At 44.1% G+C, this 71,459-nt stretch overlaps 2 protein-coding genes and 1 long non-coding RNA gene across 7 annotated transcripts; 2 read left to right on the forward strand and 1 right to left on the reverse strand.

The window, feature by feature from the left end:
* The first annotated feature begins 324 nt into the window (after positions 1-324).
* SLC10A3 (solute carrier family 10 member 3) lies at positions 325-6,205 on the forward strand. Of its 5 annotated transcripts, none has more exons than XM_078386543.1 (3): positions 325-1,792; positions 2,941-3,080; positions 4,350-6,205. In XM_078386543.1, exon 3 carries the CDS (start codon positions 4,506-4,508, stop codon positions 5,790-5,792), a length of 1,287 nt encoding a protein of 428 aa, XP_078242669.1. In that variant the 5' UTR covers positions 325-1,792; positions 2,941-3,080; positions 4,350-4,505; the 3' UTR covers positions 5,793-6,205. The 5 variants fall into 5 exon arrangements, with proteins under 5 accessions (XP_078242669.1, XP_078242670.1, XP_020648719.1 ...); XM_078386544.1 differs by having other exon boundaries at positions 4,383-6,205; XM_020793060.3 differs by lacking the exon at positions 2,941-3,080.
* Positions 6,206-6,222: 17 nt separating this feature from the next.
* LOC140704722 (uncharacterized) lies at positions 6,223-18,401 on the reverse strand. Its single transcript, XR_012084091.2, has 2 exons — positions 17,987-18,401; positions 6,223-13,258 (listed from the first exon to the last, which is right to left on the reverse strand). It is a non-coding gene; the product is annotated as an uncharacterized LOC140704722 (long non-coding RNA).
* Positions 17,797-29,404, forward strand: UBL4A (ubiquitin like 4A). The gene is made up of 4 exons (XM_020793038.3): positions 17,797-18,023; positions 20,935-21,040; positions 23,225-23,430; positions 24,721-29,404. Exons 1-4 carry the CDS (start codon positions 17,976-17,978, stop codon positions 24,829-24,831), a joined length of 471 nt encoding a protein of 156 aa, XP_020648697.1. The 5' UTR covers positions 17,797-17,975; the 3' UTR covers positions 24,832-29,404.
* The last annotated feature ends 42,055 nt before the right edge of the window (positions 29,405-71,459 follow it).

A 71,459-nucleotide genomic window follows, 5' to 3' on the forward strand; every position in this document is an offset into this window, starting at 1 on the left:
TGGTTGTTGTGGGTTTTTCAGGCTCTTTGGCCATGTTCTGAAGGTTGTTCTTCCTAACGTTTTGCCAGTCTCTGTGGCCGGCATCTTCAGAGGACAGGAGTGAGAACGCTGTCTGTGCAGGCAGAGTTCCGACTCCAGTCCTTTGAAGATGCCGGCCACAGAGACTGGCAAAACATTAGGAAGAACAGCCTTCAGAACACGGCCAAAAAACCTGAAAAACCCACAACAACCATTAAATCCCGTCCGTGAAAGCCTTCTCGAATGCAACCTATTATCTTCCTCTTTCTAGTTGTAAAAGGACCCTCAGTACCATCATGTTGCAGAGACAGAAGACATAGTGATTGGAGCACTCTGGACTGCCTAATTCCTCTGAACCCCCCCCCCACACACACACACACCATGTGATGAACAAATATCCACCAGGGTTGGTCGAATACAGTACCTTTATTGATCAGTGAAACCTTACTAATAAGGTGAGCTTTAAAGATCTCCAGGGCTTTTCTTCTGCCATATATGTTACACAAATGTATGGAGGAGAAAAAGAGAAGAAAGTCACATAAAATCAGACAAATCTGGTTAGGTGTTATGCCATGGACCTTAAAAGCAAGGTGGAGATTGTGGATCCAGCAGTTCTTAAAGAAAGATGTTGGGTGTCAGTTTACAGTCTCTGCTCCCTGTAGAGGGGAGTTGGTTTGCCTTTTTTTAAAAAAAAATCTGCATAGGGTGAGGAAGTTTCACCTAACATTTCCCACCCAATTCGTATGATAAAGTGAACTACAGTATTACAAAAACTTTTACAGTACTGTAACACAGAGACTAGTTTTAAAGGTGCCACACGATTGTTTTTGCTGCAACAGGCAAACATGGCTACCCATCTAGGAATTCATTTCCTCTATTTCCTACTCCCTTTAATGTACATCAGAAATAAAGATAAAGGTGTACTAAGACCTCCTAGGCCCTGAATTGAAGAGTTCTCCCCAAAGCTAAAATTCACACAGGAGGTCACCAGATGTGTCCCTAGTCCTCCTCTCCTAAAATCATAATCCTCCGACCGCTTGAGTCCAGAAGGAAAGCCTCTAACTGAACACATTTAATTGGTAAGTGAATCCATAATCTTTGCAAAGCAAAAATGCCTCTCAGTCCTGTCAATCTGAGGACAGAAGGCACTAAACTGCCCAATCAAATAAAAGGATGAGTATATAATCCGTTCCTTCCCAATCTAATCTCATTGAGAGAGGAAAGGAGAGCCCGTTTCTTCCGATCAAGGGCCTGCGAATTTCAGGTCTACCCAATCCAGCAGAGAGGCGTTTTTTCTCCTTTTTTGGGCCAAATGCCTGAGAACCGACTAGGAGAGAGCATTATTAATCTCCTGTTTAAAGCAGAGATGGTTCTCTCCAATCAGATCACACGTTTACCACCTAATCCTATTATTCCAACCGTAGGGAGAGTTTAATGTTGCCTTCTGCTATCCGAGATTTAGGTTTGGATTTTTTATTTTAGCTCATCCATTACAATACCGAAGTTAACATTTTTGAAACTACTGTAAAGAGGGATTCCCACCACTCCACCGCCCTTTAAAAAAAAAACACGCCTTAAAAAGAACGTGGCTTTCAAAACCACAAATCCCAGCATGCTCTCAACTCGCGGGCGGTGCCTACAATGAATTCGCATTCTGTTGTGGGCGTGGCTTTGATTGTGACGCGCCACCCGATGGGCGGAGCCAGTCACAGAAGGCAAGGAAGAGAAAAAGCGAAGGCTTCCAAATGGAGCGGCTGAATCCGGCGATCGGCAGGTGAGATCCTAGAAAGGGGCAGCAGAGGCGAAGGGTCAGGTGCACGTAGATCTCGAGGGAGGATCCTGCCTCTCCCAGGTCCGTGTCTGCAAGGGAATAGATTGGCGGCGAAAGGGATCCTGCGGGCGGCTGGCAGGAAAGAACTCTTGATGTTGGGTTGCTACTACTAATTGTCGCGTATTTCAAGGGAGCGGCTGCTGGGTTGGGGTTAAGAAGAATTATGTAGGGCATTTCTGTTCAAACCCCCAAGCAGGGTGGAGAGGCGATACCGGGGGGATGAAGTGAAGCCACCCCTGTAGGGGGGGAAAAAGGGACAATCGGAGCATACCCGATCTAGGTAGGAGAAACGTTTGGGAGAAGGGCGAGAGCCAGAAGAGCCCAGGGCTCTCCTGCTAGAAGAAATGCTTCAGCAACGGGGAAGAGGAAGTTTAGGGACTGGCAGCGTCTTTCCCAACAGGTGTTTGTGGCTTTAAGAGAGAAGTGACTCAGCTGAACTGAGGAGGAAGAGGAAGAGAGGGGTTTGCTGCCGGGCTCTGAATGCTCCACATGAGCCGTCTCCCTTTTTAAACCTACTTCCCCCCCCCCTCCAGCCTTGAAAAGGACTGTCCAGTTGGCCCCAAGCCCAGTTCAGAGCTAGCTCCAGCATCACTGTTTTTCTTTCCTCCATGGGATTGTTTTGGGAATGATCCTGTGGGGAGAGAAATACATTTGAAAAACATCTCTCTTTTTTTGGGTCTGCCTGGACTGCCTATTGTGCTGTAATTATTAGAGTAATGATGCTGAGGTCACATTTTCCACAGAAGAAGGTTGTAGAATGGAGAAGAGCAGAGCCCTAGGAAGGGCAGCTTGCAAGCAGAACAAAAAAAGTTGGAGATGTTGTAGGAAGGTGGAAACCGAGGACACCTCCAGAAAGCAAGATTATGGGATGGGAAGGAATTTACGGATGAGTCTGCTAATGCCTAAAAATACCCAGAGGAGGAAAAACGTTGTGCACGTCATAGGAGAAACAGTGATGGATTTTAATCTTGACTTCCTTTTCAAGAAAATACTGACGCAGGGCCAGCTGAAGGATTTTTTTTAATGCCTTAAGCTGATGAACGTGTTGCCATTTTATTATTCACTTAATATCCTAACCGTAACATGTAAAGCCTGCAGATCTGTAGATGAAAAGCAGAGAGCAGGTGTCCCTCCAGATTGTCATTGGAACTGACTCCCAGCCACTTGAAACGGCACAGCAGGCAATGATGGGAGCTACAGTCAGGGGAGCTGTATGTTCTCCATCTCTGAGGTATATGCTTATTGAGGAGGAGAATATCTGGGTTCTTGAAACTGGTTAGAATTTAACTCCTAAGTTGTATAGCATTGTACAGTTGATGGTCAAGAGCAGGAAGGAAGGAATCTGGTTTCCATTGTTTTAAGTGAAGCTGGGGAACATTTAACCTTTTATCTCACTAGACTAAATGCTTGTCAGCATGATGAGTGATAAGAGAGGTGCACATGTTGAAGTTCATCAGCAGCTAGAAGACCCCGTGTTCTTTGGGGCAGCCAATGGATCCGATGATTCTGCAACAGAGGAGTGCAGTCTTCTGTTTTTTTGGATTACAATTTCCAGAATTATAGTCCAACAAACACAAATCTGTTCTGCACCCTCTTTTAGATGGGAGCTACCACATGGCTCTCTGCATGTTCTCCAAAGAATGCTCTCTTGGACATTTGCTTAGATGATGCTGATACCCCTGGAATTTGGGCACTTCAGGAGGTTTCGTAAATTTGCATCTAGCCCTGGATAGATGTTCTTTGCTGAGCATAGGGCTATGGAAACTCTGACTGTTGCCAGTTCTCTGAAAAATATTTTGTGATGTGCGCTTAACAGCTGCAATTGTTTGACCTAACCTCCTAGATGCATAGTGGAATATGCTAAAATTGTCCTGAGCCAACTTCCCAGATGCATGGTGAGACAGTGTGGGCTAAAATTGCCCCCTACCAGGGTTTCCAAGCAAAATTTTTTGAGTATTCTCAGGTTTCTTTCCCTCTGCAAAGGAGAATGGAAACATGCTGCTTCTGTTCCAAATTTCGTCACTCATTTTCTGTGTCTGCCTGCCTGCCTGCCTCAGGGCAAAAACAAGAGTCATGTTTGCAGTTCTATAAGCTCAGGGGAGATAAAGTGACAGGAGTAGCAGATCAGGAGACGGTTTGCCTATAAAGCTGCCCAGATAAGGGAAGTCTGCAGCAGAGTGTTTTTGCCTAAAACTACCATCAGCTGAACCAGCATGGTTAATGATAAAGTATTAAAGAACTATAATCCAGAACACCTGAAGGGCTTATAGATCATCATTCCTATTTTACTATTTTTATTGTCAAGTCTGCTGTGGGATTTTGCCATTGATTAATGACTGTGGTGGCTGGGGGATTCTAGAAGTCATCCAAATAATGATTTTCCCCCCCAAAGCTCTAGTTGGTTCAAGTGACTAGCTTGTTCCATGTGTTTGTATTATGCTAAGTAAGAAAACACTGCTAAAATTGGCTTGTGCCTCAACATACATGCTGTCTCCTTCAGCTCTCATTAGGTCAAATGTTTCTACCCCACCAGTCATGCAAGGAGCAGAGCGGTGATGGCTCTCAGCCTGAGAAGAACATGACCCATGCTTCTTGGATCCATGTTCTGCACATGCCAGCGAAGGAAAGACAGCCCTGTGTGGAATGATTCTGCACCATGTCTGGGGCAAGGCTTCTCTTCTTCCTGCTCCTCCACCTGCTGGTGACTGGCTGGATAAAGGGAGCGTCTGCTGACAACCGTTACCTCAGCATCGGGGATGGGACGGCTTCGGAATTCAGCTTCCCCGAGCACAGCCAGGGTGTCTTGTTGGTGTCTTCCCTCTATCCAGGGCCCAGCGCTTGGCTAAGTGTGAACTCCTTGGAGCCTACGGTGGTCATGGTTGAGAACGTCAGTGCCTCCTGGGGAGGGGGCTTCATGGTTGGGCTGCAGTCTGGCCTGGCCGGTCTTGCTCCGCTGCAACTACAGCTCTTGGAGGAGAACCACCTCATTGAGGAACGAACTGATTTCCGGATCCGTGTCCACCCCAGCGATCCAGATCTGGTGGCGAAGTTGGGTCTGGGCCATTTCTCGGAGAACCCGGTCCTCTATGCCCTCCTGCCTTTGATTTTCCTCAACAAATGCGCGTTTGGCTGCAAAGTGGAAGTGGAGGCTCTACGAAGTCTTGTGCGCCAGCCCCATCCTGTCTTGCTGGGGATATTGGGCCAATTTGTGGTCATGCCTCTTTATGGCTACCTCATGTCCGTGGCCTTCTCTTTGCCGACGCCACTGGCCTTGGGCCTGGTCATTTCCTGCTCCTCCCCAGGGGGTGGAGGTGGCTACCTGTACAGCCTTCTACTAGGTGGGGACGTTACAGTGGCCATCTCAATGACTCTCCTGTCCACTGTAGCAGCCACTGGGCTCATGCCACTGTCCTCAACGTTCTACGGCTGGTTGCTTGGCGCCCATGAGACTCTCCATGTGCCCTTCCTCAAGATCCTTGTCACCCTCCTCTTCATCGCAGTGCCCATCTCGTCTGGCATGCTGGTGAAATGCAAGTTGCCTCGCCTCTCTCGCCTGCTCCTGGTCCTGATTAAGCCCTTCAGCTTCACCCTCATTATTGGGGGGCTCTTCATGGCTTACCACATGGGAGCCTTCATTCTGGCCAATGTCCAGCCCCCCATTGTACTGGCAGGAATCACTGTGCCCATCTTCGGCCTGCTGCTGGGCTACCTGCTGGCATGGTGCTTAGGACTGCCCGGGCCGCAGTGTCGGACGGTGAGCATTGAAGTTGGAGTGCAAAACAGCCTGCTGGCTCTGGCTGTGCTGCAGCTCTCCTTCCAGCGGGCCCAAGCTGACTTTGCCTCACAGGCTCCTTTCATTGTGGCCCTCAGCAGCACTTCAGAGATGTTGTTGCTGGTCTTGGGGAATTTGGCATATAATAAACTCTGTTCTACCTGCTCCTGAGGGCCTCTGAGCGAGTGGAGACGCACACCAAAGATGTCAGACTTCGGATGTAGCCTGCGAAGAGAGGAACTAGAGGCCTGAGGAGCAGGGTTTGGGCTTCCCCCTTGAAAAGGGGTATGGATACCAAGGCCTCAGCTTCTCAGTCTCTTGTGTGGTGGCTTGGATACCAAAGAGGCCCTTCAAAGTGATGTAACTCCCAAAGGCTGTTGTGTCGGGAGAATCAAGCTTGTCTGGCCCTTGTTTAAGAAAAACAAATTCTGTCTGTTTTTCTACCCAGCAAGAGGTGCCTGCGGTGCTTAGAGCTATAGCTGTACAACCGGGGAAATAGAATATGTAGGAGGAGGGATTAACCCATTTCTCCATTCACATTCATCAGAGATACAGGGCTGAATAAAAGGAAGGTGGAGATAATATATCCTCTGTGACTGTCTTTTATTTTTTTTTTACAATGATGATGATGTGTTGGAAGCATTAGGAAGGGACTTAAATTCAAATGGCGAGGAAGGAAAGGGATGAAAAATAATTTTTAAACTCTCTAGTGGTCAAATTTTTGTCCTAGGGCCATACTGTATTTAGAAAACAGGTGCTTGGGATTACATGGGCCAGAACTACAGCTCTTAAAAATATCCATAATAAGTAAATAAAGAAACTCATAGAGCAGGTAAGGATCGGTGGTACTTGTCTTCAGAATCTCGATGGCAATATAAAGAAGGCACCTGTCTTTGCTCTGGCCTTAGGCTGGCTGTGCTTTATGGGGTGATAATAGTTTTTGGTCAATGTCTGAAACAGTGGAGTTCTTCCACTTTTCGCTCTTTCAGTGCAGACAGTTGTCAACTTTCACATGTTGGACTACCGCTCCCATCCTCTGTGAGCTTTAGCCCTGATGACAAAGGCTCATGGGAGCTGAAGTTTATGCAACTATGTTGCTTCTTTGAACAAAATAAGCCTACGGAGCATTGTGGAGGTAAGCTAACGGTATGATCACAATAACTGGCCCTTTGCTACTTCCCTGGTTGTGGTGGTGGTATATTATCATTATCATCATCTGACTGCAATTAGGGAAATGATGAATGGGTTGGTCTCTATGTGAGCCTAATGCATTCATCTATTCACTGGTGCAGATGAATAGCACAGGTTGTTCTGAAGGCTGTGCTTGTTTGCTGAAGTCAGAGGTATCCATGAATCACCCAACATGCTTTGGCCTGGGAAAAACATCAACTTTATTACTACTAAACTTGCTTGTACACTTTGGAAGTCCAGTCCAGCCTTTCAGCAAACGTTTCTGTTCTCAGGGGCATTGTTCAGTCTTTTTTAAAGCAGCTTCTCCCTTCAGAGCCCAGCCTATGGTAGACTCCTTTGTTGGTGAACACTAGTGGATTTGGACAAACAGGGTATTCTCTCAAGTAACTCCTGAGGCAAAAGGGATGCAGTTACCTGAGAGCCCCTCTTAAGTGGCCAGAGGCCTGGTTGACTTCCTTTATGGCCTTTCAGTTCTTGAAGGTGTCTAACAAAGCCAGCTCCTGTGTCATGTAGGACAGGGAGGCAAGGCCAGTAGCATAGTATGGGGGGTGGCAGCACAGGGACAGTGGCCTGGGGTACATACTTTTTAGGGGATGCAAAATTCATTGACCCCTTGTTCCACTACTCCCCCTTCCCACTGCCCCCATCCCCTCCCCACCTGGTCCTGTTGTCTCCCCCTCTTCATCCTGCACTTCCATCTTGAGACACAGCAGGCCTGGCTTCCCTTCCAGGAGCTGGGCCTGCAGTCCCTGTGCAAGCCTTGGCCTATCAGCTGAGAGGCAGGGCATGCACAGAGACTGCAGGTCCAGCTTCTGGAAGGGAAGGTCAGCCTGTCTCAAGATGACAGCAGGGGATGAGGAAGAGGAAGAGGCAGCAGGACCAGGAGGCAATGAGGATAGTAGGTAGGCTGTAGGGCTGCGAATGGGCAATCTAGCACCACGTGGAAGCAGATAGATGAAGTGGAGGCTGCATGACTAGGTGGGGAGGCGATGGGGGAAGGGGATGGAGGCAGGCTGCAGCAGTAACATAGTGTGGCGGGCACAAGTGCAACATTTTAGGGGGTGTAAATTTTGCCTTGCCCTGGCAACCCACATTACGCTACTGGGCAAGGCACCTTTCTGTAGTGCCAGGCTCTGATCCTAATCATTTGACTTGGGAGTAAATCTCACTAAAAGCCAGCGATGACCAAAATTAAGTCAGAAAGAACATTCTGTAGGATTGCATTGCATAGAGAAAGCTAAAGGTACAAGCCGGGGTGGTGGTGGGAGCAGATTATGATAAGATGGGTAACGTGGTCTTTTAGCTGCAATAGGATTGCAGTTGCCTTCAGCTTTAACTGGAATGGAGAATAGTGACCCGATAGTTGCAAGATTACAACATCATTCTATGGTAGTTGCAAGATTACAACATCATTCTATGGTGTTTGGGTTAGCTTCACTGCACAGAAGAGTGGACTTTTGAAGAGGGAGTTGAAGGAAGAAAGAGAAGTGGTGACATTTGTGTTCTCTGAGATGGGGGAACATGTGGCCCTCCATAAATGTTCAACTGCAACTCCTTTCGTTCCTCTTCATTAGTTACACTGGCTAGGAAAGATGGACGTATCTGTCCCACAACTTTTGAAGCCCCACATATTCTCCATGCCAGGAAGATGTTGTGTGGGAGGAGAACCACACATTATGACAGTAAGGAAAATTGTGGGATTAGTAGGCTTTGAGTGGATGCTTGCTTTGGTGGCTGGATGGAGAAGCAGCAGATGAGAATGTGAAGCCGTGGTACCGTATGTGATTCAATCAGCACAGAACTCCCATAGCCATTAATGGGTTTCTGGACTGGCTTGACAGTGTTGATTGGCTTGGCTCTTCCATTACTTTGATGTGCGAGTGTGAGAGAGACAGAGGAAGAAACAGAGGTTACTTTCCATTCTAGAAATAACTCCACTGTGGTCAGGTGTCATGTTTTTGTTCTCTTGCTTAATATTCTATGTCAGTCCAGATCTCATGATCTTCTGGGATGTTTGCACCAATTTTGCCAGCATACTTTCCCTTGCCTGCATGCCTGCACCAAGTGCCAGAGGAATAATTTGTTTGAGCTAGAGCTCTACCACTTACTCCTGGGGAGCAGGACTGCACCGCATGAAAATGAGAGTCCGGCAGTTAAATCCTCTTGGCGGATTTCAGCAGGAGTGCTAAGCACACTGGAGGAAGAAGCCTTGATAAAGGGACTAGGAATATGGACATTTGAGAATAGCTGTGCTTTGTGAAATAGAAATAGGTGCCACAAACATTGTATCCTTATCAAAATACAGCATCTTGCAAATTCCCTTATTAGCCATGAAGGGTAATGAGGTAATTATTCAAAGCTTGAAGGGCAAAAGGAGAGGTAAACTGTCATGGTAATATATTGGGAACTATTAAGGTAGATTGTTGTTAAATGCCAATATTTCCAGCTTATGGCAAAACTAAACAGGGTTTTCGAAGCATATGAGATGTTCAAGGAGTAGCTTAATTACCATTGCAATTACTGTGACTAAGCGGTAATTTGAACTCGGGCCTCCTGAGTCCTAGTCTGACATTCCCTCAACTATGCCACATGGGCTCTCACAGTTAAAATAAATAGCAGGGCTTTTAAAAGGTGCTTTTTCTAATGCTCCCTTCCCCATGCTATAAACAGAGTATGAATTCTTATTTCATGGTTTGTATAAAATACTACAGTTGCTTTATTTTAATTTTTGTTTGCAAGCACTTTGATAATAATTTTGTATGGGAAAAGGGGTACAATTAAAAAGAAGGTAAAATACATGTGCAGTTTAGGATTTTGATTTAACTTTGACTGTAGCCTTCAGCCATCACTCTAAATTTTAGAGTGATGGCTGAAGGCTGCAGTCAAAGTTCAATCAAAGCCTCTGTTGGCATTTACGCACAATAGGGCCAAACCTATCATAGGCAACGCCCTGTTTAGTGAGAGATTAAGTTTGGCAATTCAGGCCAGCTGCCTATCAGTTTCCCAATGCATATTGTCAAAGTCCTCTGTTCTCTGAAGAGGGTTTTGGAGGTGTGGAGTTACTTGTTTATCCAATGTGTACTTTCAAAGATGTTCCACAGGCCACCAACCCACAGACACTGAATCTCAAGGTCTCCTGATTGATTTGATCTCTCTTTCCCCACGTGTCAGCAGCTCTCAACATAAAACAATTCTCCTCCTTTGGGTTATAGTTCTTCTCTGCAGGGGGTGGGAGGGAAGGAAGGAAGGAAAAGTCATCCAGTCGTTGTGCAAAATCCAAGAACAATAGTTAATATAATTAGTAGACCACTACCATCTTCCAAATCCTGCAGAACTCTTTTATCCTGGGCTGGACATTACAGAGCTTGGGTAAGGAGATGAAATAGAAAAGTCCCCAAAATTATCATGGCCTAACATTGTACCAGGCTTTCTAATTTTAGTTCCACAATGGAGTCTCTAGCCTTTTATCATCAGCTCCAGATAGCATGTTTTCACCTCAATGGGGAAGTAGATATCATTTTCTTTCTCAGTCTTCATAGACAAGAAAGCCTGGTCTCAACATCTGGCCGAGATTCTTTTTCTTTTCCCACACCCAAGCTCTGTAGAGCCCATCCTCATTAAGGACTTGAACTAGCCTGTTTGTGAGATGTTAGTGATCTAATGCAGCTTATTACCCAAAATTGTTTTAGGTCCCTTCAGGGAGAGAGCCAGTGAAGGAAACCAGTTTCCTGCCTTTTGCTCCATTCAGAATGTGAATCCTCTTATAATAAATGATTCTCCAACTTGGGAGTCTCTTACTGAAAAAAAGGTATTTTAGTCTGAAGATAAGTATGACCAGATTAAAAACTCTACCCCCATCACCCCAAACAAAGAGTGGTGGAGGGGGGGCATTTTCTTTAGCTTTTTGTATGCTGTGCTAGATTGTGCTGCTGGGGAAGCTGAAGGATGGAAGAATCCTGAGGGGAAAATAGTTTTGAAATAACATGACAAATCCCTCAGTTGCCACTCCCTCTATTCCCTTGTTTGTGTCCCACATAATTTCCATGGTCTTTCTTATTCCTTGGCTTGTCACTGTGTCAGCGAATTACCTCAGGCTAAAAGTCACCTTGTGGAGCTCCGGGTTTTTTTTTTTTTTTTAATAAATGAAGGAATGCAGAGAGATAACCAATGGGTGCAAATTACTGTAATTTATTATGCAACACATTTACATAAGTTTGTCAAGTTGCAAGAATTTCTCCTGTTTTTTCTTTAGGGGGAAAACAGTAATGTAGAGATTGTTCTTAAGTATTACCTAATACCCATTTTTGGTTAACTGGCTTTAAACCTGTAGGATTTGCTTTCTTACTCCTTTGTCCTGGTGGTGCCAAATAGCTGCTCTCCCAAGGAAAACTCCTCCTGCCTCTTTTGACAGCCCCACTGCTCTGAAGGAAAGTATGTCTGCCCTTTCCCTGTCCCAGTGCCACATTCTTGTCTCCCAGGCTGAAATGCTTTTGTTTAGACAGAAGAGCAAGAAGCTGATAGGTGTTGGTATCAGGGAAGGAGACAGCAAAAGATGGGAGGGATATATTTCTAGCTTGCAACCCTCCTTTAAATTAATTGGCTCTGCTCTGATGTTTATTATGTTTTTGGTAAATAGCAGGTATTAGTCTCCTGTTTGATGGGTGGGAGGTTGGTGCTTTCATACCTGTTTTATCTTTGTATGTAAACTGTCCAGAATAGTGGCATGCCACTAAATGCATGGTATACAAATCCAGTTAATTCATTAATTGATTGTTTGATTTTGAGAGGAATCATACTCTCTTGATGACCTATGGTCTGGAAGCTGAGAGGGAAGACAGAAATGAAAGATCAAGGTGAGTGTGCAGATATACATAATTAGAGCAACAGGATCACAGAGGAAGTGAGCATACTGTTCTATTCAAAAGGACTCATCTCTCTTAAAATCAAGAAAAATGGGTTCTGCATGTGTGCAGTATATGCTAATTATGCACAAGGCTGATTGTCTGGAACCAGAGATAGCATAAACGCACACTTTATCTCCCAAATAATTCTCCAGTACTTCAAAATGGGATTCTTCTTGAGCACAGAATAAAAGGGGAGGAGAAGAGGTACAATCATGAATATTGCTTTGACGACTGAAAATTAATGCAATGTTTAAAAAGACAGACTGCCTGAACCAATGGGCACAGTTGTAGCAATGAGTTCAAGACAGATGAGTAAGTAAATCAACATTTGAACTGTTGATGAACACACTTGTGAAAGTATATTACAAGAGGAAGTGGAAGCTGGTTTTGCAACATGGGAGGGAAGCAAAGGTGACAAGTCCGATTCAGTATATGTGACTGTATGCAGCCTCCTGGAAGAGACAACTGTCATATGTGAGAGCTGACCTACATATTGAGATCCGTCACATGATACAGACTTTCTGGAGCTATTCCATTTCAGATTAAACATGAGAACTGTATTTACAAATGGTTCCCTAACCTGACCTCTCCCAATGCTGGAAAAGGAGCAAGTCACCAAGGAAAACTACTGTCTCTCTTGACAGTCCTGCAGCTGTGAAGGAAAATATACATACCTGCCCTTTCCTTGCCCCGGTGCCACATTCTCATCTATCCAAGCTGTCTCCCTTTATTTTAATGTGATAATTAAAAACACACACACACACATAGGAGCTTTCAAACAGTAATGCTGCACACTTACAACCTGACATGGTACAGTCCTAGAAACTCAGGACTTCTAATATGTACAGATCTGTTCAAACAGCTGGTGATACATGTTTTGTTCATCTTTGCTATGTAGTGATTGTGTCAGCTCATCAGCAGTGAGGTCACTCCTAAGAAAACACAGCATGAGTTGTTCAGACAGAAAATTCAAATCGGGTCATGCAGCTGCATACGAGTTCAAGTTGTACACGATGGCTTCTTGTTCCTTTCAGATTAACTGTTTAGCTATCCTTGGCTGGCACAGGATAGCATCTGTTCTGGGAAAATACCTGTACTCGCCAATGAGATTTACAGCCGGCACAGTCCCCTGAATACAAGGCTGGGTGTTTTTTCATACAGAACCTTTGTGATTTGGAATGCCTTTGTATCATCGACTTTTAAAAGAGAGTTCAGTGAACTCATTACAGAGAGAGGCAGTGTATTGCTAATTATGCAGCAATCAGATTAGATTATCGTTTCGGTCCATCTGGTTTACTAATTTGTTTTTGGGGCGAACTGAGGCCACTTCAGTGCAGACTTGTATAACCTTCAGCCTAGACCCAAAATTGTTATTATTATTTTGCAGGCTATAGCCCTTCCCACCAAGATCTTTCATTTCCCCACCCGCACATGAACCAGTTGAATCTTGTCCTCCTTGGCAGGCAGAAATTCCCTCATGTTTCTTTAAGCTGCAGCACACTGGGGTCCTCAGGCAGTGAACTGTCATACCTCCTGATCATCCTGCAGAAAGAAAAAAAAACCTCTCAGATCTGTAAGGCCTCCCTCAAGCAAAGCAAATTTGGCAGCTAGAGGGAATGCAAGCAAGGCTGTGAAATTTAAAAGTGACCGATCAAGCAGAGTTCCTTAGAGACAAATCACCCCTATGACTATATGGTACACTGGGCAATCATTATAATGTTCTCCAACAAATGTTAGAAGCCAATGTGGTGTGATGGTTAGAATGCTGGACTGGGACTTTGAGGAGCCAAATTCTCACTTAATGACCTTTGGTCAGTTACTTTCTTTCAGCCTGTCCTACCTCGTAGGGTTGTTGTGAGGATAAAGCAGGGCAGAGTAGAGTCTACTGTAGACTGTCCCAAGGTCTTTGGATGAACTGTGGGTGTAGATGTAAAAACCAAGTTTTTAAACAATTGATTTTTTAAAAAATAAATGATCCAGCATTTCCTGATATCATGCCAGCAAATTATCCAAAGGGATCTTTCTGTACTGTCCTTAGATCCCTCCACCTGTTGAGTTAAACAGTGACATAAAAAGACTGTGATGAATGCAAAGGAATGAAGTCAACTAATACGGGGGCAAGGTTAATCTAACTTGACAAGGCAGGTGGAATGTAATCCTCCCATGCATCCACACCTTGGTGGAGGTGCAGCAGATAAAGAAATTTCCATGAGATAAGATCACACTGAGTAATTGCTTCCAGTTTACAAAGGTAAAGACACTCTGCCTATGTAACTAGAGAGGTATATGTTTTCATCATGGCACTGTAAGAGACTTCACTACAATGTCAACAATGCTGAAATGTAGTTAGAAAGGTGGGGCACAGCAGAGCTTACTAACTCCAAAAGCATTTTCTCTTTGAACATAATAAAAATGATGCTTGTATGAAAATACTATAACCAACTGTTAATGAATTTGAAAACCAGAATAAGAAAATATACTTTTTCAGATATCCAACCCAGTGCTTACAGTGTTCACAAACCCAGACTTCAATTCTTCAATTTTGGGATCTGCTCTCTCTCCCTAGTACTGAGCAATAAAGGCTGTCTTTAAATTATTGTCTTATTGGTAACCAGAAATCCCCACCTAATGATATGCAGGGGTAGATGGGCAATTGGCCACATGGGCCACCCAGGGCAAGGACCAAAAGGGCCGGCTGACCCATGGTTCTTGCTAACCATGACTGCCTTTCTTCATCTTTCCTACGCTGACATTGGGCCTTGAATTCAAATCCAGGGGATTTGTAGTCCACGAGACGCTAGCTAAAAAGGCTAGGCATTGAAGCTGTCTAGTTCCTGTTGTGGCTGACTGGGTGGGGAGCTTCTCTGGGGTGTTTGCAGTATGGCTTTGAGGCCTGGGGGCCTCCTCCTCTCATACCTATGATATTCCTTCCTTCTCTTATGTCACTGAGTGGGGTTCAGATTCTGGTCTCCAGTGTCTCTTCCTGTGCCCTACCTAGACAGAAAGCCCCTGGGTGTTGCAGCAAATATGATGATGATAACTCTCCTTGCTGCCTATCTTGATTCTCCCCTTTCTCTGCTGATCCTTGGTGGGCCCTGACCCCTTGTCCTAGAGAGGGCTGTGGAGCGTCTAATCACATGATTGACACGGATGCTGCATTCTTCTCCTCCTGAGCTGGGCATGATGCAAGAGGCCTCACAACAGCTGTGACATATGGGCTTTTATAGTAGGGGTGGATATTGTGGCATCCTTCAGCATGTAACAAGGAGAAAGGTTCTTATTGACCTGGGTGCATTTTCCCTTCGTATATATGGAGCATAGGGCACATAGTGCCATTCCGTCTGCTGGACTGTGACTCCTAGTATTCCTCATCTTCACCTGGCTAGGGCTGATGAGAGTTGCAAACTAGTAATATCCGTCTGGCCACACTGAGCCCATCCCTGTCATGGGTACAGTGTTGTAGTTGTTCCGTAGCATGTCCTCGGGGGGAAATGTGCTTCTGCCACTTGACAGCATGGGCAAAGTTAAGTTAAAGATTTGGTGGCCATGTAACCGTTGCAAGAGCAGCATCTCGCTGTTAGGTTGATCTACGTTTAAGATCCTTGGCCTAATTACAGAAGAACAACTAAAACAACAATATGCATTAGAACTGTGGTTCATGACCTTTTCAATCTTCAATCCCACCAGCTCATTTGATCAAAGAACCTGACAGTGTATGAAGGAAACAAAAAGCTACTTTCCCCCAAGGAGAATGCATATATTTACCAGTGTTCAGTTATTGCCTTAATTTATTTAAGTTGATAGGAACAGGAGATTAGGAGAAACACAACACCCACCATTAACTTTCAGCATGGGAGAAGGTTGGTGGACAATCAGTCTGTGGCAGGCAGGGTCAGTAGGGAACTGTCATGCTTGTAGAAGGACATGGGGATTGTGGGGTGGGGAGAGTAACTTCTGTGTCCCACCAGGGGTATGCATAATGTAGCTGAGAACCACTTTATTAGAAGTTTAAGAAAATTAAAACCTTTATATAGGGTCAATGAAGGAGCAAAAAGACCCAATTAAATAATAATAATTTGCTGTCAAAACAATTTTTTCATGGAAAACTCTTAGGGCTTTCAACAAATGAAGTCTTCTGAGATGGTTTGCAGACCTTTTTTCCTGATAATGCTCTGGGATTGTGCAGCTTGCCCAAGGCAGAGTATGTAATCCCATAAACCATATACACTCTGGGTAATCTCACTTTGCCCCTCTCCTAGGAGGCATAGTGGGGATTCGAACTCCCACTCCATCGCTCTGTAACCAGGCACTCCAACCCACTGCACAATACCAGCTCCAGTTACATTTAAGTCACCATTAATTTCAGTGGGTCTGAAGTAGAGCTGGTCTCGCACAGTAGGTTGGAGCACATTGGGTCAATAATTCAAACCCCTATTGGACCTCCTGGGATAGAGGCTAGCTAAGATTACCCAGAGTGAGATGGCCAATGGGACTTTGTGTCCTGCCACTTATGCGGCCTTGGATAAGCTGCACTGTCGCGACCACCACCAGAAGGAGGGACTGGTGTACCACTACCTGCAAAACCTGGGAGGGGTTCCATAAATCTGAATTGACTTAACAGCACATAGTAATTAGTATTAATTAGGATTACCAACAGTTTTCAGAAAAATGGCTTTATTTCTCTGATGGTAAGGCCTACTTCTCACAGGACAGCTATACTGTATATATTTTCTGATGTGGTGTGAACGAGTATGACACTCAACATCACTTGGTGGAGAACAACAGTGGGAGGAGGTTACTGCTTTCACATCTTGCTTATGGATTTTCCGGAGGCAACTGATTGACGTCAACCAAAAACAGTCTTGGCATCTTCAGGCTAGGCTGGGGAAAAACCAAGAGGAGCTTGGAATTACCTAGAAGGCCTAGTTCTCTGCTGGGTATAAATGCTCTCCAACTTGTAGAAGGTAAAGGAGCATTACATTTCTTAGGCCAGAATCATATGAGTGTTCTATATCAGGGGTCCCCAACACCCGGTCCGCAGCCCGGTGCTGGTCCGTGGCTTCCTGGAACTGGGCAGCGGACACGGATCTCTGCCCCCCTGCACGCACGCATGGTGGGCGTGTCGCACTTGTGGAGGGGCATATTGCATTCACACGCTCCTCCGCAAGAGCAGCACGACCCCCTGCGAGCGCGGGGGTGCCCCCCACGGAGCCTGCACCCCCCTGTCCGCTGTCCCAAAAAGGTTGGAGACCACTGTTCTATATGATTTGAGTAACTTGCCATAGCTAAGTACAACTGATTGTCAAGGTTCACGTTTCTGCTGTATGCCCTAGTCAAGTGCCCAGCTGTGGAAAAAAAAAACCCACCAAAAACATCCCAGCAATTCCTCAATTAGCCACAGTAAAGTTATGTGAACTTAATACAAACACCATTGGGGTTCAAGATGGGGAAAAATATTTGCATTTTTAAACAAGGCAGAGAGCAAAAATATAGCTTCCCTTCTTGTCTTAATTCCACAAGAGGCAGAAAATAATGAACAATTGTTAGTGAATTCTTGCCTGTCATTCAAAACAGCAATCTTGGAAGCAGGGGTGGAAAACAAGAAAGCAAAAATCTGTTCAACGCCTTTTATATATTTTTGGAAAGAGCACATGACCATTTATATCAAAGAAAATAAACCAATAACAGCTCTTCATCCTGCAAGTTTTATATAATTTATTATACATTTATTTCTAGTGATTCCTAGTGTTTCTACTCCCCACGAGGGAAATTTTAAACTCTGCAATCTAGAATCGGAAATTTTACTCCAACATCACTGGGGCTGCAGCCCCTAAGTAGAGAAGTTATTTTATGATGCTCCGCCCAATTTCGTTCTCACTTTCTAAACGAACTTTGACCCTATTCCCTCTGTCTATATAGGAATGTAAAAAGGTACTCTCAACCCGCTGCCGATCTATAACCATTTCAGTCATATGACCACAATCTATGCGCCCGTAGACTTGCTATGACGTAAATAATCCTCTCTTGAATAGCTCTATGGTGTTTTCCGTTCTGACCCCAGGAACAAGTTCCGCCACTCTAGCCCCCTTTGCCTCTATGATAGATGCGCTGATCTTACAGAGATGGAAAACAGCTGGGGCTTTTGGTCGCCTACTTAACCTCCACTCCTTCGTGGGGCGCTCTGTCCGTGACTGTCCCTCCCAGTATCTATGGTTTACTTAAAGGGGCCGCTAGGCTTTCAAAGCGGCGGGGTCCCGAGATGCTGCTTACGGTGAAGGCGCTCCAGGGCCGGGAATGCAGCCTCCAGGTAGCCTTTCTTTCTTCCGGGCGACGAGAGGCTGAGGCCGGAGTGGTTCTGGGGTGAAGGGTTGCGGGGGGGGGGGTTAGGCTGCGAATATCTCTCGTCCTTCCCACGTCCAGAGGCCAAAAATGAGGGGCGTCCCCGCGGGGAAGGGGCGCCGGGCCGAGGAAGGTTCAGGACGGAGCGCCCATCCGCCTCTGGGCCTTCGTCTTTCGCCGGGGCGGAGGGAGGCCCCCCCGGGTAGAGAAGGAACTCCTTAAAAGGATGGTTCCGAGCAGCTCCGGCCCGTCGAGTGGGTCTCCTCCCTAGGGAGGAATCTGCTCCCCACCCCACCCCTGACCCGGCCCACCGTTGTCTGGGGCTGCTGGACTCCTAAACAGTCCTCCTGAAACCCCCCCCCCCCATCCACAACCTTTGGCCCCAGCACTTTTATTCAGGTGCTCACCTTCACACCTCTTTTAATCAACTGGATCCCTTGCTGAATTAGAACTCTAGCCTGGAGCATAGAGGACGAAGACACTCCTGTGGTTCTCGGAGGCAGTTCCAGGTGCCTGCGAGGGTCGCCCCATTGCATCCGTGGGGTTCGTGTTAACACGTTGACTCAATACTGGGGCAGAAAATTTAGAAGGCCGCCTCTCTAAGTGGCCACATGTGTGGTGTGTGCCTTTGTATTGCTGCTGAGAAACAGACACAGCCAGCCCCTTGCATAATTTCAATTTATTGTCGTTGAATGTTATATACATGGTATATGCATACAACGAAATTCACAAAGAACATTCAGAGATCAAGCCAAACACACACACACCCTCATAATAATCCCTGAATCCCAGAACCCTGCCTAAAACTCATAGTATCCACACAACATACAACACAACAGATCATGTAATAGTAATACAGTCCAACAACTCACTGCTGGTGATTCTTAAGTTCCTTGTTAAGTGCATTTATATTGTTGTTAAACTGTGTCCAACTCTTCGTGACCCCATGGACCAGAGCAGGCCAGGCCCTCCTGTCTTCCACTGCCTCCCAGAGTTTGGTCAAATTCATATTGGTTGCTTCGATGACACTGTCCAACCATCTCATCCTCTGTCGTCCCCTTCTCCTCTTGCCTTCACACTTTCCCAACATCGGGGTTTTTTCTAAGGAGTCTTCTCTTCTCATGAGATGGCCAAAGTATTGGAGCCTCAGCTTCAGGATCTGTCTTTCCAGTGAGTGCTCAGGGTTGATTTTCTACAGAATGAATAGGTTTGTTCTCCTTGCAGTCCAGGGGACTCTCAAGAGCCTCCTCCAGCAGCACAATTCAAAAGCATCAATTTTTCAGTGGGCAGCCTTCTTTATGGTCCAGCTCTCACTTCCATACATTGCTACTGGAAAAACCATAGCTTTGACTATGCAGACCTTTGTCGGCAAGGTGATGTCTCTGCTTTTTAAGATGCTGTCTGGGTTTGTCATCACTTTCCTCCCAAGAAGCAGGCGTCTTTTAATTTTGTGGCTGCTGTCCCCATCTGCAGTGATCATGGAGCCCAGGAAAGTAAAATCTGTCATTGCCTCCATATCTTCCCCTTCTATTTCCCAGGAGGTGATGGGGCCAGTGGCCATGATCTTAGTTTTTTTGATGTTGAGCTTCAGACCATTTTTTGTGCTCTCCTCTTTCACCCTTATTAAGAGGTTCTTTAATTCCTCTTCACTTTCTGCCATCAGAGTGGTGTCATCTGCATATCTGAGGTTGTTGATATTTCTTCCAGCAATCTTAATCCCATTTTGGGATTCATCCAGTCCAGCCTTTATATATAGCTCTAGGATAAAAGCAATTACAGCGCTAGGATAAAAACTGTTCAAAAATGTGTCCTCCGAGTTTTAGTTGCTTTGTATCTTCTGCTGGAAGGCAACAGTTCAAAGCAGTTATAGGCATGGTGGGAAGAATCTTAGATTAAAGACTCTAAAAATAACTTTTTCAGAAAGCAACATTTATATCCTGTTTTTCCTGCATCATGGGATTTCAAGGTGGGCTCCTTTCTAGGCACTAACCAGACCCATGCGTTGTCTTTATGGTAATCAGTGGGATTACCTTCTGAAGCCCCAGACAGTTTTAGCAGGATATGGTTGCCTTCCAGATTTCTTCAGCCTAAGGCGGCCCTTATCTTAGAAGTATGATATTCTTCAGTTGGATAGTACTTTCTGTAACAGCATCCCACATATCATCTTACACACTATCCTTGCAACTAATGTTCAAGGCAAACTTGTATCATGCAACTCTGGCTTTTTAATAGGATTCGGGGATAGGGAAAGAAGAAATGTTAAACATAGTGTAAGTTGAAGAGCACCATACAAAATGCTGAATACTATTATTTAATATCTGCGTGACAGAAATACATATGCCCAAACATTCTGCATTTCATGTGTTTCTGCCTTTCATGTAGCCTCTAAACACAAGAGTTCTGCAATAAAATAAATTAATATTAAATTAAATTGTGGCCATAAATTAAGAACAGAATAATATTTCTTCATTTGAAGTATCCCATCAGCGGAGCAAACTTCTTGGAACAGCCCCAAGTGAGTGAGAATCTCTTTTTTAACAGTACTTGCCAGAGGACAGGCAGACTAGATGGCAGCCTTTAGATATGTGAGTTATCCAGCAAAGGTTTGAACCAGCTTTTTCTCTGACAACTAATTCTCTGTTTGATAAATGCCTGTTTTCTAGGGCAGGCATGGACAACTGTAGTCCTGCAAATGATTTTGGCCTACAATTCGCATTAGTCCTACACAGCATAGCCAGTGTGTGGGATCACAGAATTTGCTGACCAAAATTATTTGAAGGGCCACAGTTGTCCATCCCTGTTCTAGGCAATGAGACTCCCTCCTCTGTCCCTGCGGATCGGCAGGCCCAGCTCCAACTCACTGCCCTCTGCCTTCTCAGGTCTCCCCAGATGAGCGCATCTCCTCTCTCAAACGACTCGTTTCAGAGAAGCTGAATGTTCCAGTATCCCAACAGCGCCTGCTTTTCAAAGGCAAAGCTCTGGCAGGTAAGTCCTAGTGGTTAATGACTAGGTAGTTGCCTATGGATAAAAAACACTGAGGTTGGAGACAGGATAGCATGCAGTATGTGGCCCTTGAATGTCCCCCCCCCCCCAAAGGCAGGATTAACTCCTTGGTTAGTGACCATTATAGTAATTGGATCTGTGGTTCCTTTTGACCCTGTTTGACACAGATGGCCCTGTGAAAATTGCTTGACACATCACAGGGCTTTTGTCAGTTTCAAATACATGCAGCTTACTCTGACTATGTTTTCAGCCTTCTTCCTGTGAGCTGGCCCTGGGTAGCCTAGGGGGTAAAGCCAACCATACCATTAGGGAGAGGGAAGGTCACCATCTGAGATAGGTGAGTCCAGGTGCCCTAGAAGAGCGGCACATATTTAGATATTTAACTCATTAGCCTCCTGTTTTCAAGTCCCTGCAAGTAATCCCTAGAGGCGCTTCTTCTCCAGATGCCATAACAGGTACCATGTCTCTTGACTGGCAGGGGTGTCATTTGTTGTGTTGCCTTAATTGGCAAAATGTCTTGGGCCAGTTCTAATGGAAGCAACAGCATACGCTAGTGTTGCTGGCATTGCTGGTGTTGAAATCTGCAATTACTGCTTTATATCAGCAGTTATATCTGATATTGAAATCTGCAATTTCAGCAATTATATCTAAAATTCAGCTGGTACATTCAAGTGGATCTTTATAACCTCCATGTCTTTTAATGTCTCCCAAGCATCCTAGCCAATAACTCTGAGTGTACGTGATTTTCTATGGTCCTTTTTAAAAATCAGTGCATCCTAAATAGCTTGGTTGTTAGTTTTGCAGGCTGGAAAAGAAAAGACTTGTTGCTAGCATGTCTGAAGACAGCTACAGTGGTGGCTCACAAAACGAACCCCTCACGGGATGAAAAACCAGCAAGGCAAATGGTTTTTGCGATCGCTGTGGTGCCTCACAAGACGGCTTCTTCTATGGCCGTGCGTCGCAAGACGAATGTTGTTGTTGTTTTTTTTTTTTGCAGGACCGATGCCTTGCAAGATGAATGAATTATTTTCACCTTGCAAGGTTCCCATAGGAATGCATTGTAATTCTTACCTATGGGAAACCGCTTTTTGCAAGACGAAAATTTCACAAGACAGCGCTACTCGCGGAACGAATTACTTTCATCTTGCGAGGCACCACTGTATAGCATAACATTAGGATATTCAATATGTTGTCATGATACAAAGTAAGGTCATGAGCTAAACTTGAAATACAAAATCCATTTTATGTACTTCTGTGTATATAGATACTTACTGTATTGGACAGAGTGACAGAACAGAATTTGGAAAATCTGGTTCAAATCCTTGCTCAGCCATAGGAGTGTGGAACCAGTAAAACCACCCTTTAAATATCTCAGTTACCCTGAAAGACCTATTAGGGTCTCCATAAATCTGTCTCAACTTTGTTTTACATAATATCAATTTCTGTGTATGTATATTATTCATGTGCATACATACATATATATTTATGTATCGAATGGTCTTTGGCAATATGTGTTTCTGCTGTAGCAGAAGATGTATTTACTCTTTTCCCAGATGAGGGTGAGTACCTGAACACTTAGTTCTTTGGGAAAAGCAACAAAGAGCCCCGCGGCACCCCAAGGGCTAGTAAACAGATTAGGGCAGAAGAGTTTAATTAGCCCAAGCTCACTTCAACAGAGGCCTGGAAAGGTTATCCTACGTTGGCAGGTGAAGGGATGCACTTCACTCATTTGATGCAGCAGATGCTGGCTTACTGAATTATCTGCCACCAGCAATTTATTACCCATGTTTATCAAATAGAAAAACACAACAGCTTTACTTTTGAAAATGCAAAATGGTGAATACACCTGATACTCAAGGGAGAGCTGCAAACAGCTACACACTACAGACTTCAGTTCACAGGCAAATACTCTACCCCCCCCACAATCCTCTCATGAAGGTGGGGGCACACACTGATTACAGAAACATTTCTTGAGATTTGAGCATTGCACACATGTTAGTTAATTACTCTTCTCTAATTGTTGAGAGTATCTTTCTCTCCCCCCCCCCCCAAGCCTTCATATATCTGTGCAAAATGCTGGCTGAGGGTAAGGCATAGGTTTTGGTTACAGGTGTGTGACTCCTCCCTACATACTGGCTACACAGCAATCCTATGTTTCCTTCCCAGATGAACACTGTCTGTCTGATTATTCTATTGGGCCAGAGTCAAAGCTCAATCTTGTGATCAAGCCACAGGAGAAGGCATCGCCTGAGGAGCCTGGCCGCAGAGCTGGTCCCCCACAGAATCCTGCCATTTGGCAGTCGCTGGCCCACGTCCTGGGCAGGCATTTTAGTGGGGCTGATGCTGAGAAGCTGCTGGAACAAGTGCAGAAGGTAACTTCCCTTACACAAGAGCAAATAGGAGATTGGAAACCCCCCCCCCCCTTTCAAGCCTTTTTTTGTAGAATAAGGGTAGGGACTATCACAAATAAATCAGAAAAAAAGAGGATTCCTACTGCATTTACATGGTCTTTGGTTTGCTGGTCTAGCTTACAAAATGTTCTGTCCCCAAGCAGCCCTTTGAAATAACCTGCTGTTGTCTGATGGATGGAGAAAATGAAAAACTAGTCAGATACAGGTTTGCTCACATGTCCACAAATACAAGTTACAGATAGATATAACAATATGAAAAATAAAAAAATAAAAAGACAAAAACGTTGTGTCACCTTAAAGACTAACTGCTATATTTTAATGTGAGCTTTCATGAGCAAGTCTACTTCCTCAGCCCTTTTACTGACTGCTGTTATAAATGTTGGTCTTGCAAAACTGGACAATAATGACTCTTCCCAAGATGGTCTGATTAGCAGAATGCGAATTCTAACTCCCAGGTTAAAAATCACTCCCTGTATTTACATGATGGCTTTGGGTCAGCCTGTCTGCTTCCTTTTCTAAATTCAGACTATTCCACAATCAGTCTTGCATGGTGAGTCATAGTGTTAAATGCAGGGAACTGTTGCCACCAGATGGGCATGACATACTTAGGGATGTCCTGACTCAAATTCCATGTATTTTCAGCTTTAATTTAAAAAAACAACAACCCTGATTTTCCTTCCAGAAAGTTGACAGAAAAACCACAGAGGTACTGTTCGATCCAGTGTACTTCTACCTTCTATCTAGGGAGTACAAAGAGTGGACTCTTTAGTCCTCTAGTTTTAACATTTTAGTAAACTGAAGGGGCAGTAGTTAAAACTGAAGCCTAAACTCTGCTCACAACCTGGGTTCAATCCTAGGTAGTCATCTTGAGGTTCACTCAGCCTTCCATCCTTCCAAAATTGGTAAATTCATTGCCCAGCTCGCTGAGGAGGGGCAGTGTCTACCCTGCATAATTAAATTGTAAACCACCCAGGGGGTGCTTTAAACACTAGGAGGCAGTATATAAACAGTATACTTTTCTCTTTTTTAATTTTTTCTTTTAAACATTTAACCTTATTAAAAATTAATACAGTTAAATCATTTCAAGCATATTAGCCTCCCTGGATTTAGACAGTGTGTTTTTGCATTTATTCTCATACACACATGGACCCATATGCATTTGTTTTGTTAGACCATCACTGCCTGTATACCTGTCTGGTGCATTTCTCAATTCTCTCCCCTTCTTTTTTTCTCTTTCCTTCCTTTTTTAAGGATTATGAGCGAAGCCTTCGACTGCTGAGCTTGGACGATATTGAACGCCTGGCCACACGCTTGCTTCACCCTGAAGTGGCCGAAGCCGTAGAAATGGGCTTCCTGGATTAGCTGTCAGACTTGGTGCCTCTGGAGCCCCTTCTGCACTTTTGGACACACAGCCCACAAGTGGGGCTCAGTTTGAGGCTTCATCGGAATATTCCCTCTGGACTGCTGTTAAAGGGGTAGAGAGCATCTGTTAACTCTTCCCCATCTATTAAAGGTGGTGATGGGTAAGACTGATCTGCTCTGTCTAGTGTGTTGGGCAGAAATGGGGAAAGGATATTGGGAAAGAGTGCATGTGGGAGAAAGATCACTTGTCCAGCAGTGAGCGATGCAACTGCTTTCAGGGTTAGGTGGGCCTGCAGCTGTGTTTTGTACCTGGATGATTTCTTCTTCCTCATCAAGCCTGGTTTCATCTAAGAGATTCACATTCACTTTGTTTTAGCCAAAGGTCATCCAAGAAATAAAGATTGACAGAATTTATAGACGGGGAGAAGACCCACATTTGAAAAACGCACATTTAAAATGCCAATGTTTAAAACATTAGACTAGGATACTGTTGCCCCTCCTGCCCAGGCAAGTGGTCTGTGGCATGGTTTCTTCAGAGCTCGCACAAGGAGGTGCCAAGGACCTCCTTGTGCAAATGTGTGTGTGGGTGTGTGTGATTACATTCCACCCACATTGTAAAGGTACTCTACCTAGCATTGGTGCTCCCTGATGTGTGTATGTGATCTCTGGATTAAAACAGGCATCCCTAATGGATTGAACAAAATGTTTACTGATGACTTTAGTTATTTTGTTTTTCATTGCCATTTCCAGGCAAAAATTTCAAAGTAGAAAAGGATAGTTTCATTACTTGCCACATCTTGTCCATCAGGCAACTGAGCTGTAATTCAGTGATACACAGCTAACTTGGAAATATCCTATTGAGCTTGGCGGGGCTTACTCCCAGGTCATTGTGAACAGGCTTGAAGCCTACGAGTGTCATCACTGATGGGTTCATTAGCTAAAGAGTGTCAGAATGAGGCAGCAGGCTCTTAGCACCACTAAAACAGCAACTCTGCTTCCTCTGCCAGACATGTTTGTGGAAACGCTTCTGCCTTGTGCAGAAAATTTATCCAGCAACATTCTGACTGAAAAGAGGGTGAAGATTCAAGTGGAGCCATGGGGGAATATACTTATGGCAAATTCTATATTCCCTCTAGTGTCATACCAGAAATTTATTCCAGTACAGGATTTGATCAAGTTCATTTCCTGCTCTTCATCCTCACCTCCTGCCACACTTTTTCCTGTTTCTCTTCACCTAAGCTGGTGTATATGTGTGTGGTTTGAATCCTGAGGACATAACTATGGCACATACATAGTGCCTCCCGCATCAGTTAGTGAAAATCTGTGATATTGAGCATCACAGTCAGAATGAATACTGACTGCCTAATTCTGAATGCAGCAAGAGGAAAAAGACCTATCTTTTCAGCTCCAAAATAATTTGTACTTTTTTAAGGGAATACAGGCCTTATTGATCAATTTAGCAGCAATTCACCTCGTTCCAAATGCTATAAACCGAACAGTCATACAAACAGCGTAGGTCTTCCATCTTCCACAAATGCATAGTCTCTAGAGATTTTGTTTGCTTGTCTCATCTCTAATAGTGATGGGACCTTCTAACAAGCCATGGTTAATATTGGCTAGTATGTTGTTTCTGGGAGGTGTCCAGACTTCTAAATTTGAAGCACCTAGGTCCGTACAGTTCCATGGGCATCAAAGCAAGGCTGTATGTTTGCCACAATTTAACTTCACAAGTGTGCATAGAGAGTGCCAAAATAATTTGGATACTGTGCACCTTGACATGGGAATGGCCACGGAGGATTGGAGGGAAGGAACACATTTTCCATGCTGCCTTTGAAAGCAACAATTGGGATGGCTTGAGCCCAAGTATGGTGGTGGTATGATCATATTTAGAGGTGGGAGAGCCTTGGGAGGAGGTAGAGCAAGGCTGTGTTGGATTTCTCATGGCATTGCAACACTACAGTTTAGTTTTAATAGGAACTTTAGTGTTCAGTCTGAAGAGCCAGCAACATTGGATCTGCCTAGTGATCCACTCCCATAGTTGTTGAGATGTAGGTGGGGAGGGTTCTTAATTCTTCCCTTCTCCATTACAAGCTATACAAGCTGCAACCTCTGTCTCAGCTATTGTGCTTTATTGGCTCACTCTGATTTGTGCTGTTTTACAGTTCCGCACAGGAGCAGCTGAGGTGCACATGGGGAAAACTGTGCCAGATTACCCCCTGTTCTGCTATCTATATTTGTGATGGTATTTGAAAATAGCTGATGGCGATAACAAAAGTCACAGGAGGTACAGAGTTTACATGAGAGACCTCTGAGCTGCATGTTATTCAGCTCCACCCAATCATTATGTTTCTATGTGTTCTGCGTGTTTTCCCTCCAAAACAAATCAATCAGTTTGGCAGCAGACCTCAGCTTGGTCCAGTGACTGTGAGAAGAACTTCTGGCTTTCCAGAGTAAACTAGGGAAATGTTTTGGACTACAACTCCCAGAACCCCCCCACTGCTGTGCTGGTTGGTAGATTCTAGGAGTTGGAGTTAGAAAAGCTAACATTTCGCAGCTGTATGAAAGTAATACTTGGACAGAACCCTGTGCCTCTAATGCCATCCCTCCCCCTTTGTTGTTTTGCCACTGTCCTAATGCAGCTGTGGCTTTGAACTGGGATTATATCCCTGCATATATTGGGGCCTGAAGGTAAGGTAACTTTGTACTGGACAATCAACAGTAATGTTTTCTGCTTTTCAATAGAGGTTAGCTAATATCTCCTATTAATTGGGGTAAGAGTAGATCTTTGGTCTAGATGGGTGGGGTATAAATCTAATAAAATAAAAATAAATAAAATAAGAGTATCACTTGATACCCTGTTTTCCCGAAAATAAGACCTAACCTGAAAATAAGCCCTAGTATGATATTTCAGGATGCTCATCATGTAAGCCCTACCCCAAAATAAGCCCTAGTTAAGTGAAACCTCGCCTTCCACCATTGTGCAGCAACCAGAAGAAGATGACATGAATGTATTTGAATAAATGTAGATGGCTGTACATGAAAAAATAGAACATCCCCTGAAAATAAGCCCTAATGCTTTTTTTGGAGCAAAAATTAATATAAGACCCTATCTTATTTTAGGGGAAACATGGTAGCTATGCCATAACAGGTCTGGTTGCTAGATGAAGCTTCCATACAAAGGAGTACTACAAAGGACCTGTACTGGGGCACAATTAGGGAAGAGTACTGCCTCCATCACACATTGTGTGCAGGCTTCTTGGAAGTGTCTCATTGATCACTAGTGGAAACAGAAAATTGAACTAGACTGAATGTTCAGTCTGATCCAGAGGGGCTCTTCTGTTAATTAAATTTGTGCTATGAATTAAATTACTTCCTTATGAGCAGAGGTAATAATAATTACATGCCATCAAGTAAATTCTGACTTACTGCAACCCTTTCCAGGGATTATTAAGGCAGAGAATACACAGAAGAGGTTTACGTCCTCCTTCTGGGGGTAGCTTTCCCAAGGCCACATGGCATGGCTCTTTTCCTGCGAGAATTGAACTCCCAACCCCTGCTCTTCAACTACGTACCCAACCCAAGAAGCATAAGTAGACAGTGTCTATTTTCATCTTTGTCAAGGATGGCATTTCCAACCCTGGACTTGTGCAGCCTGCCTTACGTGGGCCTCCTGTGAAGAAGGTGTAGTGCAAAATGTAGCTGTGTTTATGGTGGCATCCAAAATTCTGAATAGATCATTCAAATTTTGCTTCAGTTCTTCTGTCTGTATCAGCAGGTTTCCAGTCCAGTTCAAACACTGAACTTAATCTTCAAAACCTTGAATGCACCGTCAAAGCTGTTTTTGCACCCTGGTTCCAACAGGCTCCTCTCACCCCAGAAATGGTATTTCCCAACTAGGAGGAGAACTGCTATTTTTAGAAGCTTCCAGGAGTGTGATTTCACCTTCTAAATATGACCCTCTTCCTGCTTTTTTAGTACAACACAACATTCATTTTTAAAAATGAAAGGTGGGCTTCAAGCTGCCTCCAGTTTTGTTTTCTTTTTACTTTTTTGTCAGCCTGTATGGCTCTTGAGGGCTGAAACCCCCCCAGACCTGTTGAAGTTGCTCTCGTCTACCTTAATTGCTTGGGACAAAACTATCTGAAGTCTGCACCCATTCGATCTTGCCTGTTTACTAATATCTACCTCTGTGTCTGTTTTTTTCTCTCTGAATGCACACTGTTAAGGTCAAAGAGGTTGGTGCATAAAAACATACATGGCCCTATCAGTGATGGCCCAAATCTTTGGATCTCCCATCCAGTAGACGTATGCCTTGTTCCCTTCTCTACTGGCATTTAGGCCCACTTGGAAACCTTTGCTTTTTACTGCTGCCTTTGACTGATTTCACAGCTGATGTCTCCAGAGGAGTTTCACAGTCTATATCTTTGTTTTGATGTGATTACTGTTCAATTGTATCTTATCTCCCATTTCTTTGATTGTAAATTGCTTTCTGAGGGCATCACCCGAACATGTGGCTGAAAAATACTTGAAATAAAGAATACAATAAATGAAAAGACAGAAGAATTATAAGCAAGCAATTGTGTCCCTTGTCTGCATACAAAATACATAAGGAGTTATTTTTAAATTCTTGTAGTTTACAGCTAAACTTCTGCCCAGTGGTTCTGACTTAGAAAGTTAAAAAAAAGCTTCAAAAGAAAGCTGTGTGTTCCAAATGCTCAACAGCTTGATGGTGGAAACTAAAGCAGAAATTCATGAAAAGGCTGCTAAAATTCAGAATTTATTTAAATATTTTGTATTTATAGATTAGTAGGATAGCATCCTAATGGCCAAATGTGCCCATGTGGCAACTGACCTCTCTTTGTTCAACCTATTAACTTCGCGATCTGTTTTAGTTAAATCAACAGGACCTCCAAGTGCATGTTCACACAGGCATATTTATCATTGTGGTATCAAATTAGGACTTCTGTATCTGAATGTGTGTGAAGGCCACAGACAGAATCTTGTATTGCCTCACATGCTTTTGGACAGAGTAACCTTATGTATTTAACAATACATTGAGAGACAGCTGGTTTGCAGCTGCATCATGTGTGCAAGCAACTTCCTGTAGAGCACCTCAGCATCATCTTTAAGGCAATTTCCTGAAAAGCCAGCTTTTCATACGTTCAGCTGCCAGTCAGGCAGAGCTGATTCACGTACATGTGTTAATTATGTGAAGACTGCAACCTCATGTTATGACCTGGGTGTGTAAAGAGGCTGTCATCTGAGATTTTTAAAAAATAAAACCAGAGGTCTCGTATTGTTTCCATTATAATATTAGTGTGTGTGGCGGAGAATAATAATGGAGCATAAAGGGGAGGATATCTATGACATTTCACTTTTTCTCTGCAACCTATATGTGAACCCATAAGCAAGTTCAAACATGTTTATGAGTAATCTGGCCTTTCTCACTAGATTACTCATAAACATGTTCAAACTCACCTATAAGCTTAAATATAGATTGCAGAAAAAATATGATATGTTGTAGAAGTCTTCCCTCTAGTAATGAAGATCAGAGAACTCAAATGATACACATGTGTGTGAACTGACCTAAAATGAATATACTTCGGATTGAAATATAAGACATTGCCACAGTTTTGACTTGGATTTATGATTTCTGACATTGAATATAAGGAACGCTGGCTCTGTTGCTGTCTGACGCTGCCATCTCCCAAAGCAACTACATGACATGCATGCCTTTAGGCAGAGACTGATACCATCCATCATCCACACTCCTCTCTGCCAGCAACAACTCGGTCTCTTGGAATGCTCTCTGCTGAATAGCTCTACCAAGCTCAGGATACGTCAACCTATCATCCCTGTTGGCCTGAAAAGTTGGGTGATGAGATTTGATTCATTTCTAAAAATACTGGGAAGCATTTCTTGAAAACTGAGGTACAGAGTCTCACAGCTACTTTGGCCCCAAGGGAGATATAACAGATGGCATTAAAATGAAGGTGTCTTCCAGTTAAAGACAAATATAACACATTGCTATGTGAGCTCATTGGGTTTTATTTATAATCAGCCAAATCTCAAGATCTCAAGATAAGTGCCAACATACAGGTTTATAATTTCTAAATTGTAAATTACAAAAGCAAGGTTTCTTTAAAAAACAACACCTCATATAAAGTGACCCCATTGCTGTGTATCACTAGTTCAAAGCAAGAACGTATCAGGTCAAGTAGGTTTACGTGGTGGGGCATACATTGATGATGGAGTCTCCATATCTGATGAAGAAAATTTGCTCCAACCTATCCATGCTGGTTCACACATAAGGACATCATCTGATGTACATATGTGGACTTGATTGCTGAACTCTTGATGTTGTTTCACACACAGCTATCCATCATGTGCTCATTGCTTTATCAACTTCCACAACATGAACTCTGCCTCAGATATAATATCTTTCCCTACAAGCACTTTTATGCTGTCTGCAGACAGCTCAAGAGCGGAGAGAAATAATACAATCTTATGTATGAAAGTGCCTAACGTTCCTTTAGTGATAGACAAAAGATTATCCCTGTTTGAAGGACAAGTTCAGCCTCTTGGAGATGCCCCTCTAAAGTTCAGATTAAACCCCTGAGTGGATTTGCTGCCCCAAGAACTCAAAAGTCACCAGTCACCTCTACAACAAGGGATGTGAGATAGAAGGCACAGAAGCAAATTCAGACTACTTGTGCATGGATTCCATTAAACAACCCACTGGCAGTACTGAAGCTATTTCTGCGGTATGATCTTTCTAGACGGGTGGTTCCCAATCTTGGATCCCCAGATGTTCTTGGACTAAAACTCCCATAAGCCTTCACCATTAGTTGTGCTGGCCAGGGTTTCTGGGAGTTGTAGTCCAAGAACATCTGGGGACCCAAAGTTGGGACCACTGGTCTAAATATTTAGATCACAATCCCCATCATCCTTGAGTCTCTGACCCTTGGCCATGGCGGTTAAAGGCAGAGTCATTTCAAGTCCCCTGATCATCCTCAGGTGAGTAGAAACCATCATCCTGGACATGACTACAACAGAACTCTTCAAAATGTTGAGAGAAAATGCCTAGAATTGTGGGAGAAGAGCGAGCAGAGTGAAAGTCTGAGTTAGCCACAGAATAGACCTGAAAGAAAAAAAAAACGGGGTGGGAGAGAAAAGAAACAGAAGAGAATAGGGAATTGTTGGCCATTCTAGAAGAGGAAAAAAAGAATCATGATAGCTGAGCACAGAGGAAACTGGGTCACTGGATGGGTCCATGGGTGGACCTCCAATGTTTAACCCTCCTGCTTCGCAGATTCTTTACCAGCAGAATTCACTATGCCACAATGATAGTTACGTTACATTTGCTGCATTCATAGACACCCGAACCACTAGGTGCTCAGAGGCAGCCACTTCCCTCAGGCAGCAGATTTTGCAGTACCAGTGGATTTTTGCAGTCTATCCAAGGCATGGATCCACATCAATTTTAATGTACGGTCATCTCCAAATTATTGCCCATCTCCATTTCCTCAGTTCTGGTACTGGCGTGAGAGTTTGGACTGTAAACTTCTTTGAAGTGGCATATTTTCTCCCTACTTGTACTCTGCAAGGAGCTGTCCATGGAGTGCTCATGGTGTTGATGATGAAGATGAGGCTTGCCAGGTCTCAGAGAATGAGCTGCAGTGCCAGGAAGTGGCTGTGGTTCCCTGAATCTCCAGGCCAGGCAGACAAATGTCAGGACCAGTGGTGGAAGAGAAGGAATGAATCTTGTTTATTGTTACAGGGTGTTCATAGTGTTTGGGTACACAACTCCAACCCTCTCTGAATGGCACCAGGGCTCACTGGCTTCCTGCATGTGTTGGACACATAATATATTTAGGAAGTCAGATAGGGCAGTGGTTCTTAACCTTTTTTACTCGGATGTTTTTGAACTGCAACTCCCAGAAACCCCAGCCAGCACAGTTGGTGGTGAAGGCTTCTGGGAGTTGCAGTCCAAAACTCCTGAGTAACCCAAGGTTAAGAACCAGTGATATAGGGGACCAATGGTGCCTCTCCCACTCCTTCACGCCTGCAGACACGTGACGTTCCCACTGTTGAAGAGGCTCCAGTCCCACCTCTTGTGACAACACAAGGCCCCACATCATGGCCTCACAGACATCCATCCCACAGCATTGTGCCCCAGATATAATGAGGGGATGGGGAAGATGCCCCCATGAAAGCCCCTGACCAACAAGGTAACACTTCAAAATCATTCCAGAAAAATACTTTTATTGGTTTTTGAAAAGAAGCTAAACGGGTATCCTGGTTCTCAGTGGAGACAGCCCAGCTCAGCTCCAGCAGGACGCCTGCCTTCTGGTCCTTTGCCTCACCCTGGGGAAGAGGAAGCTTCTGGCTTCTCTCTGCCAACATCCACTGACTTCCCCCCCCCCCCCCGGTCCATCGCCAACATCAGCCAGCTTCAAGCCACAGATCTCTGCCAGCCTCGAGCTGTTAACTCGCAAGCCCACTTAGCAAGTTCAGAACTTGCCTTGGGCAGAAGGGCTGGGTCCCTTGCAGCCGCTACCGCCACTCTCTCTGCCGGGCTGCCCTCTGGCCACTGGCCTCCCCTCTGGTGTCCTGCCCTGCCCAGCAAGCCCCTTTTATCTGCTAGCAGAGAGGTGGGGCCCCTGTGAGGTGACAAAGAATGGGGTTGGGTTCCCAAGGCAGCAGCACCCTCGGGATTGGCTGTCCTGAAAATGATGTCAACAATCCCTCTTATCATGTGATTTACCCACAGAAGCTTGCATTATATATAATTTTTAAAATATATATCTTTATTAGTGGCATATAAATGTATCACCTGTCATAAATCCCTCTGATTGTTAAATCTCCCCATGTTGACCTTCTGACAGGATTCTAGGCTGGCGCTCCAAAAAGCTATCTTCCAGCATTTGCACAAAAAAGGAACTTTCCTAAGCTCTGAGCTAGGGGGAAAAATGAAAATAATTGAATAAGGATGGGCACAGTGACACAATGCAGCTTTTCACCCTTTGGGTGTGTGTGTGTGTCTCTCTCTATCTGCCTCTTTTTGGACATTTTTTCTTGTCCTTGCCATGAAAAAGATAGCAGAAGAAGCCAATTTAAAAAAATACCTAAGTGTTTGAAATACATGCCAGTATTTTAACACCATCCCTGCACTATCAAACATGCAGCGGTGTTTCAAAATGCCCCCGGCCTTTGGAACTCCCTCCCACTGGAAGCCAGACTTGCCCCATCTTTGCTGTCCTTTCATAAGCAGGCAAAGACCTTCTTCTTCAGGCAAGCTTTCCCTTATTGACTGGCTGCCTGGGTTGGGATTTTGAATGGACCAACGGGCATGTGACTTATTGCTTTGAACGTGTTTTTGGTATTGAGTTTGCTTACTGTTTTTAGTGGGGTATTTGTTCCTGCAAACTCCTTTTTCCAGCAGCTTTTTAAGTGTGGCTGTCAGGGACTGAACCTGCAATTTCCTGAATGCTGGACTTGCTGCCAGACTCTGAACTGAGTTGCTCCTGTTACGTTCTCCATTGCTGATGCCATCATTGGCCTTAGGTGGCATTAGGTTATGGATTCCAGGCAATATATTTAACAATTATTGGTGCTTGCATACTGGTGTTTGCATAAGGTTTGAGTAACTTGCCCTGGCTAATTGAAAGGTGTCAAGGAGTGTCTGGGTCACATGCCTGATCATGCACCTGATTTGTTCAACCAGAATGTACAGTACCCCAGCACTTCATCAATCAGCTGCAGGTAGCCATGGCAAGTTACTCAAAACATATGTAACTGCTTTTAGAAAGAACGCTTGCTAAAACATACAGTAGGGAGTGGCCAGTAAAATAACATTAATCCTTTCTGAATTGCCCTAGGAAGGATCCATTGAATTTTGGAAGGTCTTGGACTTCACTTTGGGCATCCTTTGAACAGAGGCAACATATTGTGAGCCAGGAGGCCAGACGGAAGCACCTCCAGCCGGAGCGCCCTCCATTCCCACAAAGGAATCAGAGACTGAAGGGAACCTATTATGGACTGGCAGCTCCCTCAAAGAACACTACAGAGGATGCCCTCAAGGGGGGCAAAGGGAAAGAACCGCCCCAGGGCCTCAGGGGATGGGAGAGCTAAGAGAACATTTAGAAAAGGTGGGGAAGGAGGGGGAAGGAGGGGGAAGGAGGAGGAGGGGGAAAAGAAGGAGGAGGAGGTAATAGAAAGGGAAGAAGAGGAGAGAAGGAAGGAAGGAACGAACACTACCACCAGGTTGGGAGTGGATCTGGTTAGAAGACCCTTGGACCCACAGGTGGCAAAGACTGAAGGTACCCAGAGAGGAAGCAGATCATAGAAGAAGAGCAGTGATTCCCCCAAAGCCATCATACTGGGGAGAAGCTGAGGCAAAGGAGTGGAGGAAGATATTAAGGGAAGACAGGGAGAAAGTGGAGCAACAAAGAAGGGAAAGGAGTGAATGGCGAGCATGGGAGCTGAAGAGGAGACCAGAGCGGACAGCCTGGGAAATCGTGGAACGCGGGGAGAGAACAAAGTGAGGGGAATTTTTGGGAGAGGCGTGCGTGCCCCTGTTGCCTCTATCGACGGGGTTGACAATAAAGGACTGGATACTGGCTAAGCAACCGGGCCCGTGGAATGAGAGTTTTGGGAACCCTTTCGTTCAAGAAGAGCGGAAACCCTTTCCAGCCCAGTTGGAGGGAAAGGAGAAAGACTATGTTCCAGTTGAAGTCAATTGTTTATCCAATAGTTCTAAAATAAATGTTCAACCATTTCAACCACGATTGGTGTCCGTGTTTGAAGATGTGGGTATACGAGAGGAGACAACTCGAGACCCAACCCTCACACATACTTAAATGGTTTCCATCAAAGTGATCATCTGTTTCTGCATGGATAGTAAAAATGCAAAAGAGGTGTGGCAGCTTTTAAAACTCACAATGAAGTTAATCAGATAGTCTTTAAGGTGCCACAACTGCTTTTATTTTTGCTGTTCATTGGCCAAAATCCTACTGGTGTTCACAGAAAGTCTCATAGCTTAGAACTGGTTGCATGCCTGATAATCTGCCTAATTCCACGACCAAGATACCCCCTGGCATCTCAGTTAGTTGCAATTTGCCAACACAAAATGTATGAGAACACCAGGATGATTCTGGCTAATATATTTCTCTGCCCACTCTTTTTTATGTCCCTTGCACAAACCTGTATCTGTGGCCCAACCATCACTGTCTGATGTGACTGCCACCAAGTAATGAAACCTGCCAATATAAGCATAGGGCCATGGCTATCTGAGGTTCTACCGGGTTGTGGAAGTTCTTCCTGTCATGGCTTCATGCCACTGGTCACCAGCTGCTGCTGAGACTGACCAAATATGCGAACGAATAAAGGACAGAAATATCAAAGCAATGATGCGAAAAGGATGGCATTCTTGTCTGTCCCTCAAATCATACAATTAGTGATGGTTCCGTTCCAGATAAAACAAATTATGCAAATCCTGAGTGAGAGTCAAAGCACACCAGGCAGCTGGGGGGGGGAAGTGTCTCTTTGAAAAACACCCACCCACCACCCTGTCACGTATTCCCTTCGCGAACCCGAGATAAGCCTCGATCGCAGCCCTCCCCCTGCCGCCCTTCTCTTTCCTCTCTCAGCATCCACCCACAAAGTGGGCGAGGCTTCCCCGGGAGCCACGCCTCCCTCGTCCACGTGGCTCGCCGCTTCCTGAACCACGTGGGGTGCGAATGCGGGCGGAAGCGATGGGGGCCTCTGGCGCTGCCGGGGTTACTGCTACGTCTAGATCGGCTCTCGCCTTGTATCCAAACCGGGTTGGTGGGGTGGGCGGACGGGGGTCGTGAGAGGAAAGAAGCGCTCGAGGGCTACACGGGGAGGAAGTAGGGGGATATGCGGCGAAGGGGCGGGAAACGGTGTCCCCTTTCTTTAACAGGAAGCCAGCTGGGAGATCGGTGGGGGGGGGCTGGATGGGTGAACATGTTGATCTGTTTGCAAGGAGCCTGAGCTGGGTGCCCGTATTTGTTCCTTGTATTTCTGGGGTAGTAGCTGCCTCCATAGCTCAGTGAGTTGGGAGGTCCATTTTCCCCATTGTGCCTCCTGCGGAAAAAAAAAAGCCAGCCTGTGTGGCCTTGGGCAAACTGCCCAGTCCCAGGGCACTCCCCCCCCCCCCAGAAGAAAGGAACTGTAAACCACTTCTGAGTACTGTACTCTCTATTTAGGAAATCCTGAAAAGTGTCGCCAGAAGTCAGAAGTGACGTGATGGCACATCAATATCATTTCTGCAGTGGGAAGGGTTACTTATATACTTGCCCCCCTTTTATGGGAAGGTGCCCCAAGGCAGAGTTTTCCAAAATAGCATGCCCCTCCGCTACATGAGAATGGGGGTGGATAAGGGAGGCAAAGGGCAGAGTTGTCATGGCTGCCTAGCCACTCAAATCCCTTTTTGCTGCCTGCTGAAAGGGTAGAGGCAGAAGGTCCAGGAGCACTATTTGCCTACAGAGTGCCTTATAAGCCTAGATCTGTTTTGCAGCAGTTGCCAGAATCTTCACATACTGAAGTTTCACAGGAAGCGTAGCTCAAAAGTGTGTGTGTGCTGTTAAAAAGGCTCCAGTTGTACAGTGGGGTCTCTACTTAAGAACTTAATCCGTATTGGAAGGTGGTTCTCAAGTTGAAAAGTTCTTCTGTTGAATCTGCATTTCCCATAGGAATGCATTGAAAACCATTTAATCCGTATCTGCTCTTTTCCGTCCATAGAAACTACAGTGGAACCTCTACTTAAGAACTTAATCCATTTTGGAATGGTGTTCTTAAGTTGAAACGTTCTTAAGTTGAAGCAAAATTTCCCATAGGAATGGACTGAAAACCAATTAATTGGTTCTGGCTGGTTTTTTGTTATGTAGAGGTGCGTTCGTACATTGAAGCATTAGTTCCCATAGGAACTAATGCAAAGCTGGTTAATACGTACTCTACCGCTAGGGGGAGAATTTTTTTAACCTAAGATGACCTAAGGTTAAAAAAAGAGCAGGAAAGGTTTTTTTTCCTGTTCTTATCTTGGATTTCTGTTCTCAAGTAGAAGCAAAATTTAGCAAATGGAGCCGTTCTTAAGTTGGATTGTTCTTAAGTAGGGACGTTCTTAAGTAGAGACCCCACTGTAGTCGTGGTGGGCATAGGAAACTCGGCCCTTCAAATGTTCCTGGATTGCAACTATTATCATCATTGGCTTTGCAGGCTGGGATTGATGGGAGTTACGGTTGAACTGCACAGCATGTTAGCAACCCTAGGCTAACATCTTTATGGATAAATATTGGAATGTTAGGTGATGGGAATGAATCGTCCCTTCGTGGCTTGCAGCCATGCTGGCTCTACTTGCAGTTAGTAATGGTGAAAGCTGAGGCCGGGGAGTTTGTATTCCCCCCCCCTCTAAAGTGATTGGAGTGGAATCAGCTCTCCTTATCCCTGTCTGTTGACCAGGTCTGATGGGACTTGCAGTCCAACAAGAAATGGGGGTTGAAGGGTAAGCTGTCCTTAACAGTATGAACTTAGATTATAGTGGAACAGATAAATGACTCATAGTGGATGCTTGTGGATATATCTGACACCCATAATGTATTATGAAGCTCCAAGATCCTTTGCACATCACGGGTACCCATTCTCCTTCTTTGCTTGGTGGCCCATAATTCACCATCGTCATCCATGTACTTTTCCAGCAGCTCCATAAATAGTGTTGCATTGGGAAGTACTGTAGCAGAAACTGCTTGAGCTAGGAAGAGTGAAAAAGTTATTCCGAACCCTTCATTTGCTACACTTTTTGTGATGAATAATCCTAAAACTCCGCTGTGTTGACTTCAATATGAAGACCCCTCCTAAGTCTTCTGGTTGAGGATGGTGAATTATCGGGTTGCCAAGTGAAGTGGGAGAAGTACTGTTGCTGATAATGATATGCAAAGTATCTTGAATCTTCATAATAAATTACAGGGGCCCCAATGAAAGCCACAACCCTCTGCCTCTTAACGCCTTGCAGTTTAAGTTGTGTTATCTGGCATTCATACACCTGTGCAGTAGCATCCAAAAACAGAAGCTGACACCTAAGTTCTGTGTCCTATAACCAGAGGCATACAGTGAGAGTTTTAATCCATGTCCGTGATTGTGAGAGTTAACACTAGGGACTAGAAGCTCTCTCAGATGAACTAAAAATGGAATGCAAAGGTAAGATAGGTAGTAGTAGGAGTTTTGCCCATGCATTGCTGTACATTTTATGTTCCTTATTGTTACCTCTGAACATTAGTGAGCTGAAGGTACCTTTCCCATCATCATCTCTGGCTCAGATTGCACTGGGTTCCTTGTCTCCAGACCCTGAGCCTCGCAAGGGAGGGATCACTAAAGAACTGACTGTGACAGAGGATACCTTGCACGTGTGAGTATTGTCTGTGTGGCCCTTTCCGTAGAGGTAAGGGGGACGAAGGATTGAGGGAGACGGATGGATCTCAGCTTAAAGTGAAGCGGTGCTGTGCCTCTCACGATCTGAGAGACTGACCTACTTCACAGGACTGTCATGAGCACAAAACAAGCTTCTGGTAGGAAAAATGGGATACCCTTGTGGTACAGTGATAGACTGGAGACAATGTGTACCCTACGTACACTTGCTTATTTTATTTATTCACTTGGCGATCATTTTCATTTCCTGCATTTGTGCACCATACATTAGCTGACACATTAGCTGGCTTTCTGATTCCCAAAACAGAAATTAAAACCATTAAAGTATGAAGGAATATGAAAAAACATGATAGGCGATAGCATTAAAAGCTTTTTTTTAAAAAAAGTTAAAAACAGCTGCAAGATAAAATTAAAATTAATCCACCAGCAGCGTCAACATCTAAAAAGCATTTATGCAGAGTATTTTTGTCTTTGTTTTGAATAAATGAAACAACTAAAAAGCCTGGAAGAATAAAAGATCCTTCCCTTTCATCTCAAAGATCTTGGTACAGACTGATAAGGAATCCTTGTATAGCTTTTTTTTTTTTTCTGTTGTGCTTCTCAAGGAAAGTTGCTTGGTGGATCTGACCCAGTGCTGGTGAATGAGGAATAAAAATTCCTGTTTCATTTCTCCCCTGGTCAACTTCCATCTTGTCTTTTGTTGTCTTACCTTAGTTTCCTTCACGTCTCTGCAGTACCTTTCTACCAATGCAATCAGTCTCTCTTGTTTCTTTGATCACATAAGACATTTCCTTAACTCCTTACCCTGACTTCCTGCCCAGTTCCAACACAGCTATCTTATTTGTATGTTTCAAATCCTCCCATTCTCTCTCTTGCCTTTATTTTTCTGTTGTTGAAAGGTCTTCTACTTCCTCAGAAGAAGAGATCCACACTTTTTCCTTAGCTGCCTGCTGTGCTTTGACTCCCACTCAGAATAGCGGGATGATGCCGCCTCTCCTATTCCTGCAAATCCGTTCTCGGAACCAGTAGGCAGCTTGTCACCAAAACAAAGAACTGTCCCATTTCAAAATTTGGAAATGATGAGACCACAGCCCACTCCATTGAAACCATATCTGCGTGAAGCCTTTGGCTCAGTTGACCTGGTTTCTTTGTCCTACTGTCGGTAAACCCGTAAGCCAAGGGTGAGGAACCTTTGGTTCTCCCAAGTGTTTTGGTCTACAACTCCCATCAGCCCCACCCAGCATAGCCAGTGATAATTGATCCTGGGAGCTGTAGTTCCAAGCAGGCGTTTCTTATCCCTGCTCTAAATATGAACTTCTGGGGAGCTCAGTAGTTTTAGGTATCTGACTGCGAAGCCAGAGGTTGGGAGTCTGATCCCCCCACTGTGCCTCCTTAACAGAGGCAGGACTTGATGATCTATAGGGTCCCTTCTAACTCTGGAGTTCTAAGATGATGATTAGCACATACAACTGAAACAATGACACATTGTCCCCATGTCTATCCCTACTTGAGTGTCCCTCACTTTTCCTCTGTTCATTTTTTACCCTTTCTCTTTTGGAATTTAAATAATAAGGCTCTTGGGACTTGTCCTCTTTCATAAAGTGCCATGCATACAGGTCACTCTTATCTAAACCAAAAAAACTATAAATTGTTGAGATATTTTAGACGTGAGACTGAAATGTCTGGCCTGCTTTGCCCCTGCAGCTCTCAAGGGCAAAAAGCGTGGCAGGGTGGGTTTCTGAGCTTGGGAGCAACACGATGGGTCAGAAGCAGAGAAGATCACCAGACCAGCATTAGGAAGCCAAGGGCTGGGATAGAATGTGGATTGTAACTCTAGGGTGGGATGTTGGTGGAAGTAAGATAATGATGCTGAAGAACCTTCAGAGTCGACTGGGCTTTGATACCACATGTTTATCCATTACTACTATTGCTGTTGTTATGATAATTGTATTGCTTTTATTTTGTTATTATGTCGTCGTCATCTTATTGCAGGCGCTGGAGAGCAGATGAAGCCCGAATCTTGCGTGTCTCCATCAACTCTTTTCTGGAGCATCTCTCATTGGTGGTGGAGACCATGGACTTGTTTGGCCCTCCGATGGCTTGACCTAGGCAGTGGAAACCAGCAGGCTTCCTCTTAGTCTTGACTGGACTCTGGACTAGTTCCACTAGCTGCTGATGTCGAAGAAAGCACTAGGCAAACATTCCTGGGAGCCAAGATGATGGATGGAGGTGCATGTTGCCCTTTGACACTTTGGACATTGGCATTCTGCTGGAAACCCAGAAGCAAGTGAGGCATAAGAGAAGTGTATAGAATCTGCCATTTCCCTGTGTTATCAGATACACTTTGTCATCTCTGCATTCGCTGATTCAATATGCTTGAACCAGCTTAGCTGTATTGGTGATCAATTGTATCTACATAAGCCAAAGCTTAACAGAAAAGCTCTTAGAGGTTTCTGAATGAAGATGATGAGGTCACAGAGTGTGAGAGAATTCTGATGCTCAGTGCTTAGAAAAAGGGAAGCCATCTGTTATCCAGAAATAGGAACAGGAAAAACACGTATTCTTCTGTTCAGATTTGTCAAGCAATGCTTGTGAGTTTGTGACGAGTGACTTTTAAGCTAAATGAATCTGACAGATCTCTCTTCCATTCATCTCATTTTATAGGTCTGGTTTGAAATGTTCTTTGAAAAATGTAATCAATTTCTCCAGATTCAGGCAGGGGGGAAAATCCAGTAGAAGATCCAGGCCTAGCTGAGAATGTGTTACCTCAGTTAGCTCTCTGCTCCTCATTTATTACATGGAAGTTTGCTCAAGGTCACACTCCTTTTAATGTTTGTAGTCTTTAAAATGAATAAACACAACTTAACTTACAACCTAGTATTAAGCACAGTTATGGATTGTTACACAGAAGTAATTCTTGCCGCTTTCAGCATTTGGAATTAAAGCCAAAATGGAATTGCTTACAACTTACATTCTCTTATGTGTTTGTATTTGCTACAAGCAGTGTAGCAAGATGGAATTTGTAGTCTTAAAGTTGTAGAATCCTGACTGAGCTGGTTTAATGTGAACAGGTTTTTCCAAGAAAGTATCAAAATAATACAGCACAAGGAACTGTTTTGACAAATACCGGTATGCAGATTTTAAAAATAAATACTCTTTGTTTTTGACAATGTTGTATTTCAGTTAAGCTGCTAGAAATCTTGCTTATTTATTATTTATTTAACTTACATGCTGCCCACATTACCCAAAGGTCTCTGGGTGGCTTACAACAATTAAAATACAGTAAAAAAAGATAAAACAATTAAAATACAATTAAAATATATACTCAAAAATTCCCAAAATCTTGTAGTTATGTTCTAGATAGTCAAAACCTATTGTACGTGACCTGAGTTTTTAATGTAGGGATGGGTGATGCATGACCCTGTACATGTTGCTGGACTACATCATTTCTCAACACTGGCTATGCCTGCTATGCTGATGGGAACTGGTCTAATAATATCTTCAAGGCCACACATTTTCTGTTGGAACAGAGCATAAATATATGTGGTATCTGTCTGAGCTAGACAAGGGAGAGGGCGATAGGGAAATAGGTCACCTGGATATGCTTTCCCCTCTTCTGTTTTCTAGATCTCCATGTAGATTGGCAGGTTTTCTCCCTTCCTCTGTCTTCGAGGTCACTTCCTGCTTCTTCCATCTCCACACTAGAAGAACACAGATTTACATGGCTTTTTCTAATTGCTAAGGAGATCTGCACATGTGAAAGCTGGCTTCAAGGGTTGCCTCAACCAAAGTTAGGGTGCTTTCGCCTACACTGTCTCTGAATAGATTCCCTGAGGCAATAAACATACATTTTTCTATTTTTATTCATTCTAAGTGTGCCGACAAAGGTCCGCATAGTGAAAGCTATGGTTTTCCAGTAGCAATGTATGGAAGTGAGAGCTGGACCATAAAGAAGACTGACCGCCAAAGAACTGATGCTTTTGAATTGTGGTGCTGGAGGAGGCTCTTGAGAGTTCCCTGGACTGCAAGGAGAACAAACCTATCCATTCTGAAGGAAATCAACCCTCAGTGCCCACTGGAAGGACAGATCCTGAAGCTGAGGCTTTGGCCATCTCATGAGAAGACTCCCTGGAAAAGACCCTGATGTTGGGAAAGTTTGAAGGCAGGAGGAGAAGGGGACGACAGACGATGAGATGGTTGGACAGTGCCATCGAAGCGACCAACATGAATCTGACACAAGTCCGGGAGGCAGTGGAAGACAGGAGGGCCCGGCGTGCTCTGGTCCATGTGGTCATGAAGTGTTCAAAGGGGTTACTAGTGCTCAATATCCTTATGTTCAGCACTAGCCCACTGCAGTCCAGTAGCCTAAATCCCAAACGTCCTTATATTTTCCCACTCCTTTTATAGCCTTGTTCATGTGAGGGTGGTGAGATTAATCCCATGTATTACCTTCACTCCCCATATATTGGAAGGACCAGGTTTGTTTGTTTGATTTATTTTCATTTATATGTTGTTCTGTCTGAATACACAGAGAATGACTCACATTACAATTGCACATAGAACAAGCACCAATCAAATAATAAAATACAACAGAATTAGTACCTTTGGTTTCACTCATCTGCTGCCTGAAAATATTAAGTAAAAAGCAAAAAAATGGAAATACTGTATGTGTTTCCAAGATGTATTATTAGAACTGGCCATTAGATGGAACCATGAACTACGCAATATCCATATGTAATATATGGATATTGCGCAATATATATATGGACCTTTGCTCTATATGGACCTATATACAGTATATGACGTGCTCTGGTCCATGGGGTCATGAAGAGTCGGACACAATGACTAAACAACGTTATTTTTTTCCATATTTGCAACCATTGATCAGTATCAATATTAAGTACTATATTTTGTGCCCACCTAATGATACATTCTTTTACCATTTCATTTTGCATTTTAGTTTCAAGCAAATAATCATACATTTTTCTTAATTACTTTATCATTTGAGCCCAGCAGAAGTTTATCAAATATCGTTTGTTCTGTGTAAACACCCTCTAATTTATCTTTTGTATACCTAGAGTCCACTTGTGCTCTGGACCACCAGTCCAGATATATGTTTTGTGTTTCTAACTCTTAACTCACAATCATTTTTAATAGATCTTGATAAAAGTTTCGCTTCTGTCATGAGGTTAGGTTGTGTATAGGCCTCTATGGGTGATACCGAGCCTGGTGTTTTTTGGTAAATCTGCTGGATGATCTTTTTCCAAGTCCCTAGTAGGGATCACAACAGCCTTGTGAGATACGCTAGGCTGATAAAGTGGCTGGACTCAAGGTCACCCAGTGAGTTTCAGGGCTCAGTGAGACTCAGATCTCAGTCCAGCTCTAGCCACCTCCACTACTTGTTGCACTACAGCAAAGGTGGCAGCAACAAAAGAGAGCCATTCAGGATGCGGGTGATGTAGTTTAAAGCTATAATTGGGGTGATGTAGTTTTAAGGCTATAATTGCTTTATAAGCAGGGTAGGGAGACTGTTCAGGATGGAGAGAAGAAAATGGCAGCTGATCTCTCTGGTGAGAGAGGGAGTCCTGCAGGAAGGAAGGAGAGGCTCAAATAAAGCTGAACTCTCAGCCAAGCTGAAGAATCTATGCTGCTGTCCTTTTATATAATAAAAAGAGTTGTCATTTCCTTTCTGGCAGGGCCCCTGTGCCTTTTAAGAGTTTGATGGTGTGGAAATTCCCTAAGCTAAGCTTTTGCACTTTGGAAAATGCTTCATTAGCTGATTTCCCCTTTTCTTGTTGTGCAGTCTGTTAAAGACACAGGACTTGCTATGTCGTCCTTTGGCTCAGCAGCCCATCCTATGCCATGATAAAGTTAAAATGCATGAAAGTTTAATTGCATTCATATAGCTGTTATGTTCTGAGGGCAGGGTCAGAATGCAACCAGCCATACTTTTAGGTAAGTGGGTAGAATTGCCCTGATCTGTTGGGTACAGGGAGTACAGTGAAGACCAAGAGGCTTTCACATGCCTAAAACAGCAGCTTTTGGTGTTTTTTATTCACTGGCTACTGGCTGGATAGCTCAGTGGCTTAGGTATCTTTACTGTGGAGCTGGGAGCTTGATTCCCCATTATGCCTCCTACAAGTAGAGCCAGCCTGTGTGGCCTTGGGCAAGCTGCACAGTCCCAGGATGCCCCCAGAAGCAAGGAATGGTAAACCACTTCTGAGTATTCTCTACCTGGAAAACTGAAAAGTTTTGCTGTAAGTGAGAACTGACTCTACAACACATTATTATTATAATTTGTTAGTCACCAGCAACAGAAGATCCTTCACCAAGTTCCTCACAGGAGATGGGGTTCAACAAATGGCTGATATTGGGCAAGTCTCCCAAGTTCTTGTTTGAAATGAAAATAAACAGAGCCACTTGATCCATTTCATATTTTAAAAACAACGTGTTAACAAGTCTTGTGGTGCAGATTCGTTTCTGTTATGTTTTGTGGACATTCTCAGATGTATGGAGCCTGATTCCCAACCCATTATGTGTAACTTTATTTGATTTAATGGTTGTTCTGGGTTTTTCGGGCTCTTTGGCTGTGTTCTGAAGGTTGATTTGATTTAGTTGTTGCCGTCAGAGGCGCATGTTTATGCTATATTATGCTTAACGTTTGGTTTTGTTACTGTTATGTATAATTTTGGGTTTGACTTTGTGGGCATCTGTTTGACTTTTGTAAACCACCCAAAATAGCAGCTTGCCACTAGGCGGGCGGTATATAAATAAAATAACATAAGAATGATGTGTCATGTATATCCACCAGCGTTCAATCTGTAAACCATGAAAGCTCATGCTGCAAAAAATAGCCACAGAGTGCTGTTGTTCTAGGTGCTCAGATGCTACTCTTTTCAAAATATTTTTATCATGTGCCTAAAAACACAACAGTGCATGTTGAAAACACTGCCCTAAAAACAAAACAGTTATTTTAGAGACAGGCCAGCTCCACCATTAGTCTGAATGAAAGAGCTACCTCAGGCAGCAAATTCAGAGTGTCATGAAGAGGAAGCAAATTACAGTATTAATTATCTTACATGTCGATTATCTTTTTCCTGGCAGAGGTGAGGTGTGAGAAAATAGCCTGCCTGGCTGGGAGTACTATATCCCTTGATTGGAGGGGTGCCATTTGTTGCTGTGCTTCAGACTGCTAATATTTCGGGGTAAGCTTTTCAAGAGAGGTTTGGCTTCAGCCCTTTCCTGAGCATGTTATATAGCCTGAAAGCTGAGGTTTGTCACTGGCTGGGTAATGTGTAAAAATGGCCCACCGCGACCCTGCTCATAGGCACTGGATTTGAGATAAACGACTGTAAAAGCACTCTAAGACCATACAGCATTTTGAAAATGTGCCTTCAAGATGATAAGCATCTAGGATGACATAAGCCTTGTCCATCAGAAATTAGACATATGACGGCATTCTGCTGGGAAAATATGTACCGTGCTTAACGTTGTTGTCACTCAGAGAGACTGTTTCCCCCCTCTCTCCCCTCCTCTGTCCTCCCTTCTGCTGCTCCCTTTTCTTCCACCCCCACCCCAAGACACTTCTGCTCACTCCTAAAAAGGTTTTATGCCGAGATCTCAGAATTCCAGCCCTGTGAATCATCCTACACCCAGGTCTCTCAGCGGTGCCAATTATAGCCTGCTCGTTTTTCTTTCCTTTTTTTTCTTTTTTCATTTTTGGTGTAACCAATGAGATTTCCACATTTCCCTCTTGTTTATTCCTTTGCCGTCTAATGTTGTAGATGGACAGAAAAATACGACGCCTTCCCCCCCAGCCTCCGCCCCCGAGGATCTCTTTTGCACCTTGATGAATTATCCATTTCGTAGGGATTATCTCCGGGGAGGAGAAAAAAGGGGCGCTGGCAGGACTCTTGGGTCCCATCTCTTCCAGCTCTTGGAAAGGCTGATGGTCCACAAAAGGATGAGAACGGAGGCTGAGATCCAAGAATTCCCTTACTATAAATGGAGCTTTCAGGGAAAGGTGGGGGGGGGGGGAGGGAGACAAGGTTACTAGATGGTTCTTCAGTCACAGATGAAAGGGTGGGGAACGTCTTTTGAAGTGGGGGGAGGGAGCGCGAAAACCAGCTCCGCGCGCGCCTTCTCGCTTTGATGAAATCGATTTGACAGCCACCAGATGGCGCCCTCCCCCACCTTATAGAATTGCTGCTTCTCTCTCTCTCTCTCTCTCACACACACACACACACACACACACACACAGAGAGAGAGAGAGAGAGAGAGAGAGAGAGAGAGAGAGAGAGAGAGAGCAAAGGCCCATCTTAAAGAAATGTACAGACAGGGACTTCCTCCCGAAACACATATTTCTTTTCTCTGTCTTTCCTCCTTCATGTGCGAGTGATTCTGTGGATCGTTAGCCTAGCCTGTCTTTGCCTTCCCCAGAAGCAGCTGCATTTGGCAGCGTCGGAAAGGTGACCCCCCCCACGCCCACCCCATCACCCCCATTTCTAAGCAGCTGTTGAAGCTCTTGGGCGCCTCCAGGGAGCCATGATCGCCCTCTTCGTTGCATGGGTGAGCTTTTTTTCTGCTCCTCTTCTCTCCCTCCCCCCCTTTCTTTTTTAGGAGGATGAATCAATCACATCTGAACTGTGGACACACCTCACCCCTGAGTAGCTCTTTACTGTCCTCTCGGGACAGGTGGGGGGGGCAGGGCAGATGGCCAGGGAGCACATGTTTCTGGAAGCTGGAGAAGGGGGTCCCTAGCGCCATGCTATCCAGACATCATCTGCAACCCATTTCCTCAGGCCAAGGTCTCTTGTAGAGCTTACGGTTTGCCAGAGGGGGAGAGAGCAGGCATATAACTCATCTCCTCCCTTATTCTAATCCACGGAATCCCTTCCCTCCTGAGTCCAAACCTCCAAGAAAAAACCTAGGAATCCCAGCTGTGGGAATGTGTGTGATGGACTTGGGGGGGGGGAGAGGATGTCAAGCAGAGGAAAGGTAAACATGGATGCCTCCCCACCTCCAAAATGGACTCTTGGTGGTCCCTGGCTCTTGCTCTTGACAGCTGCCTTTTCCTCACACCTATTCAGCTCCGGGAAAGAAATGAAAAACAGATAGCCTTCACACGGAAGAGAGAAGGACTGCCGCTACCTGGCTTAGGCCTGAGGAACAGGACTGCCACAATTGGACCAGAGGCACTCGTTTGCAGGAAGAAGGACTCCACCAGATGTTTAAAATCTAGATTTATAATGGAAGCTGAGGAGGAAGGTGGAAGAAGACATGGCTCTCAAGAATGGCTGCTGGTGGACTTGGCTACTGTTGTGCTGATCGTGTTTGGCTTCCACCCTGTGCTCCCTTTGGCTTATCTAAACTGATTCTCCCTCAGATCTCTTGAAACAGCTGACTGAACCCAGGAGTCCTAGCAATGTCTCCTCCCTCCTCCTAACCTTCCCAAGCACTCACTTATTGTGATCCAAGGATCAACGCATCTTGACATGCTTCCCCCCCCCCACTGCTTCCATATCTCCCTGGCTGAAGACAGAGTTGGCATAAAATGCCAGTGTCGTAGGCGATTAATGTGCTAAAAGCCCCCTGATCGTAATTAATCTTTATGAGGCTGCTCTGAACTTCTATCCGATTCACATTATAATCTCCCCTCCTTTCTCTACCCAGAGGCCAAGGGAGGGGGGAATGTCGGGGTTGAAGATTTACAGGCAGATGGAGGCAGGCTGGGTGGAGTACAACCATCTGAGGCCTAGTTCTTGACTGGTTTTAAATTAGAGGCGAGTGTTAAACACCACTCAGCATTCCCTGGGGAGGTCCAAACCCCCAGGGGGTGGGAGAAGACAGGGGAGAAGGTGCTTTTCTTATGAGAAATGGGGGGGGGACGTACCAATAAGATTCCTCTCCCCTACAGGTTTATTTGCTTTGAACAGTACACCACACATGCAGACGGCCAAAGCTCTGTAGATTTGATAAAGTAGAATGGGCAGTACTGATGGAGCCAGGCGAAGGTCAGGGAAATCATTTTTCTCAGTGCTCTCTGTGTTAGAGCTCCCTACAGAGAAAGGACTGCTCCAGAATTTGTGTTTCCCTTGTTGTTCTTGAAAAATATCCCCAAGCAGTTGCTGGAAGTGATACAGGCTACTGTAGCACCACCTCAGGCTTTGAGCCCTTCATCCTGCCACGTGGAGTAACATATTGTGCAGGTCAAATTGAGGAAGGCTGACCCGGGGGTGGGGGTGGGGGCTCTCCGGGATAGCCCTGCACGTTTGGAAACGTTAAATTTTTAGACGACAACGAGCAGAACTCCAGGCAACATGGCTCATGACCTTTTTTACTGGTTGAGAGATTCTGGGAGTTGTGGTCCAAAGATGTAACTGAATTATTTGTTTATTATTCCCTTTTTCTGGCTTAGTCGGGACCCAAGGTGGCATAGAAAAATATTAAAAAGCTATAGTTAATTAAAAACAAACCCATTAAAAGGTAAAAAAAGAGTAATATACAAATATTTTAAAATATATGTTTTAAGAACAGTAAATAAGGTTTTAAAAGACTTTACCATCTTAGTTGGATACTGACTCCTCAGAGGCTCCTCTAAAGAGGCACATTTCCAGCAGTCTCTTTCTCCCATCCGCTGATGCACATCATGGCTAAACATCCCAAACACCATGAGAGAACCAATTTCCCATGGCCTGTGCATGCCTTCAGCCAACATCACCTTGTGTGTGTGCGTGTGTGTGCGTGTGCACGTGTATGTCTGCAGTATCCTTCCACACAAAGAACCAGGTTGTCCTCCTCATGTGCAAGTGCTTTAAATACAAATGTTAGCAGCCACATGGAGCCCTTTCTAGCCCCATCTGATGGGTAGTGGGCAACTATTTCTGACGCCACTAGTGCAGTTGCAGTATCGACCCAGGACATGCCCATCAGCCTCTCTTCACCTGTTCTTTCAGTGCAAGAGTGGGCAAATGTGCAAACCTCCCAGATGACATAGTTTTGAGGTTACAGAGTTCTGGACCCACGCGGAACGAATCTGTGAAAGGTCTCATGGCCATAACTTGTAGTACAGTATTGCTAACTGGGACTTCACCACCCAATAGATTAAGTTTAACATACATGGGGAAAGGACAGAGGAAGGAACTCTTGGGCGTGAGCATGCAGTCTTATTGATCCCACCCATGTCAGTTCTCTGCTGTTTTATGTTTCCATCTGCCCAGGAAGAAGTTGAAAGCACAAGTGGAAGTTCAAAATGGAACAGAATGAGTTCATATCCTCCCAGAAGCAAATTTTTGCAGCCTCTAAATTTGGGTGCTCTTTATCAAAGCTCCAGTTGCCCCAGCCTAGATCATCATATTCGTGAAATGCTGCCTGCTTAACTAGTTCAACAAGGAAAGGTTTATGCTAACCCTTTCCCCTTGATGTCACATTTAGTGCATGCAAATAACATTTTATTGCAGGATGGGGGATTAGAACATTACTCTCCCCCCTGCAGGGTGGTATGATAACATAGCATATCAGTCATTCACAACTCTCAGTACTATGTGGAACAGCTCTGATTTGACTGCAGGAGGAAGTACACAGGAGAAAGAAAGCAATCTGATGTTTCTAAATGGGAGGCATAAAACATCATTAGCAAAGATGCTAGATTTGGGCTGTAATCCTGTTGATGAAGCTGCAGTGTGCAATTTGGATGATACTATCACCTATGGCCAGGTAGCAGGACCAGGACTGGTGACAATTATTTTCTAGCTTTAAGTCATTCTCTACTCCATTCCTCTGCTCTCAAAGGCTTCCCCAAGACAAAAGTCTGAAATGAGGAGGACAAATCCTTAGAGATCCGCAGAACCTTAGTGGTGGTGGGGGACTAGGACATTTTAAAGTGCCATGAAACAGCAGTAGCAGGGCCATGACATCACCCAAGTTGTGCAGCGTAAGTTATACAATAGGATTTCAAGGTCCATGTCTACATTAGGGTGGAAGGAGACTACAATTAAAATGCTGAAAAACAAGACTTATTTCCTTTTTAGCTGCATAAACAAAATAAAGAACAATGGCATTGTCCAGCATTGGCCCAAGAAAATGGGACTGTCCATTGTTGGTTGGACCAAAAACATTGCTGCTTGAGGCAAAGGAGAAGTTGCCCTCTTGTACTTATTTTCTATCTACAGAGTGACTGGGCTTTTAATTACACATTATTTCAGCCCTAATGGCAAAATGGTGTCCTCAGCTGCACTGGAGAATGACAGGGTAAGTGCATGCAGGGTGGGCTACTAGGTAGCCTGCACAGCTCTGACCTGCAGCTGTTTGCTAGGCTGCAGCTGCCATCATCCTTTTTGCCAGTACAGTATAGCTAAAGGTGAGGGATTCTGGTAGATGTAATACAGGAACATCCAGAGGGGCTTACATTCATTTTCCCTATCTGTCTAACGATAGGGTTGGCAACTTGCTGGATTTTTCTTTGTTTAAGTGTTTTTTTTTAAATACTGAAGTGGGGATTCTAATCATATTGGAGCCTTTTAAACAAGGTATAGTATTCCAGATGAATCAGTGGAGAGGTATGTTTATATGTATGTGGGATATACACCACAGGAAGCAGAATATACACAATCACTGCCAACACTAATCAAAATACAATACTGTTCAAGACAGTTGCATGTGACCTGTGGCTTAAGACTACTATGTGGAACATGAGTGTATTTTGGAGTTGGAAACCAAGCCCGTGCGTCCTGTGTCCATTTCCTGATTTTGGCCCACAGTATTTTGAAATACCTTCCACATTTCAGTCTGGAAGAATCCAGAAAATCTGGCGGCTCAGTCCCCTCCTCCTCCTCTCCCTGCAACCGCCATCTTTAGCTTCAGTGCAGGCAACAAGTTTCTGAACAGGATTATTAACAGCCACTCGCTTCGCTCTAGCTGCTGCCCCTGAGCCTCTTCTCAGACAGGGAAGCAATTAACAATGTTAAAGGCTTTATTAATGCTGCCAGGAGCCCACAAGGTGAGGCCTAATGAAGCAGGGAAATGTGGCGGCGGCATTTGCGGTTCGGCAGCTGTGGTGGGGCTGGGGGTTAGCGGCAGGTTTCAGCTACAAATCAGCAAGCCTCCTTCCCACACAAGGTCATTCAGAGTTTGGCCTGCAGGCAATATCCTTGTTTGCAACCCTTAGCAGCAGAATCAGACCTCCTCCTTCTTGTGGCCAATCTGAGAAAACTGGAGTCCAGTCAAACTGAGCACACTGGTGCCTTTGAGCAGATGCTGGTGCTCCTCCACCACCACTTTCCAGGGCCCCTGGTTAACCTCTTACCTGGGACCTTCTTCAGTTTTCCTTTCCAGAGAGCTGTCATTTTCAGTTCCCTCACAGCTCCCCCAGTGTTGTTTTGGAGCACGGTGGGAAATTAAAATGGCAGCTCCCAGCTGCCCACGGAGCCACTGCTGGCGTGATTATTTTCAGCTACCCCATTGGTGATGCCAAGTAAGCCCACTAAGGTTCACTGATACAGGATTGGTGCTGGATTTGAGCCAGGGCTAGCGTTCGCAGACCAGGAGGCACTTGTGGGACAAGTTGAGAATACACTAGAGGGCCATTAAATGTGGTTGTTTTGTGGGTATTTCCTCAGTCAAAGTGACTTTCCACTTTACATTGGTCAAGTGTATACATACGCCTGAGATAAGCAATAGGATGCCAGGTCTCAGGGCGCTGGCTGGGGTCTGAAGAAAATGCGATGCTTCCCTGAGTCTCCAGGCAGGAAGACCAATCTCAGTCTGAAATGAGGAGGACAAAGATTGATTTCGTGTGGGAGAGGGGGAATTTAAAGCCTGGGCGTTCATCCTTACCCATTCCCGGTTGGCACCAGGACTCACTGACTCAGCACAAAGGTATTCATATGTGTCTTCCACTTGCGCTTCAACCAACAAAAAACAAAAAGCAAAGGAACGGGACAAGAAATCAAAAGGGGTGCTTGATTCATCAGAAGCAAGGCAAGGCATAGAACACCAATCAGTTGGCTTAGAGGACGTTTTACCCCTTCTTTCCTCCCTGCCCCATGACATCACAAGTGTCCATCCTGTGACATCACAGAAAACCACCTTCTTGCCTCAGAGTTTGGCCCTTAATCCTAAGGGAATGGGATGCAATGTTGCTGACCTGGTAACACCAGACAGGAATGAGTAAAGCTCAGCCTCCAGATGTTGCTGGACTGAACTCTCATCAAATTTAGCCAGGACGGCCAGCCGTGAGAGATGCTGAGAGTTTGCAGTCCACCAATATTGTCTGGAGGACCACCTCCCACTTACTCGACCTTAGATCCCAGGAGGGGGGAGGGGAATTGTTGGGCTTCCAAATGTTGTGGATCTCAGCTCTTGGAATCCCCAGCCAGTTTGGTCAGCAATAAAGGAGTGTGCCCAAAGATTTCCCACTGCTGCCTGTTCACATTGGGTGAATGCCTCATTGAAGAAAGACGACAAGCCCTCATACACCAGGCGAACACACTGAGAGATAGAACTTTTATGTTACCTCATGTAACCTCAGACAGAATTTCCAAGTGTCAGTCAGTTCACACGCGTACCTATGAATCATAACTGACTGAGGAACTGAGTGATACTCATGCATGAATGAATTTACCCTAAAATGGGTACACTTTAAAAAAAGTGTGAATGTTAGAAACATGGGCATTGAATCATGGCAGTCCACATCAGTGTGAGGGGATGGTTGTGTCCTGTCTCTGCAGATGAGACATAATGAATCAAATGTCCAACTTCTTCTTTTGAATGTTTCTTAATCCTTATAGAGCTGGTAATGTTTGAAGCAGAACCTGCAGAAACTGTTGTGTCCAATGGATTTGTGCTGAATACAGGACTGTGAACTATCGTTCAGATATTTTTAGCTGATGAATTAAATCACAGGCATGGTTGTCATACCCGTTGTTTGGAGATTAAAAATCCTTGGGATATCCAAAACAAAAGGTAACACAGTGAAGAGCAGAATTCACGATCTAAGTCAGGGTTAGAAACTGTTCTAATGTATTTAGTAGATTTTAAAAGGCTTTAGTTGGTATACATTTAAAATATCATCTAGGAAATGCCAGTAGTGATAAAATCCATCAATATTGGAGAGGGGCAGGGCTCTGGCTCAGAAAGTGTGGGTTATGCAAAGTAGCCCACTTCTGTTAGTCCCATTATGTTGCAAGAAGAGGAAGAGTCAGATAATGCTATAACAGCTATACAGTGTATTCTTATGTTTTGTTGAGTCTGCAGGCAAGTTTTGTTCTCCTAGGAAAACGGAAGGGGCTTTGATGTTTTTGATAATAGTGGAGGATTTAACTAATGCCTGAAGGGAGCTAGTTAATGAACTGAGAGATTGAGCCTTAACTGGAAAGATACTGAATGGACATCAATTCCACCCAGTGAGAACCAATCTCTCTGTCTGTAGAGATAGACCTAGCATAAAGATTTAGTAATTACGGAGCTACTTTGCCTAGCAGATCTGGTGTCCAGGTCTTGCTGCAGTTAGTTAAAGGGGTTCCTGATAGGTAAATACTTATGTTTGGTAAGTACCAATATTTTTGCTCAAATTTCCTGCGGATGACCATTTTTCAAACTGGTAAGCTTCCTAAGGAATCAAGATTGGCTGCAACTGTTGAAACAAGCTTGGGCTACTGAAACAAAGCTACGTTTCAGCCCCAGTGCTTACTTCCCATGCACACTCTTCCTCAGGATAAGAGATCAGCTATCTTAATCTGGGCTGGCTTTGCCAGTTGGTACAATGAGGCCTTTGTCACCTCAGGTGGAAGGTGGTGGCAGCAAAGTACTAGAGAAGGGAGCTGTGTGTCATACAGCCTGACCTGCATTCCCTCGGCCAGCTGCTGTTTTCTATTACGATTGATTGATTGATTGATTGATTGATTGATTAGATTTCTATCCCGCCCATCTAGACTAAAGGTCTACTCCGGGCAGTTTACAAATTAAAAAACAATATGATGAAAGATATTGTTTTGTTCTCTGGGGTGAAGAAAAAGCCAGGCTTTTTTTTTGGTAGAGGGAATGAAAATGGGTGGCTTAGGCAGCTAAAAATTGAGTCAGCCCTGTATTCATTTTAACTAATTTCAGGAATGGTTTTATTTTTGAAGCAAATGTTTGAGAAGTCAGTTTGAGAATATTAAGAAACACCCTTGCATTTCTTCTTGACTTACTAAAGTCTAGTGCCTATTTTGAAACCTGGAATAACATTTGTTAAAGACCTGCTGCAGTCTGCAATGTTAAGATAGGGACACTTTCACAGAATTGTCCAGTATCCATGCAGTTGCTTGCATCGGACTGTTTTGGCCCCAGAATGTAAAGTGGTCTTTACCCAATATTAGTCCTGATGTTGCATTCTTGGGATGACTAGAGCGCCTGTCACAACTCGACATGGCAGCCTTCATTGCAAACATATTGCAAGCCTCTTGTGTACATCTGGAACAGCCAAGGGCTGATAGGAATTGTGGTGAGCTCCGGGGAAACAAGAGGAAATATGTCATACCCAGGAAGACACAAAAGTAAGAGACGTGGGCAGTGATTTTATAACAACTGAGTTTTGTCTCCTCATGTGCTCCTGCTCCTCCCAAGCACACATAACTATTTTGATGCAATGTGTTTATAACAGTAATTTCATTGTTTTTCACTGTAATTTTCCTGGTTTACTCTGGGAGCCCTTGCAACCACATGAGCTCCAAATATTTCATAATGCCTTGATTCCCTGTTTGACAAATATGACAAAATATGAAGAAACTTAACTGCTAATGTGAATGAACTTGAAAGCATCACTTAGTGACAGGAAGAAAGAAAAAAAAAAGAATCTTGCTATTTTTGGAAGACTTGGCAGCACCTCCTCCAAAAGGACAATCTCCCATCAGTTTGTTTGAACATTGTTAATTCTTTCTTTTCAAGTGGGTTCTATGTCAAACACACTACAAAGATTTGATTCATGGCCAGATACTTCTGGGAATGTTGTCTGTGTCAGTGGCCATGCTGGCAGAGGGATTATGGGAGTAGTAGTCTTAAAAATAGTCTCCAAACTTCTACCATATGGTCTGCAGACTTCTCTCTCATTTCCCTTAGGCTGGAGCTACTTCTCCCTCTCTTCCTCAGGCTCTGTCTTGGAGATTCACAACACATTAGTTGCTATTACATCTCAGAAAAGTTACCTTTTGGGATGATAGCCTTCATGCTTCTGGAATCAGTAGTTCCCCCCCCCCCAAAAAATCTTTCCAAGCTTTGATTGTTGTTGCCCACTTTAGCCACCATGACAAGCAAAGTACAGTATTGTCAACATGACTTCAGATGGTGGATCATCCCATTTATTTAAGATCAGAAGTTAGTTTACTTGTTCCCCTGGTCCTTTGCTTGGTCTGGATGAAAGAAGAGGGTCGACAGTTTCTAAACTAGTTGCAGTGAGGCATTTGCCTGAGAGATGATAGATGCTTTAGATCTTCAACTTTCAGAATTCTTAGGCCAGCATGGCCAATGTCAAGGCATTGTGGAAACACCTGCAGGGCTAAAGATTCCCTTCTTTTTGCTATGTAGACTATTTTGCTCCTTCCGGGAAATGACTAAGCTGCATACTGTATAATGATGGGCAGGTAAATGAGACCTAATGTAGAACTAGGGAAATTATCAGATGGACCATATTTCCTTGTCAGAGTTTCCCTCCCTAAGTTTTAAGGTCCTTCAGGGGAGACCGTTCTCTCAGTACTGCCACGCTCTCATTGACACATCTAGTGAGGACTGAAAAATGACCTTTTTGGTGTCTAATTGGATGCTAGATCAAATCAAGCCTGAACTCTTTCTAGAAGCAAAAAATGACAAAACTGAGGCTGTCATCTCTCTGGAAAAGGCAGTAGTGTTAGGAAACGTTGAAGGCAACAGGACATGAGAAAGTCCAAAGATGTTATGGATTGAATCTGTAAAGAAATCCACAGCATTCACTTTGCAAGAGCTGAGCAGGGCTGTTAATGATAGGACATTTTGGAAGTTCCTCAGTTATAAGGTCATTGTAGGATGAAGCTGACTTGATTTCACAAAATAACAAAGAAAATACAACTTCTTTTTATATCATGATAATATGCTAAGTAAGTAAGTAAGTAAGTAAGTAAGTAAGTAAGTAAGTAAGTAAGTAAGTAAGTAAGTAAGTAAGTAAGTAAGTAAAGTCAGACCATGGCTACAGCCATAGAGAGGGAGAATTGCCAGTATAGAACCAGGAAAGCAGCTAGCTTGCATTGCTCTTTTGGCTGGCACAAATGGCTCAGAAATTCTAACATCTTCTCTCTCTGGCCCATGGGAGCAATTTGCATTTAAGCTTTCTAAATTCTTCCTTGCCTGCTCATAGTTACCACTGTTTGCACGGAGCAAGCCAGCCTGCCATAGTTTTGCCCATCTCACTGCAGTGAAAGTTTTGATCATTCCAGGCTGGGCTCTGCTGTAACAGCCCAAGCTTCCTGCTGGCTTAAATCTGCATTCCCCACTGGGTTGCTGTGACTTAGAGAGGAAAAAAAAAGCGCTGACGGCTATAGTAATTTGAGCCTCTTTGGGGTTTGGATCACAGCTCAGTTAGTTGGAAGCCCTCGCAGGATGTCGCAAAGTAGGCTGTTTCCACTTGGGGCTGAGGAGCTGCATGTGGCTTGCCCAGAAAGACAATGATATTTCCATTCTGACCTGCTTTAACTCATTCCCCCCTCAGAAATTGGACATACTTCCCTTTGTTGAATGGAGAGGTGAGGAGTGGAGTCCTTCATCTCTTCTCCTCGGAGAAGCCATGGCTAATAAAAGGGAGAAACAACCCTTTTCCCTCATGTCTTTTTTTCCGTTCCTTTCTCCCCTTTCCCCCTCCTCATTCTGAGATCATTGGTCTCCCCCCACTCCCCTCCTCGGGATTTATATCTTGGCTCTTTTTCTCTCTAGACTTTTTTGAGACAGAAACAATAAAATTTCATTTACGAGGCCATTAGCGGCGGCTGGCGGGTGAAATCACTAACTGAGCAGGAGAGGGGGAAGGAAAGGGTGGTTGTGACAGGCCCTGGTTGGGATTGATGCTCAACCCCCAACAAACTCTGCTTTCTGCTCCTGATAAAATGTTATGTGGCGCTGCCAGCCGCTAATGGACACCAGTGACTGGTGATGGCATGAATCACATACCATGGCGGTTTGGGAAATGCTATCACCGTTCAGCAAACCACCCCCATGACTGGAGGGGGAGTGATGAGGGAGGCATTCTTTGGAACACTGATCCAGATTATGGGAATTGAAGAAACATACAATTACATTTCCACTGCCCTGAGCCCCATTCCGACACCCACCCCACCCCACTGCAGTCACTCCAATTTTAACAACAGTCATCAAGCCTGACTGTTTGGGGTAGTGTTGCATGTCTCAAGAAGGAGCAGTGACTAAAAATTGTGCATCCGTTTCTGTGTGTTATCAAACTGGAGCAGGCCCAAATTTTGGAAGTTGAGAGGTGAAGCAGCCAAAACCAGAGGTGTTCTGCGTGTTTTGTTCTCATTTCCTCTTACCCTAATGAGTCCTCTGGTAGGCTTGCAACTGGCTTACCATGTGGCAAAGTAAATAACCTCTGTGCAAGTGTAAAGAGCTACCCCTCAGAAAGAGGTAGTACTACGGTAATTGCCCTAAGAAAGGCGATAGCAGCACACTGTCAGTGCGTTGTGGAGACAACTCTAGGCTTGCTTTAGGATGGGGATACTTAATGTCCCCCATATATTGCTGAAATGTAACTGCTGATATTCTACCATTGTCCAGGTGAACCAGGCCATACAAGAACTGAAGGCCAGCAATGGCTGGTAGGCAGTACAGTACATTGTCCAGGTATGCACTAGAATCTAGTTGTCTACTATTATTTATTTATTTAGAATATTTTTTGCCCTGCCTTTCTCCTTAAAAAGGACCCAAGGCAAGTTATATCATTAAAAGACATTATTTAAAGCTAAAGACAATAAGTATGAAAATACTAAAAAGGATCAGACAACTACCACACTAAAAGACGGCAAACAAAAGCACCACCAAGAACACATTCAAAGCAGTAAGGCACAACCTATCCATTAAAAAACCCCATTCAGGCAGCCCATCAATTAAGAGACCCCTAGCTATACCCCAACCATCCAATGAAAGGCAGCCTTTCGTCCCCTTAAAATATTGTTTGTTTATTTATTGCTTTGACTTACAAACTGCCCCATAGTGCCAGAACACTCTCTGGGTGGTTTACAACACAATTATGCAAGCAAGAACTTAACATTCAGCAAACTTGGTTTTCATTTTACCAACCTCGGAAAGGATGGAAGGCTGAGTCAGCCTTGAGCTGGCTACTTGAAACTTTTGAGATCAATCTCATGTCATGAGCAGAGGCTTGACTGCAGTACTGCAGTTTAACCATTGAGCAATGGGGCTTGATATAGGGTACGTAAACTAGCATGAACACCACATATGTAGATACTAAGTGTGCTAAAAACAGACACCACTCCTGCCTGATGCTTTATTGAGTGTGCACATATGCCGTGACAGCTTGTACACCCACACCAATAACAAAAATGGCTCAAAGCAGAATTATTCTGGCAATGCATCGTCATTCCATTCTGACAGCATGGTAAGGAGGTAAACATTTTGGTCAGACCTGTAATATTCTGCTTGGTTAGGCACTTAAGGAGCTGTCTTACCCGGAGCCGGATTAAATCATGGATCTATGTTTTTCTGAACCTTGGACACTGACTGGAGGCAACCATCTATGGTTGTCAGGCACTGTCGTTTTTTCTTACCCTAAGATGGCTACTCCAGAGGTTGAACCTGGCACTTTTTGCATACAGAGCATGTCAGTCACCACTGAGCTTGGTAACAAATACCTTTATATAATGTAAACTTTTTACTAAGTGTTCTGCTATCTTTCCCATCAAAGCCTAACCTATCAGCTTTCAAAACACAGTCAGATACGCCAGATTGTCTGATCTCAAAGAGTTGCTATGCTTCTTCTCGATCTTCAGGCAGGCAAAAAAAATCAAGGTAAGAAGTCCTGGAAGAGAAGAAACATTAATTTTATTTTTTGTGATGCTGGTCACCCATCTTCTTCCCGTGCTCAACTGGCAACAAGAGGCATTGGATTGTTTAGGAGGTAGTGCAGAGAACCCATACTTTGTTTGTGTCACTCACACACCACAAGTGTTGCCAGATCAACAGAATCCTGTATCTGAGGTTTTTGGAACAAAGCCTGAAAACCTAGGGTGATGCTGCAGGGGCACATATTTGTCACATCAGGGGGGCAGGGCCTTCCAGAAATATTTGCAAATTTGTTTACTGCTAACAGAAGGACAATATCAAAGCCTCTGTGAGCAGGGGTCCCCAACCCCCAGGCCGCGGACTGATATCGGTCTGTGGCCTTTCAAGGACCGAGCCACTGAGACAGATCTTCCAGGGCCGAAGGAACCCATGCCCACATGCACAGACGAACGCAGTGGTGACACCAGCGGAACCAAACATCGATTTGTCAATATATCTTTTTTTAAAAGTAAAACAAATCCCACCTAGTTCTACCCAAATCACCCGACAAAGCCAGCAGGGACAGCTGAGGGGCCTACCGCTGAGAGAGGCCCAGAAAGAAAGAACAAGAAACTGGGCCTTCTCGGCAGTGGCCCCTCGGCTATGGGAATACCCTCCCAACGGAAATCCATCTGGCTCCCTCGCTGGGTGTTTTTAAAAGCCACTTAAAAACCTGGCTCTTTAGGCAGGCCTTTCCTCCAGTCAGTTAAACTGTCCTTCACTTCTTTAATTTTCCCATCTTGGCAAGGCTTTGATATAATTGTTAAAATTTTGATACAGTGGTGCCTCGCATAGCGAGGTTAATCCGTTCCGGATTAACCTTCGCTATAGCGAAACATCGCTAAACGGAATTTAAAAAGCCATAGAAATGCATTGAACTTCGTTCAATGCGTTCCTATGGCTTTAAAACTCACCGTTAAGCGATGTTCCTCCATAGCGCCGCCATTTTCGCGCCCTCGGTAAACGGGGGCAGGGCGTGAAAATGCGGCGCGGACCTTCCAGTGGCCATTTTGGAACTGCCGATCAGCTATTCTCCCCCTCTTCGTTATGCGATATTCGCTAAGCGAATCGCTTAGCGAATATCGCAAAGTGAAAAAACGCCATAGGGGCCATCGCTGAGCGAATGCTCCAGCGATCGCCCAGAGCCCCTCGTTAAGCGATTTCATCGCTCAGCGAGGTGCTCGTTAAGCGAGGCACCACTGTATTTTGATATTTTAATGCTTTAAGATGTCGTTTGTTATGTTTTTATGTATGTAAGCCGCCCTGAGTAGACCTGGTCTAGAGGGGCGGGGTATAAATCTAATCAAAGTAAAATAAAGTAAAGTAAATGATACAAGTGAAGTGGTCATGAAGTGGCCACGGTGCCCAGAAATCCTGACCCCTTTGCAAAGGAAATATATCGGCAGCAATGATCACAGAAGTTGAAATTATAAGGAATCCTCATCAGTACAAAACAAAACAACCCTCCCGGTGAGGGGGAAATAAACTGGAAATAAAATGGTGGCCAGGAAAATGAGTCCATTTTGGCCGTGAATCCTGTGCTCAGAAATTTATGAAACAATTTCAAAAATTGCCATGTCAGTATAACCGGAGTTCTTTTGTTACGTGTGATCAGGCCCGAAAGGACACATCCTGAAGCTATAGTGAATCCACAAGCAGCTGAAGACCTTTCTCTTTCAGGCAGGCTTTTTCCTTAGTGACAGAGTGGCTAGGAGAGGTTTTTTAAAAACAAAATGGCTTGCATTTTGTTGCTTCCAAATTTGTTTTACTACTGCTTTACCTAGTATTCTTAGTATGTTATTAATTTGTTCAATATTTGAATAATTCACTGTTTTTGGATTTAATATTGTGTTCTAATGATGTAAGGCACCTTGTGTCCTTTCTTAGGAGAAAGGATAGGGGGAATATTTTTAAATTAAAATAAATAAATGAATCTTGGAAGTGGATCCTAGGTTATCAACATCCCATTCCCTAAGATTTCAGATCCAGAGAATGGATGCCAAAATTAGATTCTTAGGGCCCAAATCTGATTTACCTTACCACATATCTACATTATTTTGCAACTGTTATTCAAGGCTTACCTCCAGTTTCAGGTCTGAACGGTGAGGCCTAGAGTAGGGCAAGAACCTTAGGGCAGGTGCGGATGCTATGCCTTCCCCCCTCCCCCATCTCCCTCTCCCTCTCGCCAGCAGGTTATATGCCTATGGGGAAGCGAGATTACTTACCTCTGAGATCTAAATTGATCACTGCAGCACTTTCCAATGCAGAGAGAGTCTATGGCCTGTGGGTAGGATGTTCTGTGTAGTAGTAGCAACACTGTTGGTGAACTCCTTCCCTATTAAGCTCTGCTTATGCTCAACATTGCCGGGATATAAACTTTTTAAAATGGTCTAGCTACAGTGTTTAACCTGAGTACTTGCTGATTTTTTATTGTAAATTACATGATTTTGATATTTTTAGCTGTTTAGTAAACCACCTGGAGCCAGAATTTACCTCATGACAAGCAGCATATAAATATCATTACACGGTATTCTTAGAATGTAAAAACATTCTGGTATTTTTTTTTCATTGCCACATTCTGTGGTATGAATGTAAAAACTAGGTTGGCTGGAGAATGTGCATTTAATCTTTAAACATGGGCCAGATCTTTTCTACATTACATTTTTGGACTGTTAGTCCCAGAAGATCAGACCAGCATGGTAGTCTAAAAAAATGAACATCTCCTCACATCTCCAACGTATTTAGTTAGATTTAGGACCCCTATCCCCTTTCCTAACACAAGTGTGTTTCTCTAATTGACACAAGCTTTCAAAAGAAGTGTAGACATGCTTCATTTTTAAGGGGGAAGTGTGGTCAGACGATGATTCTGAGCTTCAAAGAGCAAAACCCATACGTTAACTTTGCTTCTGTATTGAAGTGTTCTTATTCTTCAACAGTTGTGTCTTTGATAAAAATAGTAATAATTTGAAAGTTAAATATGCAACTCAGAATTTTGCCTCTCCTCTCCTCCTCCAGTCCTCACGTTGCAAGCAAATCGGGGAAAACATTCCTTCGCTTTGGTAAGGTCACTCACCCCTGGTTGAAAAGAAACTCATTATGTTACTGCTTGGAGTAGTTGGGTTGCCTTTGCCCTTTCTGTTGTGTTTCTCTTTGCACTGTATATTATTAGAGTCTTGCTGGGAGCTAGTTTGTTTGTTGCACTAGTGAACCATGGAGTTGTATTAGGGAGAGTGGAAACAAGAGGAGAATATAGTAGCTGATGTTAAAACTAATCCCTGGCCATAGGATATATCGTTACACGGAGAGGAGGCTAGGGGGTTGAGTGTCCTTCCCTCCTTTTGGGAAAACAAAATGCTAACAAAATAAAACACCATGGTGAGAACAAAGGTAAATTCCCAAGTCTATAAATTCTGCTTCTTAATGTCCGACCTTTTACAAAGAGGAAAAAACCCCCAAAATTTATTCTGGCCTTTACTGCAGAGACCTAGTTGAGAAGTTTATCTTATCCACTTCTTTCTGCCAGGTTATTCTATGGTACAAGAATTTAGAGCTGTGAGGCAGGAAGGTGGAGCAAGTATAGTCTATAAAAACTCACTCAGTCTGGTCTTCCATCTAGTAGTTTGTCAGTTTTCAATTAATGGACAGCCAGTGTGGGGATTTTGTTGGTGTATCACCCACTCTACTGCCCAAGAGTTTCTCCTCAGACATTAGCCGGGGTGTTCTTGGAGTTAAACTACCACAGGCTTACCGAGGTCATTCAGTCTGGAGTGGTTCAGGACTTCGTAGGAGGTTCTGTCAAAGCCATAACTGATCTATGGAATACAGAAATAGCACTTGACCTACGGTACTTGTTCCTAAATACCTCCTGCTCTTTTGTAAAGTCAGATCAAGTCCTTGGTTTTACCAAGGAGCTGTGGGTGGTGAATCAAGAGGTGATGGCTACAGTGCTAGTGAAAGGACAGCTCAGGGCTAATCCAACCATAAACAGGTCAGCATCCATCTAAATAAGTACACTGCAGTGGGAAAAGCAACTAAGAAAAGCTCTTTTTGTTACCATCATATCTTTTTTTTTTTGTTATTTTTTATTTTTTATAAGGGATAACAAAAAGGAAAAGGGAATTGGGATTGATGAGGAAGAGGGGAGACAATAACATACTTTCATCCATTCTGTACCTATTGCCATATCAAGATATTAAATTATTCTATTTACTCTTTTCTGCCTTCTAGATTCAGTTCTCCTTTCAATATGTACTGTTCACAAGCTGCCTGTTGATTCTGTCCACTTGTTAAATAGATCCCATCTTTCTGTTGCCTTTTGCAAGGGATAGTCCTTCATGACCTCTGATAAAATGTCCATTTCGGCTATTTCCCGTATCTTTTCAATAAGATCTTCTTGTTTCGGTACCGTTGATCTTTTCCAATTTTTACCATATAAAATTCTAGCTGCCGTAACTATGTATATAACTATATAATTCTTTGATTTATCTATATTTTCAGGTATCATACTCAATAAAAACAGTTCTGGGGTTAATGGCACTTTACAGAGCAATATTTATTCCAACCATCATATCTTTACATGATAGACCAGCAGTGCCTTTTTGAACTGCACATGATCGTCTTCACCAGAGTGCCATGCCTTTTGCAAACAAAGTCAGTTGGATTTGCCTTGATTTGAGCTTGATATGAGAGCAAGTCAAGTTGATGCAACTTCTGTGTCCAGTTACTCGGGACTTTTCTTATCTTGTGAATCCTGAATGTGTTGTCAGCTTCTTTGGAATGGTAAGGGCTATCAATTGTTTACTTGACTCTTACACTTTCTAGCTGACTTATTCTGCCAAGGTTGGACTGATGCCATAGTTAAGAGAGATGACACAAGCTTTTTTTGGTCCCTTCCTGTTTAAAGAAAGCAATCATAAAGCCTGTGTTAAAGAAATTGACACTTGATCCAGGAATCTTGACTAACCATAGGGCATGCCTCTGGGCGAAGTAATTGAGGAGGTGATTGTGCTGCGACTCCAGGCACTTCTAGATGACATTGATTATCTTCCCTACTGCCATTGGGCACTTGGCCAGGATATCGGACTGAGACTGATTGGGTCACCTCAGCAATGAGCTATGCCAAGGAATGGATAAGGGGGGAATATGAATTACTTATTCTTCCAGACCTTTCAGAGGTTTTCAACACCACTATCATATCCTGTTGGATTATTAGTAGCACTGTGTTGCAAAAGACAGTGTTGTGGGGAAGAGGGTTCAACACTGTGGCCTATAGGGTATCCCACGTCTCTACCCAATCTCCTATATTTTTCAACATCTATAGGAAGCCAGTGGAAGAGGCCCATCCATATTTTGAAGTGAGGTGCCACCAATGTGCTGCTGCTAGTGAGATTTAACACTCTTGTCCAGTCTATCTCAAAGAGGTAGCTGATACCCTTGAATGATGCTTGGGCTTGATGATGGTCTGGAGGAGGCTAAACCAGCTAAATTTAAATCCTGAAAAGACTAAGGTGCTGCTGGTCAGCAGAAAAGTCAGGCTGAAGGACTGGAATGCAACCTGTACTGGAGTGGGTTGTGCTCCCCCTTGGCAGGTCATCTCATAGTCTTAATTCAGTGTCTGAATTCAGTGGTTATATGGAATTCCTTTGCACTACTCCACTTAGTAAGCCACCCACCCTTTCCTAAGAAAAACAACAGTCACCCATGCCTCAGCTATGTTGCGTCTTGACTATTGCAAAGAGCTCTGTGTGCCCTTATCCTTAAAGAAGGCCTGGGATTTCCAGCTGATAGAATATGTAGTACGTAGACTTTTATCTGGTGCATGGTAAAGAACCTGCATTACTTTGATACTGAAAACACCTGTATTGGTTGTTATTTGCTTACTGGGGTCAACTCTAGATGTTGACTCTAACCTTTAAAAAGTTCAGGGCTTCCAACAGCTTGGATCCTGACTTACCTAAGGAAGTATCTGTCATGCTGTTCCCAGGTGCTGCTGCTGCTCAGGAAAAATCCTCTTGAGAATATGGAAACCTGCCTGATGGGCATGTAGGAGAGGGTTTTCTCCTGGATTGCCCAAGACTGTGGAGTGTACTCCCCTCAGAGTTATGATCAATTCTTAGTCTTGCTGGGGAAGACGCATCTCCCTAAACTGGCTTAGGAAACTATTCAATATTTATCATAAGGATTTTCACTGCTTTTAGAGTAAGCTGCTTTTCAGTTTTTTAATGGTTGTTTTTGTTCTTATCTGCTTCTTTTATTCTGTCGTTAATGTATGTTGACTGCCTTGATCCCTACTCTGGAGGAGAAAGGTGGGGTTAAAATGGAATCAACCCACCAATGTTTACATTACTTTTGAAATGTGACTTAATTATGCCTTCTTACTCAAAGCATAAGTACTTAACTTCCTTACTTGTAAACAGTTACTTTCAAAGTCTCCTTTAACATCACTACTAATAGTAACCTTGTTTCCCTTCCCTTTCTCAAGAGCACAAATCTGGGGAGGCCAAAAGAGAGTGACTCGCCTAATTGTAGAGGAGTAGAACACTTCCCAAAATTTGGGCCTTTGCCCAATGTGCCACGTTGACCAAGGCTGCGACTACACTGGTACAAGCTTTGCTGTGTTAGCAGAATGGATGATTTTTAACTTTCTTTTAATCTGCCCCCATGACACAGAGATTGATGAGAATCGGCCTGGGCCTTTTCAGGTGAGGGTTTTTCCCCATGCCCCTGGGGGCTTCTCCTTTTCTTGCACCAGTGACCAGAGTGATTAATATGGGTTTTCCCCATGCGATCAGTTAGGACAAGGGTGTGAGTGAGGGTGGTATTATGAGATGTACTAAGCTGGTGTAATGTTTTGGACAGTGAAAGAACCAGCCCCTGCAATCTTTTTCCCCAGTTGCTCTGAAGTATTTTTTTTTAAAGAAACTATCACGTTCAGTACTAGATCACCTTATCACCATACTGACATATTAGTTGAGCATTAGATCACTTTGCAGAGACTAAAAAGAGAGAGATAAAATGAAATAGAAACAATTCTGATGACGTGCAGGAGACGACTATGTTTCCAAGGTATGTGTGTACGAGTTTGTATGTTTTTGAGAACTTTGAAAAAAATCCCTCTTTACCCTAACACTGTGCAACTCTATAAACAGTTTGCCAGCTTTACAAAGAACCTTAAAAGGAGAACCAGGGATTGGCAGAGGACGGGATCAAAGGTAGAGGGGACACTGGCACTGAAACAACGCACGATCTCTGGGTCATCACCGAATCCAAGCAGCATTGTGAAACAAGAGGTGAATCAAGCCACAGCTGCTGAATTACTCCATTTCAGATTGCCAGTGTAGTCGCAGGCTAAGAGAGTGCTTTTTGTCCCCATCAGGTACTTCTTAATACAGTATTGTAAAAAGGTAGGGGAACAAAGACAAAGGCAGTGATGTGTCCTCATTTAAGAGGTACCAGCCCCTCATCTCCACTGAGGGATCTTCTGGTCTTTCATTCACAGGCCAACTTTTAATTAGATTTCTAGGCTTCCAATCCAGCAGATGTACTATTTACAACATAAATAAGCCCCATTGAAACTCTGGTAACTTAACATACTGATAGCAGACTCATTCCCAGAATTTGCTATCAGGGAATCTGGCACAGCTAAAATGCCGAAAGGAAGGTCTCACTAGGCTTGGAAGAAGCCCAAGGTTTGTCGAAGTACAAAGCAGCTATAGAGGAAAAAACCAAAAGGACACCCCATAAACAGCCCAATGAAAACCCAATAAAAAAGCTCAGTTTTGACTGACTTCTGGACAGAGGGTGGTAAATAGAATGGGAAGAAGTAGAATGTCCTGGGAGCATGGCTCATGGGCTGGAGTGCTGAACAGAAACACTTCATCTACTACTGCAACATTTTGTTGCAGGCCCCACTTTTAACTTGTTGGAGTCTTTACAACCTGATCTGCTGCCTTTAGTAGGTTTGGTTGGGAGGGACATTTCTGGGCTAGCAGGACAGTCAGTATATCTCCCGCACTAACCAATCATTTCTTCTCTGTCTCTGAGCTCAGAGCGAGGCCTCTCTGCTCAGTACTCTTTCCCTCTCTTTTGTCTGTTGGAAGCTGTTAGTGAATCTTGTTGAGGTCTGTTGCTCAGGGCAGTCATGTTGGTCAGTTTGCTGTTCGATCAGTTCAATTGTAGGTAATGAAACCTTTTATTCTTTCTCTTACTAGCGTCTCAGAGTGAGTTATTGATACTTTTAAGTGCCAATTAATGAGGAAAAAAGGGGGTGGACTAATCTGGGGAATTTGAAATTATCCTGTGACTTGAACTAATCTGGGGAACTTGAAGTGATTCTGGGAATCCCCCACACTTCTGCTGCACAGGTAGAAGAATAAAACCAAAAATTCAAAACTCTTGAAACATAACCAGACTGAAGTCCTATTGCATTCAGTGAGACTTAATCAAAACCATCTTTAGCTGGATCAAAGCTTAAATCTGTTGCTTTTCTCTGATGCCAGCATCTAGCACTCAGGATGGTTCACATCGAATCTTTTGGTCTGGGTGATGTTCCAAACCTTTCCCTCCAGGTTTAGCTTCCTCCTACCTTCTGCTGTGTGCTGGATTTTTGGCATACAATCTAATGTAAGCATGTTCATCATCATCCCATTCTCTCTCTCTCTCTCTATCCTCACGTGACTCTGGCAGATGGAAGCAGCGACACATAGTCCCTCAGCCCCTGGCCACTGCCACCGTCTGCTCCTGCTGATTATTAATTATTCATCCCCCTCCCCTGGCAAGCAGCCGGCACAAGGTTAATGGATGTAGTCAGTGGTGGGATTCCCTCGCCTTCCTCTCCCCGTAGCCCACATAAACCATCACTAAGGAGGAGGTCAACAACAGATTGTTAGGACTGAGCCACTTAATGTGGGGGTAGGCACAGCTGACGGATGGAAAGAGCCACTTGTTAACAGAGCCTTCCCTTATACAGCACAAAGCCCCACAATGTCTACATCTTGGTCAGAGCATGGTTGGGAGGATCTAGGGCAAAACACAAAAAAGGCGACATGGAGGTAAAGTCCTACAGGTGCTCCATTGTTCTTCTTTTGCTTTCAGAACAAATGTTTGCCTTGTGGATGGGGATTTGGGCATCCCTGGCTGGGAATATGGACACACAGGAGAAGAGGGCTTTCTTTTGGGGTTGCTTCCAGCCTATGGGATTCACTCCCCTCAGTTCTTATGCTCACTGCTTTCAGGAAGAGTGTGACAACACCCCTTCCTAAAGTGGGTTAGGAAACTATTCAGTAGGGGAGAGGAAAGCAAAGTGTATAGGAATGTAAATGCATGCCCACGGATGCAAGTCAGTTCTCTTGTTCCACTCTCAACATCTGTTCTCTCATTTTGCTTAGGAAGCAGTATGGCTTCTTCTGCTCTTCATGGTTTTTGGACATGACGTGACAGAGCCAAGAGTGCTTTTTGATTAGAAGGGGGAGAGGGCCATGGCCCCACTCCCTTTGGGATTCCTTATTCTCTTTGAGCACAATATCCGCAGTAGCTAGTGAAGAAATTCGTTTCCCCTTCAACAATATTTACTGTTATGAGCTATTCCTATCATAATACAGAGTATTGCGGGTGGCTGGGTTTGGAATGGGCATTAGCCTTACAAAGGTTCTGCTCTTGATGGAGAGAAAAACTACTAGCATTGGTCTGATGATATGGATAAACATATCTGCTTGCCTTTAATTAAAAAAAATAACTTTTAATGGAAATCTGATCACGGAGACTGTTGTGACAAGCAACTGTACTTCAAAATGTGCCACCACCACTGCTTTTGGAGAATGCAGATAATGTTAGTGAATTTAATATTACAGTACAGCTATTTTATAAGCAGACCCATTGTGATTACTTAGCAAAACTGTAATAGAATTACCGTATTAAGCAATTATGGCCAATTTAACATGAAGGAGGCAGAGACTCAACAAACTAAGGGTGCAGAGGGGAAGGCAGCGATCTTCGCTGTGAGAATAGAGGTATACATTTTTTAAAAAAATAGGAGAAATGTGTTACTCTATACCATTAATAGCTCTTCTACATAGGCTAATCTGTGGTGTCATGTGCCAGGGCTGCTATGTTGCCTCTTAATCCGAAATGCAGGGTGAATGTCCGTAGTTAACGCAACAGAAAATGAAAAGAGATTTTGTGCATTCTCTCCATCCAGGGCCAAACCAGGGGATTGGAAGCAAGAGTCCAGGGCACTGCTCTGCTTCCCTGCTATGGCATGGTCTTGCAAGTGCCACGAAGTAGAAGGTTTTTACCGCCTGTGCAGCAGAGAATAACTTCAAAGAGGCTGGATTTAGACAGCTCCCTTGGGATTAAAGGCAGAAATGCTGCTTCCCCATAAGAAGAGATAATCTTGGGGGGGGGGGAGTACTAGGGGAGAGATGGGGGGGGAGGGACTGTCACTGATGGGCTGGAAATGACAATGAAAGCAGAAGAATTTAAATTCTCCCAGCTCTAAGGATTATATCATGGATGAGTTGGAGTAGAAGGGTTGGGGGCTGGGGAAGAAAAAGACCTTGAGTGGAAAGAACAGGGAAGGAGATGAAGGGAAGCTAAGATAGATGGAAGGATGGCACAACAGGGGTGGGGGGTGGGAGGAGAGGGGATGGACTGGGAAGGCCGGCCCTGGTGCGCCAGGCAAGAGCAGGGTTCAGCTGCTGCCTGTCAGAGGAGCGAGTTTAATAGGACCCGGCATTTCATTTCCCTGAGTGGCCCTTTGTGGACTGCGCTGTCAAGGCTGATGGATCCAGATTGAATTAGCCAGGGAATGGGATGTGCACGTGGCATTTACAGCCCCCCCCCATTGTTTTTTTTTCCCAAAGCCCCAGGAGAAGAAAAGAACACACCAGACAACTCTTCCTTCTCGGCTCTGTCTAGGCATTATTCTTTTTGGGGCAGGAAGGGGAAAGACCCCCTACTCCCCTTTCCACATATGGGCTGTAGGACTAGAAAATAATCAGCACCATGACCATTTTAAGCCTATTTTGTTGTCTCTGCTAAGCAAACAGTGGCTGCTGGACCACTTCAGGAGGAAAAGCATGGTCACCAACCTCGCCCTCCTTGCTAAAAGACACTGC

Source organism: Pogona vitticeps, chromosome 2 (genome assembly GCF_051106095.1).
Source record: "Pogona vitticeps strain Pit_001003342236 chromosome 2, PviZW2.1, whole genome shotgun sequence".
Taxonomy (NCBI): Eukaryota; Metazoa; Chordata; class Lepidosauria; order Squamata; family Agamidae; genus Pogona; species Pogona vitticeps.

Excerpts from the sequence above, each read along its gene's own strand:
- UBL4A (XM_020793038.3), top strand. The coding sequence starts at position 17,976 with ATGCTGCTTACGGTGAAGGCGCTCCAGGGCCGGGAATGCAGCCTCCAG. Across the intron at positions 18,024-20,934 it reads GCCGGGAATGCAGCCTCCAG|GTCTCCCCAGATGAGCGCAT; the intron begins GTAGCCTTTCTT and ends CTGCCTTCTCAG. Across the intron at positions 23,431-24,720 it reads TGCTGGAACAAGTGCAGAAG|GATTATGAGCGAAGCCTTCG; the intron begins GTAACTTCCCTT and ends TCCTTTTTTAAG.
- SLC10A3 (XM_078386543.1), top strand. The coding sequence starts at position 4,506 with ATGTCTGGGGCAAGGCTTCTCTTCTTCCTGCTCCTCCACCTGCTGGTG.